The sequence below is a fragment of the Diceros bicornis genome, chromosome 2, assembly GCF_020826845.1.
Source record: "Diceros bicornis minor isolate mBicDic1 chromosome 2, mDicBic1.mat.cur, whole genome shotgun sequence".
NCBI classification, from domain to species: domain Eukaryota; kingdom Metazoa; phylum Chordata; class Mammalia; order Perissodactyla; family Rhinocerotidae; genus Diceros; species Diceros bicornis.
Window position 1 is genome coordinate 35,355,553 of NC_080741.1, and position 72,089 is coordinate 35,427,641.

Consider the following 72,089-nt stretch of genomic DNA (forward strand, 5'->3'; position numbering starts at 1 on the left):
CAGGTTCAAGAGGAGAGATGTCAAGAAATCACAGTCACAACAGTGAGCTACGTCTCACAGCAGTGGTGGGCACAGGGGGAACCCAGCAGAAGGAACTCTTGGCAGAGTGGGAAGAAGGAAAGAAATAAATACCCATCACAGAATACCCATCAAGCACCTCCCCAAATCATTCTGAGAGAGGCAAATGCATCCCCCTTCCTCCTGGCTTCTGCTTCTCCTGATTTTTTGCTTAAATTCCCCCCAAAGCTCAGCATGCCTTTTAGAAGCTCAATAACCAGGATCTTTATTAGCATTTCTCTATTTTGTTAGTTCTTCCTACCTAGTCACCACTCCCCTGGATGCTGGCCTTCCATGAACCATAACCACCCGACAGGTTCCCTCACAGTGCCAGCACCTTGCCAGGACAGAGAGCCATTCTTTCTGCCATCCAGGGGACAGCAGGCCAACACCAGGCACTGCCCACTCTGCCTGGACACATAGAGCCTCCAGCCTGCAGGAAAGCAGCCCTGAGCCAAATGTAAAGACCACTATTTCCTCTGGGCTCCAGTGCCGAGTGTTCGGGGATTCCTGGATATTTTTGTCAGCCAATTAGTACTAATAACAGGGATAGTTCCTGTTTGCTGGGCTCGACCATGTGCCAGGTACTACACACAGGGTTTCCCCTCTATCTTAGTTTGCCAGGGCTGCCATAATAAAACCCACAGACTCAGTGGCTCAAACAATAGAAATGTATTTTCTCACAATTCTGGAAGCTACAAGTCCAAGATCAAGATGTGGGCAGGACTGGTTTGTTCTGAGGCCTTTCTCCTTGGCTTGGGGATGGCTGCCTTCTCACTGTGTCTTCACATGGTCTTTTCTCTATGCGTACACATGTCTGTCTTGATCTCCTCTTTTTATAAGGCCCCCAGTCATATTGGATTAGGACCTACCCCAATGACTTCATTTTAACTTACTACCTTTTTAAAGATCTTATCTCCAAATATAGTTACATTCTGAGGGACTGGGGGTTAGGGCTTCAAAATATGAATTGTGGGGGCACACATTCAGCCACAAACACTGTCTAACCCACAGGGAGCTATTGCCGATGAGGATCCCAAGGCTCTGAAAGATTAAGTAACTTGCCTAGGGTCACACAGCCAGGGGAGCTGACACTTGGAGCCAGGGCACTTTGAGCGCAGAGCCAGCGCTCCACCCACTACACCAGCTTTCTCCTGGCCTGGTCCCTGGGCTCACTCTAGGGGCTTAGAGATCCCCAGAATCAGAGTCCCAGGGGAAGGAACTTGGAATCCTGCATGTTTACAAACTCCCTAGATGCACCACTAATGAAGAACCTCTTCCTTACACCATGTGGACCCCTATTACTGCTCCCATCAGTATCCCAGTTGTTTTAATTCCTGCTCTCCAGGAATGTGGGAACGCTGGGGTGCAGTCTCCATTCCCAGGGCACGTGCATGCCCTTAGAGGAGTTTATCTGTAGTAGGATGTGATGCTGACATTTGGTTCCCAGGCGGCTCATAGAGCCCCACAGCCACCATGTCCTTCCTGTCTCCCAACCTCTGAAGCCCACTCGTCCAGGCGACCCTGCCAGGCTTCACCAGCAGCCTAAGGGCTTGAGGAGCTTCACTAGAGATGCAGGTCAGTGAACAGCTCCCCTGTGCAAGCAGAGCCAACCAACTCTGAGCTCAGCCAATCTGTTTCCCCCTGGCGGATCCCCTCGGCTTCCAGCCCCAGAAGCCCTGGGAACCCCAAGGCTCCCCTCGAAACTCAGTTTGCAAACCACTGTTGGAAGCCATGCACAAGCTAGCTTTGTCTTGAACTAGTATGTTTTATCATTTAACAGCTCTACTGAAATATGAATGAAATATAACAAACTGCACATAGAGTGGACAATTTTATAAGTTTTGACATGTGTATACACCTATGGAACTAGCAACACAATCAAGAGAATGAATATATCCATCACACCCAAGAGTTTCCTCCTGCCCCTTTGTAATCCCTCTCTTGTCCCTCTCTGCCCCTCCCCGGCCCCCTACTCTTCCACACCTCTCCATCCCAGACAACTACTGTTTGGCTATTTAACTTTAAATTAATTGCAATTAAATAAAATTAAAAATCAGTTCTTCAGTAGTACCAGCCCATTTCCAGCGTCCAATAGCCACATGTGGTTACCATATTGGACAGTGCAGATACAGAACATTTCTATCACCCTAGTGTTCTATTGGGTAGTGCTGCTCAAGATAGCAGATCCTTTCCCCTTTTATAGTGCTAGATAGAAGTGGTCCAAATTTCTTCCCAGGCTTACATTTTTTAAGTTGCTTGTGATTATTGGGAGCTTTCTAGATGCCTAATTATTAAGCATTTAACATTTATTTCGTTAAATAATCACAATGGCCCTACGACACAGGAACAATTAATGTCCTCATTTTACAGATGAGAAAACCAAGGCTCAGTGAGGTTAAGTGGATGGGAGAGCTGGTCTGGCTTCCAAGCCTTGCCCTTGACTTAGCAGTATTTTTAAGGCAGCAGATCCCGTGGTTAAGAGCATAGACTCAGGAGTCTGCCCACACGGGTTTCAGTCCTGGCTCTTCCCCTAGCTGTGTGATCTTGGGCAAGTCATCAATTATCTATGCTTTCGTGTCCTCATCTGTAAAACAAGGTTAATAATGAAACCTGCCCCATTTGGTTGTTGTGAGGATTGAATGAGTTAAAATATGTAACACATTTAGGATGGTGCCTGGTGCACAGTCAGGTCTATTTAAGTGTTTCCTATTTTATACCCTTTTCCTCACTCCTATCCTGAACTCTTTTGTGCAACACACCAGTTTCTCAGAAATAGAAGTATATGTCCTGAATAATTAGACATTTACTCATCCCTTTCTTCCCTTTCTCATCATCTCTGGAGTCCCCATAAAGCACAAGGCTCTGCTATGTCACATACAACAATGAATGAGGTCCCTGTGGTTTCAGATTTGACACTTCTGCTCCAACTTTCCCCTAGTGATCTGTAAGTCACTTCCTTTTCTTTTTAAAGACAAGATTATTTGAGGAAATAGAAGCATAGAATCATTTTCCCACTCCACTGGCTTTTCGGAAGCATTAAATGGTATTAGATTCATAATTTGTTCCTATTCTTCCTTTTTTCACTGCCTCTGAATGCTTCATGTCCCAGTCAGAGCAAGAAAGCAGGTGTTTTCTCAAAGAAACTCGAATAACATATTATCACTGTAAGGATCATCGTGACAGATTATTGTTGCAAGAATCATTAAGTCTTAGTGTAAAAATCCATTAAGGAAAACTTAGCTTGGAAAGAATAGACTTACACAGCAATGCAGACTTTGTCAGACGTAAGACTTCCTTTTCTAACAGATAAAACAGTAAGACCCGTTCTCAGGGCTTCTTTGTCCTTCTGGAAACAATTTCTTTTCCTTTCAATCGCCACTCTCAGCCCCCTGCCCATGCTTAACATTTGACTCCCAAGAAAAGATTTTTATTTCTTTTGAGGAAGATAGAGGAGGGAGGTCTACCTTGCTCCACTCTCCTTCAGCTCCAATGTCCCCAGTGCAAGTGTCCACTGGCTATAGAACTGGACAAGGAGTCTTAATGGGCCGCAACCAGTATTGCAACGTATAAGACCACATTCAACAGTTAGAAAAAGCTCTAACAACACACGTACACAGGCACAAACACACATACATATGCACACACACTCATACACACACTTTCACACAAACACTTCAACTTACTTTCAAATTATGTAGTTTCCATTCTAAAGTGACAAAATTTTTATCCAACCTGAAAATGTTAAGAACCCCTTCCTGATTAGCCAAACCAACATTTTTTAAATAGATAGGGGTTAGACTAGTAAAACTATAGAAACTATCCCATGAGCATGAAAAAATTTTCCTTCGGTACATATTGATCCTTAAAAACACAATTTTATTTTCTCAGACAATTAAAGGGAGATTATACCATTGGGCCTAAGAAGACAGCATCACCTCTTATCACCTGGAATCCAGCAGATAGCTATCTTAATTTAAAAGACCCTAAAAGTCAATGCTTATTTAGTTCCTTGCAATAATCTGTTCTGCCATAGTTCTGCTTTTCTATTTAATTCCCTTATCTAGAGCAGCATTTTCGATTTTGCGTTTTGCAGAACAATAGATCCACGAGATGTTAATAAGTATTCCTGGGGTGGTAAAAAATAAGTTATTCTATAAGCAAATAAGTTGAGAAATGCTGGGCTGAAGAAAATTAAGCAAGTTTCTTTACTACAGGACTTCTCAGAGCCTTTAATATGCTAATGTGTGTTGTAACTCAGTGAAGTAAACAGGATTGAAGAGAGAAGTTTGTAATGTGCGTGGCATAGAGGCTGATACATAGTAATAACCAATCAATGTTAGCTTTTATAATTATTAGCTATCATGATTTGAAGCTTTCTCAAACAGACATGTTAAGAGTGTCCTTTCACAGAACAGCTCCCTGGGTTTAGGGTTCCATGGAACACACTTTGGGAAAGGCTAACCTAGCTTACTCCCTATTAATATTTAATAAACATTTTACTCATTTCTGTAAGCAAAGAAATAAGGTAAAATATAGTGCCATGTAGAAATGCACAGTACAAAAAGAATCTTACTCCTGATTTGGGAAGCATTGACAGTCTCAAAACAAAACTAGTTCCTATTGGACAAGACTTCACTTGTTCTGACTCCCTCACCAGGACTAATGGTCCTAACAGTTTTATATGGTCTTCACTACTTTGTATCTACCTAAAAATGGGTATATCCATTCATGTGAATCATTTCTTAAGGGAAGAACATTTTGAACATAGAGAAAATTCACAGGTTACATTCATTAGTCATTCATTCACCCATTCACTCATTAAAATACACACACGTACACACAAAAAATATTTGGAGGGCCTATTATGTATCAAATATTGTTCTAGGCCCTGGGGGAAAAATGAATCAAGTAGACTACATTCCGGCCCTCATGGAGTTTTACGTTCTGGTGGGGAAGAGAGACAATACACAGATAAATAAGTAAATATATAGTACATCAGTATAAGTGCTCTGGAGAAAAACAAATCAGGGTAAAGAGATTAGAGAGTGTAGAGTGATGGGGGGGTGATTTTAAATAAAGGAGTCGGGAAGACTTCACTGATAAAGTGATGTTTGAGCAGAGACCTGAAAATAGCAAAGGATAAACCAGGCAGAGGGTGGCACATGATTGGAGCCTTTGGGTGATGTCCCGAAGCACGTGGCTACAGTAGAGCCAGCGGCAGGGAGAGTTGTAGAAGATGAAGCTGGAAGAGTAACAGGCAGGAGAGGGGTTAGATCACCTGGGGCCTTAAGGACATTTGTCAGGACTTTGGCTTTTACTCAGGGGAGCCACCACAGGATCTTGAGCAGAGATCAGGATCTGTTTTGTTTTATTTATTTATTTTTTGTGTGTGAGGAAGATCAGCCCTGAGCTAACATTTGTTGCCAATCCTTCTCTTTTCGCTGAGGAAGATTGGCCCTGGGCTAACATCCCTGCCCATCTTCCTCTGCTTTATATGGGATGCCGCCACTGCATGGCTTGACAAGCGGTGCCTCTGTTCGCGCCCAGGATCCCAACACGCAAACCCCAGGCCGCCAAAGCGGAGCGTGCAAACTTAACCACTACGCCACCGGGCGGACCCCAAGATCTGTTGTTTTAAAAGGATCACAGTCTGCTGGATTGAGATTAAACATGGTGGCCATGGGGGTAAAAGTGGGAGCAGAAGGAGTAATCCAGGCACAAAGGACCATGGTGGCTTGGCCCTGAGAGCCAACAATGGAAGAGGCTCTAAGAATGAAATTCATTATGGGAGAAGTAGTCAGACTGCTCATCATTTAACAGAGGCCCCCGCGAGGAAGGCTGATGTGTGAAGGAAGGCTGTCTGTCTTTCTAGGATTGAGATGTTCAGCAGCTATGGTTGATCTTTGCTTAGTGGGTAAGTAAAACTTCAGCTTGTTAACAACATGCCATCTTCTTCCTACCCAAAGAGATTTGCACAATCAAGGTCTAAATCTAGATGCCTGGTGGATTACCATAGCTACAGGTGCCTGGCAACCAGGATTAGACTGATGGCCATTGATCTACGGGCTCCAGATTCTCCCTGGGGATGTAATACGCTGTAAAGGACATCCAAATTCCTGAAATAGTCCAAAGTAGAGAGAAAGTCATTCAGTCATCATCTTGTTCTCTCTGATTGCTCCTTGCCTCCCATAGACAAGGGGCTAGCTCACAGGCCCAACACCAGATTTGGGCTTTAGGGGTCACCCTCAGGCAGGGGACTACCCAAACTCACCATTAGCAGAAAGTTTCAGAGAAGAGGTGCAAGTTCTAAAGGCAGAGACAAAGAAACTGGTTGTAAGGACAAAGGAAATGAAGATCATCAAAAAGATATTTGACAGGTCCATGCTGGAACAGAGTAGGGAGCAAAGAGTGAGCAAGAAGCAGAGCGAGAAGGTATAATTCAGGGGTCAGCAGACTATGACCCATGGAACAGATTGGTCCATTGTCTGCTTTTTCTAAATAATGTTTTATTGGAAAACAGCCAGACTCCGTTTGTTTACATATTATCCATGGTTCTTTTGTGGTATATTGGCAGAGTTGAGTAGTTAAGACAGAGACCATGTGGCCCACAAAATCTTAAATATGTATTACTTGGCCATTTCCAAAAAAATTGTCCACTCCCAGTCCAGTTGTTCCCAAATGGGCTGGAGGACTTTACGATTGCTCTTTCTTGCTCACCAGAGTATTGGCCTGAACCGTGGTGGGCCATGAGGAATGTTAAAGAATACTAACGCATTCCAAAGATAGAGCCAACATCACTTTCAGAACAAGCGAAGGTGAGAAGCCCTATAACAACAGACTCAGCTCCTTGTCTTGGCTGGCAAGGTACCAGACAGTATCTGTGCCTCTAACACCACACCCAGGGGAGCAAAGAAACAATGGGAAATATGGAAGAGACAGGAGGACGAGCAATGTAGAACTGCATCAGGACCTCAACTCTGTTTTAATCAACTTCACCACTATGGACTGAATTACGTTCCACCCCAACATTCATATTGAATTCATGTTGAAGCTCTAACCCCCACTGGGACTGTATTTGGAGATGGAGCCTTTAGGAGGTAATTACGTTTAGAGGAGGTCAGGAGGGTGGTGCCCTCATGGTGGGACTAGTGCCCTTATAAGAAGAGACACTAAAGAGCTTTCTCTCTCTCTCTCTCTCTCTCTCTCTCTCTCCACCATGTGAGGACACAGTGAGAAGACAGCCATCTGCAAACCAGGAAGAGGGCTCTCACTAGAACCTGACCACACTGACGACCTGATCTCGGACTTCCAGCCTCCAGAACTGTGAGAAGATAGATAAATTTCTGTTGTTTAAGCTCCCCAGTCTACGATATTCGTTATGGCAGCTGGAGATAAGACATTCTTCCAACTGTTTGGCCCAATAGAGTGTGACTCCAGAAGCAACTAAGCAAGCATGACTGCTGAGAAAAGATCACAGAAATACCGTATTTCCTCCTCCGTTATATGACGAGTACTTTTCTTTCCCTATCTCCAGGAAAGCCAAATTTCAATTTTATCTCTTCCAAGCACCCAACCAGGAGCCAACCAGGGCAATGGAACTGGTACAAGATGCTGGCTCCAGTTTTCCTAGAAACTCTTCCTAGTTAATGGTCCATGGACATCATCCAATGTCCCCCAGGCTTTCCTGCAGTGCTTCCATTTGCTGCTAATTATTTTCTGGAACCAGAGCCCTTAGAAACAGGCTCCAAAAAGCTTCTAAAATAGCCGAGGTACAAAACTCCAAGAATTCTGGTTTCTTTCTTTCTTGCAACCTTAGCTTATTGGGGAACACTAGTGACCACCTAAGTTGTCATCTGTGTTGGGTTGGGAGGGTTTTAAGAGATTTGGGACCTTCAATAACCCAAAGAGCTGCCCAAGACTTTGCGGGGGGAGAAAGGCAAATAAGAACCATATTGTAACTTTTCCCTCCCATCCCCATATTGCATTGATCGTGCCAAGTGAAACAGTGAGACACCTATGTCCCCACAACGTTCCATCACATAGGCCTCAGAAATACTCTGAAGGCAAGAAATGGTGAAAGGGGCAGACATTTTATTCTACAAGATTCTCCAAACCCTGAGTCTCTTCTGAAAAGCTCTGTAGCCAAACAGCATTTTTTTCCTGTGTTGAGAGCTGGAGTTGAGTTTGATTTGATGACAAAATAATTTAAGACCTGTCTCCAAAAATGTTGGGCCAGGACCTGAAAAATGCTGTTGACAATGCTAGAATCATTTCTTGATGCCTTGGGGTGATAAAAATAATTTGCCCCTAAAAGACCCGAGCAATTGTCTCTGGGTCCTACAAAATGACCATCTGCCCCCTTTCTGTTCCCAGGGCCACATTGCAATAAGATGAGCCCATGCCACAGGCAGCTAATTTTTCTCTTTTGAAGATCTGTGAGTAAGGGTGGTATTTTTCTGTGATGGGTTTTGCTTTTTTCTTGAGAGTTTTCCATCCTTAGATTGTTTATCTCTTATACTTACTATTGTTTTGTTATACTTACTGTTGTTTTGTTAAACCTGAGAAGGGTCTAGTGGGAGAGGAATGTGCACAGCCTCTGATTTCTCCCTGGGGAAAGTAAATGCAGGGCTCGCAAGGTTGTCCTTTCACGGAGCTGTAATTCAGGGCTGTTTGGAATTTTGCCTCTTCTTTTGAAGACCAGTGCAGGTTAAAACACATATTTGAATTTAACTGGTCTGAGAGAGGCTCACAGAAAACTTGGCAAACCGTGAAGAGGTCAAGAACCAAGGGAGAAATACAACTGGTCAGTAAAAATGCTAATAAGTGTTAACTGTCACAATAATCAAAATTGCAAATGCAAAATCAAATAATGAAACTCCATTTTTACCCATCACATTAGCAAATCCTTTTTTTTAAGGTAATGCCTAAGGTTCATAAAATAATATCTAAGGGTCATGAAGGTATGGAGAATTATAGAATGCACTCTTAGACAGTATAGTAAAATTAAAAATTGTTGTTAAGAAACAACTTTCTGGAAGGTAATTTGACAACATATTTAAAAATTTTATAATTTTACATAAACTTTTCATTCTAGAAGTGAACCCTATGGGATTTCACTTCCATAAATGAGCCTAAGGAAATAACGGATGTGCAGGACTCATGGGGGATGTGATCATTCATTTTATCTGTCAACTTGGCTGAGCCACGATGCCCAGATATTTGGTCAAACAATATTTGGATGTTTCTGTGAGGGTGGTTTTGGATGAGATTAACATTTAAATTGGTGGAATTTGAGTAAAACAGATTTCCCTTCATAATGTGGGTGGGCGTCACCTAATCAGTTGAAGGGTTTGAATAGAACAAAAGACTGGCCTCCCCAAAGCAAGAGGAAATTATGCCAGCAAATGGCCTTTAGACATGAGCTGCCACAGTGGCTCTTCCCTGAGTCTCCAGCCTGCCAGACCACCAGCCCACCCTGGATATTTTAGACTTGCCAGCCTCTACAACCACATGAGCCAACTTATTTTAAAATCTCTTTATTGAGAGAGACAGAGAGAGATCCTACTCTCTCTAGAGAGTTTCTTTTTCTCTAGAGAACCCTGACTAGTACAGGGGATAATGAGAAAATAGCTTCATTCTTTCCCTCAGCTCTGTACCTTCAAACCACTCTATGGGGCTGACTCATCCTGCCACTTGAGAGAAACTTGGGTGAACTCCATGATATTTGTGGTCACTTACACATAATAAAAAGTCCTCCCATCACTTCTAGTCACAAAACAGACTAACCTCCATTTTGTGTTGAATCTTGGGCGATAACAAAAGCTCCAGATGTCATCTAAAATTCAAATTCCTCTCCTCCTCCGTCCCAGGCCTGCCGCAGCCTTGAAGCCTGCAGTGTGTAGGGGGCCATGGTCGGCTTTTTCTCTTTGTCCTGGTCCAGCTCTTCCAGCCTCCTCCCCACTCACTAGGTTGCCTGCTGCTTCTCCAGAGTTGGCGTGGGTGGGAGAGGAAGGGGAGGTTAGACGCAGGAAAAATCCCACCTGGCAGGCACTCACATGACAGGGGATCGATTTCCATGCCATGCACGCTGTTTAAGGCTGTTTTTCTCGTGGAGGCAAGTTCAGATTCTTCAGAGACGCCCCTCAGCCCGCCCCAGCCCATCACTGGGACCTTTTACTTGCTTTTCCTTAACACGGACAGTGCCTCCTCCCACCAGCTCTGCGACTCCATGGCTTTCAGCAGGCCACTCCACACACACGTCCTCTTTCTCTTCCCACTGCCCCGCCCCAGGTGGCCTTTCGGCTGCTTCTTTCTCCCATGTGGCCCGAAGGTCTGCAGGAGGCAGACCTCATTCATTCCCTCAGAGCAGTCAGGCAGTCTTAGTCTCGGACCTTCAGGTCTTCACAGGTCAGGTTTGGAAGGAAGCGCACACGCATTTCTAAGCCTCTCCCTTGGGGAGGTTTGCACCTCCTTGCAAGTCCTGTTTGGGTGGCGTGGCTAGCACCTCACTCTGGAATGCTGGAGTAGTCGGCACCCACCTCAGCTGAGACACAGACAAGACTCATTTCAGCATACGGATATGCAACCTCCAGATACAAGAAGGTAATCTCTGCTTTATAACTGTCCACAGTTAAGTCTCAGAGAAATTTATTCGTGTCTCCACAGCGGGGCATGGGTTGGAACCAGTGATTGTCCAACTCTGGCTCAAGATCTTGGTGCCATTATGCTGTTGTCTTACTGAAAGGGCTTTCAAGGAAGGTTGGCCTTAAAGTGAACCCCGATCCCCTCCCAAGGCATTTCCTTAGTTCATTGATCCAAATAAGGGGATTGGGATGTATTCCCTTCCTCCCAATGTAGTCCAACTCAACCTGGGCCTGTCTGGGGTGAGCCTGGGAGGAAGGCGCTGTGCCCCTCATAGGAGCCCTGAGCCAGCTGATCTCCAGCACAGTCCAGAAGCCTATACCTTAGCAGCTCCCTCTCATCTCAGAATGGGGAATGGCGTCTTCTATGTGCCTCACTCTCCTGATAGATGTGAGAAACTACAATGTAAGCACTGAACATCAGTATGTGTCTATAAACATCACTGAGAATGAGAAAAACAAGGCATCTCTATTTGCAGTGTAGGAAAGAGAAAAAAACGCTTCCAAGCATCTGCCTAATCACACTTCTGTACTGGGAGGAGAAAATTACCTGTAAATCTTTCCTCTGTGGTTGATACCAAGCTGATGGATCTTCTGTTTGGAGATGGATGTTTATAACTCCCTAATGGCTGCAGGAGAGAGCAGGGCGCTGCATTCCTGGGCCAACCCGCCGGGAAGCACATCAAAGCGGCTTTGTTTAAACTGGGACACGCCTGCCCCACCGACCCAACCCCACGCCCTTTGGGCTCCTCTTTCTTTGTGGAATCTGCAGTGAGCTCTGCAGCTGACCTCAGAGGTCACGCCACAAGCATTTTCCTGTTTGAAACTTGTTCCCCAGGCCGCCTTTCTACCGGCTCTGAGTCATTATCCTCCAGCCCTGACATCGACACCCCCATTAGATGAAAGAGCTCCACTGTCTCCGCCGTCCTGAACACAAAGGCAGCAGGCTTTTTGTTGTTGTTTAGGTTTGCTCTCAGTTTTTAAAAATAAAAACCTATGTTGCACTTTTTTCTTATTACAAAAGCAATACATGTTAGTCCTAAAAATATTCAAATAGTGCAGATAAATAGCATGGAGAAATTAAAAGTGCCCATTATTGCATCAAACAAAGAATAAGAGCGGTGTGCATGTTGGAATACATCTTTCCAGAATTTTTTCTCTGCAGAGATCTATCCGTTTAGTGTTGCAAAAGGAGACCACACTGAAGATCCTGGTAATGAACTTGCTTTTTTCATTTGGCACTATGTTGAGAACATTTTTCCACGTCATTAAATATTCTGCAGGATTCTTTTTTATATTTTGCAGTATGAACAAAGTTTAGTAGTTTTTGTCTAAATATAAAAGCAATTCACACTGAAAATTTCATATCCTTTGCTCCAGCCATTGCTCTCCTGTGGGCATTGCAGAAATACTGTGGGTCAATCAGAAGCATGCATGCTTGACTTTTCCGTTTGAAAAACAGGGATGTTGCTAACATTCTCTTAACTCCTACAAGTTATGACTAACTGGTTTGGAGAGCTTCACAACACTCGAGTACAAAGATGTTCCCATCTCTCTTATGTCTTCAAGTCAAATTAGAAGAAGCCCTCCCCCTTGTTGCCCTCCCCCTCACTGCCCCACTACCATATCGGAAGTGATGCTGATTATCTTCCTTTCCGTGAACTATTATACAACACCAGCCTCATGGTCACAGACCTTAGAAGGGTCAGCCTGACTTCCCTACTTAACCAGAGAGCACTGGAGTCTACCATGCCATCTATTGCCACTGCTGTCTGCTTCTCACCATAGCCTTTTGGTGCTCTGGAGCCAACAGATTCTGCCGGCCAATTGGTAGTGATGCCAACCCCAGGTATGGTCCAGCTCCCAGCATGGTGGCCACTGCCCTGTGAGGGAGGATGCCTCCATTCTCTCTACTGCAAATCCAGCTCCAGATGTCTCTCGTTTAGTGTCCAGGTCCTTGACCCTTTCACTCCTATAGAGAGCCATTCCCCCCTTCCCCTTGTCTGCAGCCAGGGGAACCAAACCAGAAATGGGTTCAGGAGTCCATCACTTGCCAACCAGAATCATTGTTTATTCCATTTTCCTCCCCCAAAGATCCACAGCCACACACCTGGAATCCATCATCTCCCTTTTCAGCACAGGAAGTACAAAAGATTTACTCCACTCCCCTTCTGTTCAAGAGAACACCAGGGTAGTGATTGAAGGATTCGGATCCTCAAAACAAAGCAGCCCACAGGCAGCTTCACCTCTTTGACCCCGGAACATGGACATTGCTGGCTTTCTGCTTTCAAAACAATAGGGAATGCTAACACCTAAGGAAAGACCAGACCTCCTTCAAGGGTCCAGGAGAGAGGAAAGGCTCTTTATTCATGATGAGGGAAGGAATAATTTCCCTACCTCCCCTTTTATTCTCCAACCCAAACACAAGCAAGGGAACCATTTAGTGTTTTTTGCTAAAGCAGTGAAAAACAAAAGCCTAGCTAAGTTTTAAGTGGGTCACCGTGCTACACAGCAAAATTAATCTTCAATGGATCACTCCTTCTCTCTTTAAATGAACAATTACTGATTGTTTTTAGAGAAACAACCTGGGTGCTGTGAAAAATCCCCAGGGTTGGAGTCAGAAAACCCAACTTGTTCATTCCCTTCCACTTGCCACCCGTGTGGATTTGAGCCAAGTGTTAAACTCTCTGAAACCCAGTTTCTCTCTCTGCCTGAGATTGGACTTGACAGTAAATCCTTGATACCCGACGTCCGTTAGTCAAGAGTCTCTGCTTCCCTCGACAGTGCTTCACTGTTCACTCCCAATGTTTGCTGGGGCAACTTATTTTTCTGTGCATTTTTATTTTACAATTTCCAGAAAAAAACTGAAAATCCCAAATACTAGTTCAATAATTAGGGAATCATTAAAGGACCCTAGCTGGGTCACACAGTTGATTTACTATAATTTACTCACTGTATGACTCTGAGCAAGCTGTTAGCCTCTCTAAAATTTCGTTTCCTCAATTATAATAATAGGTAACACAAATTCTACAGGCCAGGCACTAGTCTAAATGTTTGGGTATATTAAGTCATTCAAACTTCACAACTGCAACTTTGTAAGGTAGGTACTGTTATTATTATCATTCTCACAGGCCTGAGCAGTTAAGTGATTTTCCCAAGGTCACACAGCTAAAATGTGGCAGAGCCAGGATTCAGTCCAGGCAGTCTGGCCCCAGAGTCCATATTCTTAAATGTACATCACCCCACCTCTGGCTTTGAGACTACGGAATAGTGAGTTAGCCTTAACTCCTCAGATTGTTAAAAAGATTAAATATACACAAGACACTGTGTGTCAGCACACACGAAGTCCTTAATATACGAGTCAATATTACTAGATTATTATTTTATAGATGAATTTGATAAAGTATTGTGCTGCTAGTTGGTAATTGTAAAAACTTGTGGCAACATAGAGATCTCAACTATGATACAATGCATAGTAAATTAAAGTAAAATATAAAATAGTATTATGTTTTGGTTGTGCCTATGTGCAAATTACGTTCACATTTTATAAGTGTATCTGTCAGTTATTGCTGCATAACAGACAATAAGCACTCACTTCTCGTACGTCCACTACTTAGAATTGGATCTACACATTTAGTGCGGGCGTACCTGGGCAGCTTTACATCATGCTGCAGTCCAACTGGGCTTGTCTCCTTGATGCAGATTGGACTCAGGTTTGCTCCAGGCATGCCCATTCTGGGGCCCAAGCTGAAAGAGCAGCAGCCAGTTGGGGGAAGCTCTTCTTGTGGCAATGACAGCAGTGCAAGAGGCGAGCTCAACCACACAAGTGTACTTCACACGTCTACTCACATCATAACATCCTGCTAGTTAAAGTAAATCATGTGGCTGAGCCCAAAGTCAAGAGATCAGAAAGCACACTCCACACCCTATGAGGCCAAAGGAAGTCACATGGCCAAGTCCAACATCAACTGAACAGGGAAGTATAACTTTCCCATGGAGGTGGAAGTGAGGGGGTAAATATTTTTGAACAATAATCTGCTAAAAGAAGGACCAGATAGAAATAGAGGAAACTGAGAAGGATGATTAGTTTGGTGAGGTCATGGATGAGTATTTAATCTTCTTGTCTTTCCAAAATTACACTTATTATTTTACTGTCTTTAAGATCGAAGGAGGAAAGCAGAGGGAAACCACAGGAATCAGTCCTAAAAGAAAAGGCTAAAAGGAAAGAAAGACTAACCTTAAGTCACATTTGTTCATTCGTTCCACATACGTTGGGTGAGCCCCTCCTATTCTCCAAATACTTGCTCAATAATTATTGAGGACAGTGCCTGTCCTCAGGCAGCTCACAGTCTAGCCAATGAGGGATGATAATAACATGTTGATGATAATTATAATAATAGCCAACATTTATTAAGTGTGTCATCTCCCAGGTGACGTGTTAAGCCATTTACATAGTGTAATCTCCTGTAATTCTATTACAAAAACTCTATAAAGAAGGTTCTGTTCTAATCTCATTTTATAGAAAAGAAACTGAAGCACAGAGAGGTAAATAATTTATTCAAGGTCATCCAGCTAGTACGTGGCAAAACTGGAATTGCAACAGGCAGCCCAGCTTCAGACCCTGCACTCTTAAGCACTTCACTCCCCATTCACACATATTCCCCTAACCCATCCCATCCCCATTCCTTCACAGCAAACCCTCTCCCCATGCCTGAATTAAAGGATTAATAACACCAAGTGTCCCTCCTCTGGGAGGGCTGGGAAGCACAAAGCCTCCTCTTTCAAATGTGTCCTTAACAAATTAGATCTCACAGGCAGGTGTGGGTAAAGGGTGCCAGTAAAGAAACTGAGTTCTCGGTAAGCATGGAGAAGACAAGGATGAAGGGAGACTCGACAGTGTTCATTTTCTAAGTTGATGGAGGCTGAACGAATCCATTAGGAGGGTGGTGACTTTTTCCACCTCAAATGAAAATTAAAAATAAGGGCTTGTACCACAGCATCAGGGAACTAGGTGAGGCAAAAGCGAACGTTTCCAGATAACAAGGACTTCTTGCATGGAAAGAAACTACCGCATGGAAAGAAACTACCAAGGGGAGGCCCACGGATCCCTTTCACAGAGGCAGGGTGGTGAAGCAGGTCCAGGAGGGGGCAAGATGCAGATGCTTAAAATGACCTCTCAGAACACCCTAGAATTCAGTAACTATTCTACACGGGTTCTTTTTCTACCTCACCTTTCTTGAGGCAGCTTTCAGACTATGCCAAGCAGCAAAGGTTGAGTAAAACACCAAAGCCATTTCAGATCACCAAATTCTTTCTTCCTTCTCGACTTCCGAACCCTGCCCAGACCACCCAGGAGCCTGCCCTTGTGAAGCCTTGATCTGTGATGGCAGTTAAGAGAAAACAAACCTCCCTCTCCCTCCAAAACAAAACAAAACGAAACACTAGAATATGGGAGCTATATAAACACTGGCATTGAACTCAGCTATTTCAATTACAATTACAATATTTCGTTACTCAGTAGCTAAGACTGAGAATGCAAATACAAACCAACAGCTAACAAAGAGACTGTTTGATGAATCAAGTTGGAAAGAACTTGTTGGTTTGTAAGTGTCTGATTCCACCCATCACAAATGACCTAACAAGCAGCTGATGAAAGGAATGGCCAAATTTAAGCTGCAGACAGCCCTTCCAGAGAAATCCCACAGGAGGCTGCCAGCATTCCCTTTTCTTGGACGCAATGGCAATCATATTAAGTACAGTAACAGAAAAATCAGAGTCCGACCATCACATTAAAACTGGGTCACTCTTACCCTGAGCTGGCTCTGTGAGTTATCTCCCAGCCAGCATGTCCACCTGGGGACTGGCGCGCACCTGATTAACAACCTGTAGGGACTGGCACAGATTCCATTTAGCTTCGACCAATGGGTTTCCAGATATATCAGCCCTCACATTGCAAACAGGAAGAAAATTAAGAGCTTAAAGAGGTAATATTTTCCCTAGGGTTTTGTAATGCTTCCCCTTCACACAGGCTCAGCCCTGGCATGCAGCTGCCTTCTGCTGCACCTCCCATCCTCCCCACCCCCTATCCTTCGTGCTGTTTTCACATAAAGACCTCAGGAAACGCATTGGTATTTGTGGAGTCCCTGCCACCTCACTGCTCTGGACCTTTTGTTCCATAATGTGGGAAATCCTGGACAATTCCACAAAGGTGGGAAAGGAACAGTGGGGGGGCGGGCGTCAGAGGTGCCTGTGGTGTGGGGTGTGGCAGGCGGGAACATGAAGAGCAGTTCCTTGGAAAAGGCTGCAGGGGATGGAGGCCTCCATGGGCGCCAGGTTTCAATTAAGTCAGGAGGCATCTCTTTGAATACCTTCCTCTTGTCTCCTGGTCTCTTTGTTTTACGGCTTCCTCTCTTCTTTCTTGAAGATCTTAGCGTAACTCCTGTTGAGATGTGACCTTAAAATCAATTCTTGTGAAGGTCCCACTTTTAAAGAATGTGATCTGGGCGCCCTGCTCTAGGTTAAGTGTCTGGTAGAAGATGGAGGCCACATTCTTCGACTAGTTTAAGAATTTGGTTTACCTCAGAACAAGGGTCACAGAGAGTACAGGGAATAAAGAGTGTGTGGAGGGGGTGGGGGTTGAGGAAAGTGGTGGGGGGAGGAGAAAGCAAAGAGCCTGTGGGGATGAGACTGTGGGATGGGAACAAAAACTAGAGAGGGTGTGGGAGGCGGGACATGCTACAGCATGGATGAACCTTGAGGACATCATGCTACGTGAAATGAGCCAGTTACAAAGGGACAAATACTGTCTGAGTCCACTCATATGAGGGACTTAAAGTAGTCATATTCATAGAAGCAGAAAACAGAACGGTAGATGCCAGGAGCTTGGGGGGAGGAGGATGGGGAGTTAGTGTTTAATGGGTAGAGAGTTTTAGTTTGGAAAGATGAAAAAGTTCTGGAGATAGATGGTGGTGATGGCTGCACAATAGTGTGAATGTACTTAGTGCCACAAGACTGTACACTTAAGGATGGTGAAAATGGTCAATTTCATGTTACATACGTCTTACTACAATAAAAAAAATTTTTTTAAAGGTATAGTGGTGGGGTAGTTTAATTAGTTGTGTGGAAGACCTAGTCTGGCAAGAAGCAGATTCAGCATCACTCTGAAGTTCAGGGACAGAGGGCAGAGTTGGGGTGCAGCTGGACAGCCAGTCCTTGCCGGGAAATGCCCTTGTTAATGGTATCTGAACTTGGGAACCTGAAATCTTTCCACGTGACTGAGGGGAGGATGAGTCCCTCATTGGGAACCATCCTAAGTGTACAGCAGACACCCTCTATTACTACTCACCCAGGAGATGGCCTAGGGCTGGGTAACAAATGGGGCTGCCCTTCCCTAGAGGAACCACTCCAAGGCCTTTCTAGGAAAGCTGGAAATAAAAATGGAAAAGTGTTAAAGGTAAATTGTGGGTAAACTCAGCCTTTCAGACTCAGAGTGAAACACCTAGCAAATCTGAGCCCATGGAGGTCACCAAAACTCTCTGCAAGAAACCAGAATAAATTGTGGTACGCAGAATTCCAGCTGTGTATGGACTCGGGTGAATTAGGCCAGGCAGAGTGTGCTCAGCGGGTGGACTGGGCCTGCCCCAGTTCTGGCTTTGTTCAAGAGGGGAACCTTCCCGGACTGAGCTTGGGAACTACCGCTGAGGGGGGCCCAGCCTCACAAAGGAATCTGGGCTGGCGGCTAACGCTCACGGTGGCATCCTGTTTGCTGCAGGCAAGCATCTTTTCTGTGGGTTATTTTTGTCTCTGGCCTTGGCTTGCTTTTCCCAGTGCCGCTCCTTGGCTTGTAACATTTCTTCCTTGGTTTATTAAAAACTGAGATAAATCACCTAATAAATCTTTGTTAAGTTTTTTCCTTTAAACCTCTTCAACAATTGCCAAAGTCACAAAGTTGCATCTCCCCCCACAGCAGGTGGCTGATGTGTTCACAGAAATGTATAGATCAAGAAAACAAAGGGAAAGTCTTTCATTATTCAGAAACCTCCCACTTCTGGTACTAAATTTACTTGCCTCCGTGTGATTTAAAGAGGCTGAACAACACCTGAGCTGTTAGAAGGCTGCAACCACACCCATCAGCACAGGAAGGCAGGCCTGCCTCCTTTTGCATGATGAAGACATGCATAAATACACTGTTTTTCCTTGTGGTTTGGACAACTATTGGGAGCAATCCCAGCATGTAATTTTTAAAGCTTCCCCTTCCCACACACATATACACAAACCTCTGTACCCAATTCTCCTTCAGTTTCTAAAATCATTGAATCACAGAATTGCTGGTGTTTGAAGGGAACTCAGGCATCGTCTAATGTTACCCCTTATTTTCATAGATGCACATGATTCTAAGGATATTAAGGATCTAGCCTGACACCAACTCTCCCCATCAGATGTCTTACAATTCACACACAAATCTACTTAGCACCCCAATAGTAATTTTCACATACCTCCTTTAGTACTTTGCTCATTTAATATAATTATTTCTTTTTAAAAAGTTTAAATTTTTGAAAAAGTAATATGTTCACATGATTGGTAATTTGAAAGGTAAAAAGAAGATATAATCCTATCCTATAGACACCTAGTTCCCTTCCCCAGATGCAACTAGTGTTAATTCCTTAAGTATCCTTCCCAAGATAGTCTACATATATATATATACATATATATGTAGACTTATATATATATATATATATATATATATATATAAGATCTTTTCTCCCCTCTTTTGTACACAAATGCTTTCACACTGGTCTGCATCTTCACCTTAATATAGTTTGTAGATTTTTCTGTAACAAGCTTCATTCTTTTAGACAACTCCGTGGTATTCTATTACATGCCATACCATAATTTGGGGACATTCTAGTTGCTTCCAATCTTTTTTATTATAAATAATACTGCAATGAATAATCTTGTGCTTATGATATTTTGCACCATTATTTCCTTAGGATAGACTCCCTAAGGTGGAATTACTGGCTCCACAGTTACGTGTAGTTGCGATTTTGATAAATACCAAGTGTCCTCCACTAACTTCTCCTGTCACCAACAATAGATGAGAGTGCCTGTTTCCCTAAAGCTTCACCAACAAGTACGTTATCAAACTTCTTGACTTTTGCTGTAAGTATTTATTTACCCATTTCTCTCCCATGTCCCAATCCCTCATTAGAATGTGAGCCCGTCAAGGTTCCTCAGAACCTAACCTGATCTCTGGTACATAATAGATTCTCAATAAATACTTCACAGTGCTCGCTTCAGCAACACATATACTAAAATTGGAATGATACAGGGAAGATGAGCGTGGCCCCTGCACAAGGATGATGTACAAATTCATGAAACGTTCCATATTTTTAGAGAGTAGATCTTAAATGTTTTCACCATAAAAAAACACTACTATTTGAAGTAATGGAGGTGTTAACTCTCCTCATTGTGGTAATCATCTCTCAATATATACGTGTATCAAATCATCATGTTATACACCTTAACTTACACAATTTTATACGTCAATTATATCTCAATAAAGCTGGGAGGGAAAGAAAAATGAATTCCTCCAATAAATAAGTATTTGAGAAATACATGAATGAATGAAGGAATTATAGGGTCCTTTAAATCAGAATTAGAAACCGCGGCCCTCATTTTTTCCATTTTGCGAGTTTGGGTGTGCTGCATTTCATTTTATTGAAGTGTAGTCCACTTGTACACATACTCTGAAAGCTTTACAAATTCTTGGAGATGGCAAATTCATTCCATCCCTCTTCCTCTACTGCCCACTGCTATTGGAGGGTCAGAATGCTGAAGTGTTCTCTTTTGTGAGTATTTTGTTTCAAATATCTGGTGATGACTGCCTTGTTAGAGCAGAAAGTAAAATAAATATATACATCTGGTACACTCCAATCCACACCTTTCTCTGTCACACACACACACACACACACACACACACACACATAGCTAAGGCTCTCTGACTCCCTGGCCTAAGGAGTGAGTGACCGTTTCCAGAGGCAACAGTATGCTGAGTGGAGTGTGCTCCTCCCAGGTGCTCTTGATAGGTGAGATCAGCTGTAGATCTGTAGACTGGTTTTTTCATGGTTAGGTTCTCCGGGAAGCCGACTCTGACATGGAGAGCCCGCAGGACATTTACCAGAGTGTGCACTTGGGATCAGCACCTGTGGAAGAAAAAGGAAGGAAACAGGAGTGGACAGAGGGAAAGGTCAGACGGCAATGCCATCTCAACGAAAGCCTCATGCACCTCTGTGGAGAGTTTTAGAGCTGGGATGGCCCTTCAGAGCTGTCGCAAGTGAGAAGGAAGGGGCCAGGCTTTTGGACACCCCATGTCAGTCAGTAGACGTGGGCTGCCCCTGGGAAGGGGGAATGCCCTTGGACAAGGTGGCCGTCTTTGGTAGAGGCAATTCCAGCTGGAGGCCATCTGCTGACAACCCTGCCTGCAGCTGGAGGGATAAATCCTTCATTCCTGCAGGGGAATCCTGGTCATCCAAGGGGTTTTGCCTAAAATGACCGGGGGTTTTCTCCCCAGGCTCTGCCAGATGCTACCCCTGACTTTTCCTGCTTTCCATTAGTGGCTGACCACCGCAGTACATTAAAATGTTAACCCTAAAATGACAAGGGCTGTACACTCTCCTCTCATGCATTCCCAGGCTCTTGGTAAAGCATTCTCTCTGCTTCCACTGCACAACTGGCCAGCAAAGAGCTTCGTCATCGAAAGCAGTGGATAAGCTACAGGAAATCAAGTCTGGAAATCAAGCCCCAATCTGTGGCATCAGTTTTAAGGTGGCACCATGCCAAAAGCAAAAGAACAATATGGCCACATGGGGAAATGGCCCACGCAGACACTCAGTATCCCAGTCATGGGTTCTGAGAGTGGGAGAAAGGGTCCCACTGTCCTCTCAGAGTTGGCCTTTCCCAAAGCAAAAATTCCCACAAAATCAGGCTGCCTGGCCTTGATTCTGGGCCGGAAGTGATGCCCAAGCATGGAAGGATCCTACGATATGAGAAGTGTGTGTCTGTGTCCTAATCTCTTCTTACAAGGACACCAGCCATATTGGACTCTAATGACCACATTTTAACTTAGTTACCTCTTTAAAGGCTGTATCTCCAAATACAGTCACATTCTGAGATACTGGGGGTTTGGGCTTCAACTTATTAATTTTGGGGGACACAATTCAACCCATAACAAACCCTAACCTTGTCCATTCCTAAGTGGTCCTCCAGCAACTCCACAACCAGCAAGTGGCTGTCTCATCCACACACTTCTCCAGCCTGACCACATCTCACTCTTCTCCAGAGTCACCAAACTTTGCCTGTAAAGGGCCAGACAGCAAATATTTTACTCTCTGCAGGCCATGTGATCTCCATCCCAACTATTCAACTCGTCATTGAAGTATAAAAGAAGCCACATGCAATATGTAAATACATGGGTGCTGCTGTGCGCCAATAAAACTTTATTTGTGGACACTGAAATTTGAATTTCATATAATTTTCATGTCATGAAATATTTTTATTTTTTCAATCATTTAAAAATTTTAAAACCATTCTTGGCTCATGGGTCCTACAAAAACAGACAATGGACCAGATTTTTTTGGCCAGAGGGCTGTGGCTGGACAATCCTGCTCTATTCTCTTCTCTTGCACATCTCTTTCCTTTAAATCTCCCATGCTGCCACACTCAGGACTGACCCCATTCCCCGCCAGGCTCAGCAAGGTAATCTCCAACACAAATTACAGTGTCCTTCCTGCTAGGAATTCTGGGGCCAGCTGTTAGATAATAAATTATCTAGGTCTGATACCCCATCTTGATTAAAAACGTGTCTTTTTCTCATTGTTATAGAACCAACAAGACTATGACTCACGTTTCACAACTAAATAACTCATTTCATGTACTTTTCTCAAGTCTTTTTCCTGGGTGCCAAGAACTGTGCTAAGGCTGTGCAGAACCACTAAACTTGCACAGGTACCCCATGAGATAAACACTATTATTACCTGTCTTTTGCAGACAAGAAAACTTAGGCTCGTTAAAGTTGAGTAAATATCTCAGTCACACAGCTAATTAAGTAATAGAGGCAAATTTGAAACAAGGATCATCTTTCTCCAAATCCAGACTCTTAGCAAATAATGCTACACTGTTTCCAAATGTTACATTTCCTCTCTGAGGACTGTGCATTGTGATATTGGGGTATCAGAGCATAAGAATCCTGTGGCAGAGAGAACAGATTAGTAGCCACCCAATATCCACTCTCCCCTTCTTCCTTATTAAATAGAACCAATAGAACTAATTACTATTACTAATATAACTAATAGAATAATAGTTATATTAGAATAGTATATTAGATAATATATGATATATTAGAAATATATATTAGAATAATACCAGTTATATTAGAATAATCCTAATATAACTAATAGAACCTCAATTTTTTTGAGGGTGACAATATGCCCAGCCAGAAAGGCATATTTACCAACCTCCCTTAACCAGTGAGATGCAAGCAGAAGTCATAGAGGGTGTTTTCTGAGTTCTTTAGAGGGAATGATTCAGCTGGTAAGCACCCTCTCCCATTCTTCCTGCCTGAGATACAGATACGATAGCCGGTCCTTGGCAACTCTCTTGAGCTCTTATTAAAAGATCACACCTTAAGAATGGACAGAGTGGATTTCTAGAAGCCTGAGCCTCTCTTTGTGGAGCTACCACATCAATCCTCAATTGTCCACCTCAGGACCTATTTAGGTAAGAAAAATAAAACCTTTGACAATTGTTTAAGCCACGTAAAGGAAAAATCTACAGTTTTTTCCTTCCTATGTAGGGAAAAACCCAGTTCTTCCCTACTATGTCTTTCTTTTCTGTGTGTTTCCCTTACTACTCACACAGCACACTTTGCTTCTGACACTTCTGGTCACCAAATGTGTGGAAGTTTTTCCCCACAACAAGCAATTCTCTGTGATACCAGCTGGGTTTCCTACAATTTAACCCAACTCTAACACTGTCTACCTGGAGATAGCTTTAGATCCCACAGGTTAAGGGCTCAGTCCCACAAGACTGCTCCCACTCTACTTCAGATGCCAGTCACAAATAGTAGGTCCTCACCTTACCACAACTTCTGTCCAATTTGGCTACAAGTCGGAGGTTCATACTACCCCTCCTCAGATTTGATTAATTTGCCAGAGCAGCTCACAGAACTCAGAGAAACACTTAGATACATTTACTAGTTTATTAAAGGAGAATACAGAGGAACAGTCAGACGAAGAGATACAGAGAGTCGGGTCTGGAAGGGTCCCAAGCACAGAAGCTTCCGTCTTTGTGGAATTTGGGCACATCGCCCTCCCCGTGTGAATGTGTTCACCAACCTGGAAGCTCTCTGAACCCCCTACTTTGGGGATTTTATGGAAGCTTCCTCAAGTAGGCATGATCAATTAAGAGATCATCAATTTAAATTGAGCATGATCGATTAAAGAGAATGGGGGCGGGGGGAGGACTGAAAATCGCAAGCTTCTAATCATGACTTTGTCTTTCTGGTGACCAGCTGTCATCCAGGTACCATCCTGGAGCCCAAGCAGAGTCGCCTCATTAGAACAAAAGATACTCCTATCTTCCAGGAAACTACAAATGTTTCAGAAGTGCTGTGTCAGGAACTGAGGGCAGAGACCAATATATATTTTCAATTATCTCACAAGCCACTACGTTTCAGGTCTCTGCTACTCATGGCCAAAAGCTATCCCTGTTTGATATAAGCCCTCTCTAACCCTCACTCCAATACTACACTTAGAGGACTCTCTTCAGCGTCACTCTCTACCGGTCTTCCTGCTTAAGAAGAATCAAAGAGCCATGCTGCCTGGCATTACCCTGCCCTATGACCTGATATTTGCCATGACACGGCCTCCTCATCCCTGTCTGCCAGCCTAGTATGGTCAGCTCTGTGGCTACTGGTTCCTGACCAGGACTGAGAATATATACCCAGTAACAACCTAGACATTGACTCCATACTGTTGGCGTGTGCTGACTTCTCTTCTCCTGGTCTCCCTAAAAGAATGAACAGGGTTAAGAGAGCCCAACAGTTAGCATCTGCCATTACTCTCTTGCTTTTGTACAGTTCTTTACAGTTTATAAAGCATATTCATGATCAATATTTCTTTTGATTGTCACAACAACTTTGACCAATGAACAGGGAATGTTTTTGTTGGTGTCCCCATTTTAGAGCTCAGGAAACTGGAACTTGGAGAGGCTAAGTAATTTGCCCAATGAACAACCAGGATGCAAACTCAGCCCTTTGACTCCAAGGTCCTCACTCTTTCCAATATGCCAATTGCTCCCAAAAGTCTTCTTAGATTTTAATGAGAGAAGCCTGAGACACAGTTCAGTTCAGGCAACCTCCTTTGAAGCAAGTTCGACTGTCCACCAACTGCCTGTCTCTACCCAATACCTGAATTACTCATCATCATTGAAAGGCTAATCTATTCACCTGAGTCAAGTGAATGACTACACGATGTTCAAAAAATCAGTTAAATCCACACCATCTGTGTCCACTGCACATCTACTCTCTGTAATAGGCAATCTTAACGTGAACAAACATTGACAATTCTGTAAACATCCAACAGGTGGATCACTCATGTGAGAACAATGGCAGTTGTTTCACTGTTGTTCTGAGTATGGTGGAAGACAATGACAAGTGAGGCTGAGAAGATGCTGGCACACAAAGAATGTAAGATACGAGGAGAAACTGGCACTTCCCAATTAGTCAGGAGAGGCTTCTTGGGGAAGACAGAGTGTCAGACGCTGTTTAATTCAGGAATGAAACAAGTTCAGGAAGATAAGTGCCAGCTCAAACAGAGGCAGAAATGGGAGAATAATAATAAGAGCTAGCACCATACTTACACAGTATTGGAAAGAGTTCTTAAGTGTGGGAAACAAATTGGCTGTGGTTGATGTAAGCACAAAGGGAATTTGCTGAAAATGTAGTGGGTAACTTGAATAATTGTAAGAATTCTGGAGGCCCAGGCTCTGAAAATGGACAGGAAAAAAGAAATGTTAGGCAGACAGAACCACTCAAATCTCACCACACAATTGGTCTACCATAGGATACAGTGTATCAGTTAGCTAGTTCTATAATAATGCTGTCTAACAAATAACCACAAACACACAGCGACATATGATAATAGCTGTTTGTGTTTGATTGCTCAGAGGCTGGTAGGCAGCTCTGTAATCTTGACTGAGTCACTCTTGAGGCTCCAGATTGGCCAGCTATTGGCTTTTCTAGGCTGGACTCATCTGGGGTGACTGGGATGACTCAGCTCTGCTCCACCTGTCTCTCATCCTCCACCATGTCCAGACCAGGCAAGTTCTCATGGTGATGGCAGAGGAGCAAAGGAATTGCAAAGGCACCTAATGTCTCTTGAGGCCTAGGCTCAGAACTGGCAATACCATCACCTTATTGGCCAAAGCAATTCACAAGACCAGCCTTCATTTAAGGAGTGGGAAAATAGACTCTGCCTCTTTAGTGAGGGAAATGCAAAACCACACAACAAAGGGCCTGATACTGGGAGGTGACAAATTGGGACCGTTAATGCAATCATTCTACTACTTGCAGAAAACCACCACTTAGCACCTCTGTCACTTCTGCCCTGAAAATGTGCATAACCTCTACCACCACCTGTGTGGATACTCCATGCTTCTTTGCATCCCAGCTCCAGATTCGGGGTCCTGGCAAGTATATCAGGATAGTTGGGACTAGATCATGGAGTTATACAATAAGGTCACAGAAACACTAGGAAAGCAAGTATCTCATGGTTTCTTTTTTTTTTTTTTCTTTGTGAGGAAGATCAGCCCTGAGCTAACATCCATGCTAATCCTCCTCTTTTTGCTGAGAAAGACAGGCTCTGAGCTAACATCTATTGCCAATCTTCCTCCTTTTTATCCCCAAAGCCCCAGTAGATAGTTGCATGTCATAGTTGCACATCCCTCCAGCTGCTGTATGTGGCACGTGGCCTCAGCATGGCCGGAGAAGCGGTGCGTCAGTGCGCGCCCGGGATCTGAACCCGGGCCGCCAGCAGCGGAGCGCGCGTACTTAACCGCTAAGCCACGGGGCCGGCCCCATCTCATGGTTTCTTTACTTCCTTAGGAAGAGACGGGTTCTGCCTCTCACCAAGACCAAGATGGGGAATACTCCAAACATAGGAAAGAAGTTCAGATTCTGGAGAGTGAAAAATATGACAGTTGTTCTTTAAAACCACCCAATGTCTGTTAGGATATATTACAGAATGTCCTCAATTCTTCACCCTTCCTTATATTCATTCATTCCCCTTGCCATACAGCTTACTATGGTCTCCCTCCATGGGCAAGTGACCTGCCTCGCTCTTTGACACTAGACTCAATCATTCATGTGCTCACATTGGCTTATGGAATATTAGCAGATTACCATAAGAAGTTTGCAATGGACTTGCACATTAGGGCTTGTTCTCTTGTAGCTCTGCCACCACCATGGGAACATGCCCAGGCTAGCCTGACAGAGAATGAGAGACACGTGGACCAGAGTGGAAGTTCCCCAGTTGTGTCAGCCTAGATCAGGCAGCTGACAGCTAGACAAGCCACAGATACGTGAGAAAGCCCAGCCTAGATCAGCAAAACCATCTAGCCAAGGCCCTGCAGAGCAAATAAACACTTATTGTTATATGCCCCTGAGGTTTTGTGGTCATTTGTTACAAAGCATTATTATGACAGTGGATAACTGATACAGTCTGCCAGCAGTATGCATATAAATAAGCTCATTTTAGAATTTACATTTGCATGGAGAGATTAGATAAACTGCCTAAGGTTACCCAGGCTAGATTTGATGGTGATCTTCCTACAACAAAAGCCACTCTCTGGATAACTTCACCCAGGGACGTAGTTAGAAAGAAGTGCTTTCATGACCTTGACCTCAGCTTCTGGGACAGAGCTATTCCTCACCTTGCCTGGGCCAAAAGTGACTCTAAAATGAGCCAGGAAGACTTGGACAATAACCAAGAAACTATTCTAAGACTAATCCCATTAGAGCAAACCCTGGGAACAATGCAAGGTCATTCTCTGTCCTGGAAAGTTCTCGAAATAAAGGACCTAGAAATACTTTAATCATTTGTGATTTCTCATTATAACTGGCTTAGCTGTGATAAGATTTGGTCTGTCTCCTATTCTCAAAGGGCTAGAGTGTTTCATTGATACAGATAACTCTGTGGAACCTAAGCTAGTACCATAGATGCAGTGGGCTGTGATAATAACTATCAGAACGCCCAGCACACAGTAGGTGCTCTCTAGACATTGGGCCCCTCCTTTGCCCTCTCTTACTTCATATTTAAGGAATCATATCACCAAGACTTTTTAGTTCTGCAAATCATAGCTCTTGGGGCCTGACAGATCCAAAGTTATATGTTGGCTTAAATATATACCGTAGGCCTACTATGCACTAGAAGCCAAGAATACAGAGACCTGGAGGTGACCTTGAGAAACTTAGAATCTAGTGGGAAACAAAAGTTCTCAGAACCAGATTTAATTACTAACCAGAGGTAACATCTCCATGGTGCCAAGTGAGCTATCACAAGCACCACATTTGGAGAAAAATAATGAAAATGTCAAATTTATGTTATATTAAAAGGTGATTTTATTCATCTAATCTCTATTAAAAGATATAATGACTGATTTTCAATTTTTATTTAAAAAGACACCATTTTAATTTCCTGCATTGATGAATATGTTATAAATTTTCCATTTTTAACACATAAAAGCTGAAATCTATATTAGCTTTGATACACATCTACTTTTGCCTACGTCCACAAAACTATAAAAATCCCACTTTACAGCTGAAAATATAAACTTCATAATAACATAAAAGCTAAATTTATTCATTCATTTAAACTCTATTAAAGACATCACAAATTATTATTTTAGTGCTTTTGAAGATAAATAGCCTTAAAAGGTAAAGGATCTTTTTCCAGGCAACTCCTGTCTGCGATGCTACATTTTGCAAAAATTGGCAGAAAGTTCAAGGAAAATACAAGAAGGCCAGATCTAGAGAAAGAGTTGCTAAAATAACAAAGTTGAATTGCCAAGGAGACCTTAACTTTATTGCCTACATGCACCAACCAGCATTTAACAGTAAGACGCAGTTGTATGATCTCTATCATCTTATTCCAGGGGTAATTCTGAAAACATTTGAAGAGCTGTCCAACTTCATTCTGGCTTTCAAAGTCTTTTCTTGGAAGAGGGAGATCTGTCCGTCCAGGCATGTGCTCTCAACACAAACCTTACCTGAGATATCCATGGATTAGCACCCACAAGACTGAGTCTTCATCAAAATGGCCGGCTTCTGTGCAGCAGGAAGGAAGCAGGGTTCCAAGGGAATGAGACAGGAGAAGCTAAATTTGAATTAAGGAAAAGTTCTGCGGAAGAAGTACAGTGAGCATAGGGACAACTTATCAGGTAGGGCAGTGAGTGAGATTCCATCCATCAGCTGGCAATGTGCCCTTAGGTAGTAGGAAGGTCCTGAGTGTCTATGAAGCGGGAGTTAGGGTAAAAAGACCATGTCTAGCACATCACAAGGGCTCTATATATGACTGTGCAAGGAATGGCCATGTTACTACACTGGACTAACAGCTTTGGCTGTAGTTATTCTGTCCATAAGGTGAAACTCACAAAGTCAAAATGCCCCTTGAAAATCCATCAAATTGCCCATAAAGCATAGGAATTTTTCTCTCTTGCATCTTGATGGCTAGATATGTTGCAGTCATATTTACTTGCTCCAAATTGGAAACCAACGTACTGGCACCCCTCACTGAGCCCATCTCAGGCAGATTTTCCTCCAGCAATAGAACCCATGACTGTTTCTTCAAATAAGTACCAGATGAAGCAGCTGGCTTGTGTTAGAGGTCATGTTGCAAGAAACAGCACATACCTTTAAAAAACCCCAAAAACATACTCAATGTAGAAAGAGGTACATATTATAAGAGGCATGTGAGGACTCAGACCAAGTAGGTGAGAGCAGATTGACCTCTATGACAGTACACCCAGTCCGGGATAGAAACTCAAAGGGCAGAATGTAGACTGAATAGTCAGCACTATTTAAATGACTTTTTACTTTTTCTAGGGGAATGAGAAGGTGAAGTTGAAACATTTGAATTTGCATAAGTTAAAATGGCATATGATGCAACTGAACTATGCTTTTTAATTTGCTTGGACCTGTGCTGTCCAATACAGTAGCCACTATGAATTGGGATCTGCTGTAAGTGTAAAATACATGCTGGATTCAAAGACTTCATATACAAAAATGTAAAATACTTCATTAACAACTCTTTTATTGATGACATTTTGAAATTATAATATTTTAGGTATATTGGGTTACATCTTGCTAAAATTAATTTCATTTGTTTCTTCTTAATTTGTGTAAACAGGACTAGTAATTTAAAGTGACATGTGGCTTCTATTATATTTCCATTGGATAACACTGGCCTTGACAAAGGGCCTAGATTTAGATTGGAATTGTCCTAGACTGAAACATTGAATTATTAACACGTTAAACTTGATAAAATTATTTGAAAACTTACCCTTTTCTTTAACAATCCTACCAGATTTAAGAAAGCATTGGCTCAAACTATTGCCTACATTTAAGCTGATAATCCAGCACTCTCCAAACGATTTTGTTTTTGCAGGACTGGGTCAAATCCCAGAAGCCAAATGTAAACCTATAGCATTTATGCATCACATAATCTATTGATCTTCAAATCTAAACTCTTTGAATTCAATAGAACTACATCTAATCATTAAAGTTTTAATTCTTTTTTGGGGGGGGGTTAGATGTCACATACTTTGTATGCATAGAAATTACTTTTGTTCTAACATTTTATTATAAAAAATTCAAGACATGAAATTAACATGGATACAATAAGAGGAGGAAAGACTTAGACACTGAGGTCCAACAGACTGATTGTACCATTTGAAACGAAGAGAGTAGGATCCAAACCTTAGACAGGCCCCTCATTGCTTAAATATATTGTTTAAATACAAAGTATGCAGGGTACTATACGCGGCAAGGAGGAGAAGCTAAAAGACAGGTTGGGTGGTAGCCAAATGCGGATTCCTCCCCCCTAAAGAAAGCACCTTGCGTCTTCATTATTCTACTTTCAACAAGCAAGGAAAGGGCACCTGGCTGATAATGTGAACCAAATTTATCTCCTGGAAAATAATAATAAATTGAAAAAATATTAAACAGATGAAACAAGCGGTTCATAAGACAAACTTAACCATGCGTTGCTGAACCACCTCTATAATCATTCTGTTCTTCACAGTTTTCATTAAGTTTTTATAAATGACACAATAATAGATTATTTTGTCTGTCAACTCTCTTGTAGGAATTATGAGAAATCCATAAAAAGTTTTCAACCTCTTAAGTACAAAGTAGAGAATATTATTTTGAGAGGGAAGGCACAATTGAAGGCCATTGGTAGGAAAAGTACGAGTTCTACCCAGAAAAGACTTATAGGTGGCAATTGGGTCAGCTACACCCACTGGATAAAATCGTGTCAAAGGCTCCTTGTCCTCACCATGGCCTTTCCAGAAAGGTATCTTTTCATTCCGAACTTCCTCATTATAGCAGATAACGTCAGTGTCATCCCCCGCCCAAGTCCCTTCAAATCAGATCCATTTTTACCATTTTACCTTCCTGCCTTCGGTGTTTATTTCTTTTTTTTCCCCCAACAGGTATCACCTGAAGATCTTTTTTGGAAGACTGCCCTCAGGCTACCAGAGCCCACTTTGCCCACATGCACAGAAGTGGAAAGTGCCTGGGAATGTATGTGCCCCCATCTTTGGCCCTTCACCAATGACTCTTGGGCGTGGGAGCCTTGTCTAGGGACAGCTCTGAGGCAGAATGCCCCCCAGAGCTCCCCACAGGATCAGCCTGAACTCCGCTCTGGAGGTTTCTGTCTGACGTCACACAATTGCTTGGCCTCCTCTCCTTCCCTGTCCTTCATCCTCACCCCCTTGCTGGTTTCCCCTTGGATCATTTCCTTAATATATCACTTGGCACACAGACCCGCAGCTCAGGGTCTGTTTCTGGAAAACCTAATCTAAGATACTTATCAACCCAGGCTTCTCACCACAGCAGCCCTTAAAATCCTAAATGTATTTTCCACTAATTCTAGTATTCATCCTAAACTCCAACTACACACCGAATTAGTTATACCACTCCCCAAACTCAATCCACATTATCCCGTCTTCCTGCCTTCGTGTCTATTGTCCTTGCTCTGTAGAATTTTCTGAGCTCTTCCCTTCACAAATGGGCCTTCCTTGCCTCTCCCAGGCTGTCCCTCAGTCCACTGTTCTCTCATGGTCCTGTAGACACATTGCTACTAGGGCACAGACATGGCTCTGAAGCTCACCACCTGGGTTCAAATCCTGACTCTGCTATTTCCAACTGGGTGACCTCAGCCAAGTTACTTAATCTCTCACTCAGTTTTCACATGTGTAAGATGGATATAAAAGTCAAATCTACTTTCAATCATTTGTGTTAAAATGAATGAGATAATTTGCATGCAAAACACAGATGACTGGTTCATAGTAAATTTTAGCTGGTGTTTTTGTATTGTGATTATTTGTTTATGAGTCTGTTTTCATCGTTACCTCCTCAGTGGCAAAAGTCATATCATACTCATCTTGATAAATGTGTGTTAAATAAATAAACACACTCCATCTAAGAGCAGTTCTTTTGAGAAGGGCAACACTTAAATTGTTGGTGTTGAATCACTTAGGACTCCATCATTTGTATAACACCTTCACAATTTTTCCCTCACAGCCTGCACTATTAGTGACTTATCATGTTTCTTTATGTTGACTTTACGTCAATTATTTTTTTAACCTGGCCTTATGCTAAGAAATAGAATATATGAAATCACAAGTTTAATATGTTAGTTGTGGTTTTTTCCAATATTCACTAAAATAAATATGTAACCCTAAAATAAAATCTGTTCATTCACACACTTTCCCAAATGATCTCACATACCCCTATCAGTATCCTCATCTCACTTTGGAAAACTGCCTCAGGAAATTGGCAACCAGTCAATAGATACCCAAGAATGTACCTAGAGTTTGTATAAATATCAGAACAGCAATAAGTCAATCAACAAGACCTTGGAACAGATAGCTCTCTGTCCTGAGCTTATATTAATTGACTCCGTGATTTTTGACACTCAGTTTCTTTTAGCTCAGTTCTCAGGCACAGAAGACATGCTATACATTCTGCTTCATCCAGGTAGGAGGGCCTCTGCACCCCAAAAAACGAGGACCCCAAACAATTAAAAGTAAATCAAAGCGTAGGTAGATGGGCCTCATGACAGACACATTAGAACGTGAGTCTACACCTCCACCCACCTGGTCTGAACATGTTTCCTGTAGGAGGTGAGTTTGAAACTGAAGCAAGAAAGAATTTAACAGATAGGGAAAGGAAAATTAGCCATTTCAGTAGCTCAGGGATTAGGCCTGGTAAAGGTTAAACGTAGAAGGTCACAGGTCCCCACTCACCCTTTCACTTTAGGAATGTTGATCATGGATGCACTATCAACTAGTCTTTCCGTTGGTCTAAGATGACCACACATCCTAGTATTTGCCCAGGATATTTATCCCAGGAAAAATTCCAGGAAGTTTTCCCTGGTGTTTTTTTTACCACCACCACCCTGCAAAGCTCCACTATCTAAGCTATAAGGTGTCAAGTGTAATTATAGTCACGTGTCGCTTAACAGTGGGGATACATTCTGAGAAATGTGTCATTAGGTGATTTCAGCATTGTGTGAATATCATAGTGTATTTACACAAACCTAGATGGTATAGCCTTCTACACACCTAGGCTATATGGTACTAATCTTTTGGGACCACCGTCGTACATGTGGTCTGTGGTTGACTGAAATGTCGTTATGAAGCTCACGAGTGTACTACATTTAAAATTAACTAAACCTTTACAAAAGAAATTTTAAAACTTTGACGACAAATTGGGCTTGGAGCTAAAGATGAGTAAGACTAAGATAAACAAGAGAGTATTTGAGCATGAAAAGGTGCACTTATCTTTCAGAAGGGTAGGATGGTTGAGTAATTTATGTTCCAGACAACTTGGGGTGGGAACCAGGTGCCCAGGAGTTGGGAGAGAAGAGAGAATTGAAGGAGTTGGCCTGAGGGAGGTAGTTTATACCCTTACTTCTCACACTGCAGTCCTGGGACTAGCAGCACTGGCATCACCTGGAGTTTAGTAGAATTTCAGAGTCTCAGGCCCCACCCCAGACCTACTGAATTAGAATCTCCTTTGTATACACACTAAAGTTCAATGTGGTCTTACCAGCCTCTCTGCCATTTTGTGCAATTGCCGACACATGATCAATGGGTTCTTGGCTTCCCTACTTTCAAGTAGGCCTCCCTAGCACCATCAACTACCATTTGGAAGAGGCTGGTGTAACTCACTCTATTCTCTCCTTTACTCGTGACAGCCTTTTCTCATTGCCTCCATAGCCAACATTGTTCTCATTGACAACATCTTCCTTGCCTCCATAGCCAACATTGTTCTCATTGACAACATCTTCCTTGCCTCAGGGCCTTTGCATGTGTTGTTTTTTCTGTCCAGCACATACTTCAACTGGCCAACATCAACTCTTCCATCAAGTCTCAGCTGAAATATCACTTCCTTGGAGATGCTTTTCTTGTCACTCACTCTGATGTAGATTCCCCACCATTCTCTCTTGTGGTGCACAGTTCTTTTCCTTCATAGTAGACATGACAATGTGCAATTATAAATTAGCTGTCTTCCCTACCAGATTGTTCAGGGGAGCACCATGTATGTTTGCTCTGCTGTAGACTTGGCACCTGCACGAAGCCTGAATCAGAATAAGTGCTCAATAAACACTGTTTGAATGAATAAATAATTGAAATCAGCTTCTTTACTCAAGACTCTTAGATGCTAGTGAGCATCATCAATCTTTAAGAGAATGATAAAGTATGCATTTTTTCCCAAACTGATTTGCCTCTCTGCAGAAAACCTATAAATGTTCTAGGGAACGGGGTTCTACAGAGCATAGTTTGAAAAATTCTGGGGTAAGTAAAGGTGAGAGAAGAGAGTGTTCCTAGAAGTCAGAGCTTCACAGAAATCTAGGGAAGATGAAAAATATGAGTACTCACTTTTAGAGGTCCTTAGAAAAGAAGTACCATGAAGGATTACACTGGTTCTCATCATAATTGTGTAAATCTCCCAAATCTTGTTGTGAAGGATCATCCATCAGTGAAAATGACCAGAAGAACATTACAGACTCCAGAACCATCAATGGAAGGATAAAAGAGGACATGAATCCTCAGCTACTACCACTTTGAAATAGCAATTTTGGAGAGTCTATACCACCATCATTTAGAAATTAACTTGCTGAGTCGTCTTTCCCTGAGATCATTGCACAATACAACATAATAGAATTACCCATCATATCAGTCACTTGAAGGGTAGAAATAAATTCTCTTTGAAGAGGTCACAAAGTGAAGGTATTCCGGTTACTGTTGGGTAGCAAACCATCCCAAAACTTAGTGGTTTAAAATAGCGATGGTTTTTTGTTTTGCCCACATGTCTGAAATTTGTGCAGGACTCACTGAGGAAGGCTCATCTTTGCTTCGTGTGGCTTCAGCCTAAGCAGTCTAGCTGTGTCCTGAAAGATTCCTTTCGTGATAGCTCACGTCTATGATTGGCAAGTTGGAGCAGTGCTGGGAGCTCTGCCAGGGCTGTGGGCTGAGGCCTCAGCTCCTCTCCACATGAGCCTCTCCACGGGATGCTTGGGCTTCCTCCCAGCGTGGTGGCTGGGTTCCCAGAATAAGTCTCCCAAAAGGACCGTGAAGCTGCATGGCCTTATCTAATCTAGCCACGGAAGTCACAAAGCATCACTGCTGCTGCCTTCTATTGATGGAAGCGGTTACAAGGCCACCCAGATTCAAAGAGAGGGAATTGGACTCCATTCTTGATGGAGGAGTGGCAGTATTCTCGAAGAGCATGTAGGATGGGAGAGATTGTTGCAGCCCTCTTTGGAAAAAATACCACAGAAGAAAAGATGTAGAGAAGGAATAATTTCTTCTTAAAAAAGACAAAATTTGGTGCCAGCTCAGTGGCATAGTGGTTAAGTTCGTGTGCTCTGTTCTGGTGGCCTGGGATTTGCAGATTTGGATCCCAGGAACAGACTTACACACCGCTCATCAAGTCATGCTACAGTGGCATCCCACACACAAAATAGAGGAAGATTGGCACAGATGTTACCTCAGGGCCAATCTTCCTCACCAAAAAAGAAAAAAAATGCAAAATTTGTTAAAAAACAAACTCCTCTGTGAGTCTTCCTTTGTTATGGAAGGAGGAAAGAATAGATGTCAATATGTGTCAAGATAGATTAGGGAGTTTCTTCCAGAAAATTTGGAGACTTGGTGCAGGAAATTCCACAGAGGTCTCATGGGAGTATTGAGACCACACCTTGCCCCAGTGAGCCAGGGACTTGATGAAGGTTAAGCGGTCATTGTGTCTGGAAACATAAAACAGGTTAAGGTGCTGGTAAAAGCTAACAAAAACAAACAAAACCAGTTCTTCCACCTAGAGAAAATCCACAAGGCTGGCCAGCACAGGAGATTTAAAGGCACAGGGTTTCAAATAAGTCCCTGATTTTCTGCAAGAGTCCCAATTTCAAATATTTTGTCACCATGACAATCCTGATCTGAGCCTTGAAAGATAAGTAGGATTTAAATATTCTCCCAAACAAGACAGCCAAACAATAGACGACAAGGAGTGGGACAGGGAATAACAAAAAAGCAATCTCTTTTTTCTTTTTTGTTCTTTTGCTCAAAGTGTCAGAAGACACATGCTTTGTGAAAGCATCAAGCACAAAGTAGGCCCTGAATAAACATTTATAAACACTAAAGATTTCTCCCTCCTCAGCCCACCACAGGCCTTAAAATTTTCACATTATACAGTCTTTCCTTTGGTTAAGTCAGTGTGGCAGACGAGATGCACCACTCAGATCGCTCTCTAAGAAAGACTCACTGCCCAGCCTCAAGGAGCGTGAGCCACTGACAGCCTCCAGCTGTCAATGACTTTAGAGACTGCCTCCACTTTCAAGCCAAGGTCGTGCTCTTCTCAGGGTGTCCCCAGCCAATGACTGAGCAAGACAGTGGTATAGGATCTAGCCATTTCCACCCAACACAGGACCCATAATGGGCAATCTTTGCTCTGGAATGCTCCATTGGGCTGGCAGAGGCTTTGCCCAGTCTGCATCAGGTCTGACAGCTCCCATTGTGCAATCCTGCTTCATACTCTTTTGCTTTCACAGGTGTGACTCTACAACAAACTTCTTGCACTCCTAACTTCATCTCAGCATCTGCTTCCCTGAGAACCCCACCTGAAACAGGCAGTATCCTCAAGGGTTCTCCATGGAAAGACCAACATCCCAGTACAGTAGGCTCCCCCCAGCCTCGAGCACCTTAGGGAGGCACCATGGGAATGGGACACCACACAGGTACATTTTGATGGAGGAAGAGAATAGACAGGAGAAACTTGGAATATTTTCATGGTATAATGTTGCATTAGTGGCCAAGAAAGGAGAGGAGAGTAGACAAAGCTTGTAAGATGTTGTCATTGTGTTAATCTTCAGGGCAGTCTTTTTGGGGGTCCTAAGAAACTCCCACGCCTGCCAAACAAATATCACTTTGGAATAAGACTTCTTTGGTCCCCAAACTTTCCCTTAAAGCAGTTGAAATTTATAGACCTTAAATATAAAGCTGAATAAGGCATTTTGACGATAATATAAGTATTCACATTTAGCGACTAATTTTACATTTAAAATGCAGGAATATGACTGGTTTTTATCTAGGCATTTTAAAAGGATCAGTGGCTTATCTGGACATGGGATGTTTGGGTCCTGAACACTCAGCCATTCTTTAAAAGGGTAAGACCTACACCCACCTGGCCCCAAAGATAGCCAGGCCCCAACAGCAGTCTGTTGGGGCAGCCTAAGCCTTGGACACGCACCAGGGCTACGGTGTTGCTGCTGCACCTGCTGGGACCCACTGACGAATGGTTGTTTCTCCCTCATTAGCAAAGGCAGGACCCCGAGCTTTGAAAGAACTCCACCCCGAGCATCCGTGAGCCTCACGCCGCAGCACCGAAGCAAGCCTGAGGAGAAATCATAACCTTAAACCCCTTTTGGGGGCAAGGGTTCTTCCTCTTTCTTCCCCATTGTGTCTCAGAGACTCAGAAGGCAGCATTAATGTTTGCTTATGGTTTACCCATATCCTGAGAATCTGCATGAAAACTCATTCACTGGAGGAGGGGACCTACTTCTAGTTTCTATCCTACCCCTGGACCTAGGGACTTAATCTCCAATCAGTGTAATACAAGGGCCATGAAGAAATTTTATCTACTAAAAAGTATTGACGTTGCATTGCAAAGTAGAGGATGCAGAAGAGAATAAGGGTCAACGTTCCTCAACAGAAATGGCTCCTCCCTGTCACTGGTTAAGCAGTCTTCTCGTAATCAGCCAATGACCTAATCAGCTACTCAAGATAGGTGTTTTCTCTCCTTCGTGTCTTCTTCTAGCTCTCAGCTTCTTCTTGCTCATAGTGTCGGCCTCTTGATATTTTCTGCTCGCTTGTGGCACTTTCTGCTTCATGCTCTTCTGTGTCTTTTCAATTCCTGCTCCCGTTTCTCTCCTTATAAGTCTTTGCAGATGCTGTCAAGACCCCTTCTGTCTACCTCTAAGTCCACTGAAGCTGTGGTAGAGTTTCCAGCAGCCTGAGCTTCCCAGTTCAAGCACCTTTTGGCTTCTCCACCCGAGGTCCCATGGGAGCTGGCTCAGCCGTGGCAGGTGCAACCCAGAAGAGTGAAGGAGCTACTACCTTAGAAGTAATAACCCTCAGCTGTTGGGTTATTACTCATTGTGATAGGCACTCAGTGAGTAAATGGGTAAGTGTCCAGCTTTCATGTCCTCCAGGGGGACAATTTCTACACAAGTCCCACATGGTTTCTCAGAGAGTCCCCGATAGGGTTGAGGTCCAATTGCCCACAGTGGTAACCACTCGTTACCTCTTCATTTAGTTTTTCTCTACTACATGTCCCATTGTCCCTAGACTCTACCTGTGATTCCTGGAATCACCTCTGTTAGTCAGGGTTCTCCTGAAAGACAGAACCAATAAGATGATAGATAGATAGGCAGATAGATAGAGAAAATTTGTTAGAGGAATTGGCTCATGCAGTTATGGAGGCTAAGAAGTCCCACAATCTGCCATCTGCAGGCTGGAGAACCAAGAAAGCCAGCAGTGTAATTCAGTCAGATTCCAAAGGCCTGAGAACCAAGGGGATGCTGGTGTTAAGTCCCAGAGTCAAAGGCCCAAGAACTAAGAGCTCTGACCTCTAAGGGAAGGAGAAGATGGACATCCTAGCTCAAGAAGAGAGGGACAATTTGCCCTTTCTTTGCCTTTTTGTTCCATTTGGGCCCCCAACAGATTGGATGATGCCCACTCACATTGGTGAGAATGAATCTATTCACTCAGTCTACTGAATCAAATGCTAATCTCTTCTAGAAACACCCTCACAGATACATCCAGAAATAATGTTTACCAGCTATCTGGGCATCCCTTAGGCCTGTCAAGTTGATACATAAAATTAATCATCACACCTCCCAAATAAACTTCCTACACCTGAGTTATTGACTCAGAGTCTGCTTTTGGGAGAACCTAAACTAAAACAAGTCCCAGTTCAAATCCCAAGAGACTTGATTGAATTTCCTCCATTAATCACCATTGCCTGTATTTAGACAGAGCTTTTCACACAACATCACTGTACAGACTATTGGCCATCTATTATTGGCTGTTCTTGGGTTTTGACCTCTGATCTAAGCATCTTTAGGCAGAGGTGGAATTAATTACATGGTGTAATACGTGGCTGTAAGAGCTGCTGCCCTAGCAGGAGGCCATAGGTAGGACCATCTACCATAGAGGGGCTGTGAGTAGGACAGGCATTCTGACCAGCTGATTCAGTACAGAATCTGATTATCTGTGCCTATATTTGGACATATCCTGATAGTTTGTATGGCATATTCCCCCCATAGGATATACATACTGTTTCAGACATCCACATTTATTTATAAGTACCAGTGATTCAAACAACTCCAGAGACTCATATGCCACTCAACTTTGTTTCTTCTTCCTCGTAAATTTCTTCTTTCAGTAGAGTGCTCTGTGACGGACTCTGCCAAGAAAGGCTTAAACACACAAGGAGTTGACAGGTGAAATGTCTGCATGAAAGGAAATAGGGAGCTAGCTAGAGAAGGCTGGGAAAGTCATCAGATCATGATGCAAATGTGACCCCAAATAAAAGACAGAGGGAGAAAAGTTCAGATGGAAGCATCCAAGATCACTGTGCTGTCAAAGGAAGTTTGGCGATGCTGTTTGGGAGTCCTCGAGCCAAGTTAGCTAGCAAAGGAGTCCCCTGACTCCCAGGAATGAGTCTGTCTTAGTATTCCCAGCACACACAGTCATTTGTGTGGAGCAGCCCATGGAATATGGCCTTGGCACAAAAAAGGCCAGATTTCAAAGAGTAGAAGCTGGAGTCAATCATACTTTCCATTCTTCAAGTTCTAGGATGCCATTCTCATGGTCACCCATGACTATATAATTGTCATCCTTATTTGGGACCCTGCCTGCTGCAGGAGCATATATCCTATGATCTCTGGCCAGGCCAGATGATTTGCTTTGGCCAATGAAATGTGAACAGAAGTGAAACGAGTCACTTCCAGAGGAAAGATTAAAGCCTCAGCATGGAGTTCACCATGTTCTCTTTTTCTTCTTCCTCAACAATGAGCAATATCCCAGATAGAAGCTACTTCAGCAACCTGAGTCCTGAGAAGAGGATGACATGGCACAGAGTGATGGCCGACCCATGGTCATGTAGTACCAACAAGAAGGAAATCTCGGTTGTTGTAAGCCATTGAGATGTTGTGTCCTTTGTTACCACACCATATCCTGGCCCATCCTAACCAATAGATAACTTCTGTCATCTCTCCTAGTCCTCTTCTCCACCCTTACAAAAAAGTCAGATTATCTTGACATAGAATTTGAGAAAATAATTGTTTTCTCTACCTGTCTTTCTCTACACTTTCACTGCCACAGGCAATAAGTTGGATCATTTTATTGTTTGTTAGTTTTCTCATCATCTAGAACTATTAAGAAAAATGCTTGTGGATTCATACCTTGAATAGAATTTTTGTGGGGTTTTTTTGGTGAGGAAGATTAGCCCTGAGCTAACATCTGTTGCCAATCCTCCTCTTTTTGCTGAGGAAGATTGGCCCTGGGCTAACATCCATGCCCATCTTCCTCTACTTTATATGTGGGACGCCTGCCACAGCATGGCTTGATAAGCAGTACGCAGGTCTGTGTCTGGGATCCGAACCTGTGATCCCCAGGCCACCCACGCGGAGTGTGTGAACTTAACCACTATGCCAATGGGCTGACCCCTTGAATAGAATATTTTTAAAGGAGAAAAATAAATAGGAACCTTGATTTTACAGTCTAGAACTTCTGTGATAGAGTATACACTTTACAGCACTGCTGTGATGGATTCCTGTTTGGAAACCTTTTCTTAAAATATATATCCTGCATGGCTCTATGTTTTCTTCAATTGTTTCCATTATATATACCATAATTCTTTTTTTCCCCTCTTCTGCAAATCCTTTACAATGGATTCAAGGGAGTATAACTAAATTTAAGAACTTAATGTTCTGGATGAATTTATACACCTTCAGGTGAACAGGAAAATAATCCTGACAAGTGACAAAAGATTCATAAATACAAATCCATTTTGGCATCTATTTCTCTATTATAAAATAAAAAGGAAAAAAGGAAGCACCCAGCAGATGCTGGTTTAGAGCAGCTCAATTGGTCACCCACTTTCCCATTGAATGGTGCCAGCAGCCTGGTGCTAAGGGACTGTCTGGATTTGATGTATGACCTTCTTTGCTTGCCAGAGATGCAAGGGGCTTGGGAACAGTATTAGAGATTCCTTTTTGATTTAATCATGGATTAAAATTGACTTTTCAAACTTTTGGCAAGAAAGAGCACACAGAAATTTGTGGAAAAGATGTTTGTGAGGATGCTGGTCTTCAGCTAAAAATAGAAACAAGGCAGAATGCCAACACATTAACATACCTAATTATAGAGATTTCTTACAGACAAATGCTCATGTCAGCTTTTTTCTCTTCATAACGGTCATTGCTGTTTTCCAGTAAGAAGAAATAAGAAAATCATGCATGGGACATCTGCGAATTATTGTCCAAAGGGAAAAGCTGTGAATGCACCTGTGCCAGGGTAATGTGCCATGCAATTTCAGGTTGATGTCTACCCACTCTCTCCTCAAATCTGGCTCTCCTCAAATCTGCAAACAGACTCCTTAGTCACTCTGGATACCAAATACATTGGTTTCTGATAGAATCAGTGGAGTGAGTTCCATTTCAGGCTTCCAGCTATAGTAAGATATTCCAACTGGTAGAAATCAATCCAATTGAAGTACCCTTGAGCACAAATCAAATGAGACTAGACTGCAATTGAGGAAAATTATAGTCATAACTTTGCTTTAGAAGCTAAGTCGGCTTTCTCTCTGCATGATCTCTGAAAATGGTATGGATGCTCTCGGCTATCAGCAGTGATGCAGGTGCCAGAACACATTTTTGCTAAAGAGAGTTATTAAAATGTCTTTATCTATCTGGGGTGTGTCATCATTATTAAAAACAAAAGCAGAGAGGAAAATAATAGTCAGATCATATTCAAGGGGTTCCAGGCCTGACAAGTGCTAGCAATATTATTAATGCCAGCGTTTAGTAGGTTCCTGAAGCGTTCTGTCAATCAATACAAACACACCATGATGTAGAATAGCTACAAAGGCTACTGTTCATAAGTGGGCTCTCCTCTCGAGTTTCCACAGTCCATTTCTGTAGTTTATTGTCTTGTAATTGTGCATATCAAACAGGGTTTCTGACACATCCTTACTCACAGCATCACAGAATGTTGTGCAAGTGGGAACGTGGGCACCACCTCATAAATATCTACCCACTCACCCACCTCCCCCTCCGACATCCTCAGTACTCCATTTAACAGATAAGGAAAACTGAGGTCCATGAAGATCAAATGAGTTTCCCAATGTCACACAGTGAGTTAGAGACAACCAGAATTAAAATCCAGAACCAGAAGCAGAATTGTTTCTTCTCTAGAATACTGTCTCATTGTTCATCAGCAGCTTCAAGTTCTTTTTTTGTTCAGAAGTGAGGAGGCCATGAATTATAAATAAATCAATAGTACTCGACACCAAATCCCCCAAAGGTTACTCAGTACAGGATGCCTCTGCTTTTAAGATGCAATTAAAATGCAGTACATTCCCGGAAACAGATGTTATAGAGCTGAGCATCCTTAGGCAGATCAGGCAAGGCTCCACCAAACGTGGGTAGCATGGGTAGAAATAATCACACAAACCAAAGACTGTAGAATGCAGGGACCAAGAAGGCAAGAAGTAAAGCCTAGGGGTCCACAAGGAAATATCAAACAAAGAAAGAAGAAAAATGTAGCAGGATGAAAAGTGGGTGCTGCCTCTGCATGTAAATGGAGCCCATTAATCCTCAAGATAGGCAGATCGGAAATCCTTGGTCCTCGAGGTTCTGTTTCCTTTTATTTGAATCCAGCTTACCAAACACTTACTGAAACATCTGCTACACACCAGGCATAATGTGTACACTTATGGTGGACCAAACAGCCATGTCCCTTGCCCCCAAGGAGCATATAGTCCTACAGGAAAGACAGACCAGAAAGGGGATATCTCAGTAAATGTCTAAAGTATTATGCTTTGGATGCTCCGGAAGCACCAAGAAGGAGTACCTGCAGATACCTCTTCCACATCATTTCATGCTGCCTCCACTAACTAACAGCCTAGCAGTGTGGGTGGGAATGACCCCACTCCCAGCTTCTCGAGTGAGCCCCATAGGCTTAGGCCAGTCAGTGTGTGACATTTCTGCAGCCCCAGTGATTGGTTCCAGGTGGGCACATGACCTAACTTTGTCCCATTAGAGTGAAGCCCACTTTTCTTCAGTGGTTGGTGGAAGACAGGCTCCCTATTCTGTACAATGTGGAGTATGAATGTGAGGCCACCACTGCCATTTTATGACTATAACTAGATGCTGAGTGGGAAGCTTCCTGTTGCCCAAGAGTTGAGGACCAGGATCAAAGCTGGAGAGAAAGAGGATAAGATCTCCATCCCCTGGCAAAACTCTAAAGAGAGCAGGACATTCATCATGGTTCATTAAAAGGCCACTAAACTGATTCTCCTTATACTCCAAGTCAAGTGAGGAGCAGTCCTGAGGAACCCCCACAGAGCGAGGTGGGGCAGCAGGTCCCTACCTCACACCATGGCTGGACACCCACTGTACTGCAGAAGCCCACCCACTCAGCCTAGGTTCCCTGCTGGCCAGAGTATGGGAAGGGAGGAGTTCCTGGGTGACATTGACAATCTCCTCGGGAAATGAACATAGAGACCAGAACCTTCTTGCCTGGAGAGTTCTCAGGGTGGGTGGCCAGTGTGGAAAGTAGGGAATTGGTGTGGTGTGCCTAGAAACAAAGTGGCAGCAATACCCATCCTCGAAGCCACTGGAGGTCATTAAAGAAGCTGCAGAGGTTTCTGTGACTTCACGTGAATGTCACGGAGGTTAGAAGAGGAGACAGAAGCCATGAGGTCGCGATGGGCAGCTGTCAGCCAGCCAAGGCCACAACCCATCTGGAGAGGATTAGGGTGCAGACTACTGGAGGTAACAAAAAGAAGACACAACTGCCCTGTCTGAGGGTTCTTCATCAGTGGAGGGGTGGAACAGAGGTGAACAGCATCCCAAGAAAACCTCCTCACCATCAACACAGGTCACCTGGAGCCAGAGGAAGACCAGAAGCAACTCCCACCACCCACGGCAGCCAGCTAATGAAGACCACTCTGACACTTTTCCCAGCCCCTCATCCCAGTGGTAAACACAGAAGCATCTAGAACCTGAAAACGGAGGCAAGGAGAGGTGAATGAGTGGCCCATGCCCCTTCCCTATTGCTTGTATCTCACACCCCAGTTTCAGCTGAGCTGGGGGTAAAGGAGACAAGAGGCGATCTTAACAGTGGGTATGAGATTGGAGTTTTAAACACAAATAAGATTGGGTTGTAAATGCTGAAATAGACTGTTTTACTAATGAATGTTGGCTGTAAAGTTATGGAATTTGTTCAGGATATGGGTAGGAAAAGGGGAAGTGAGATTTGAACTAGTGCTTTGGGAGCAGTGATTGAGAAAAGTAAAACTCTTTTAAATCCTTGTTCTGCCACTTGCTAACTCTCTAAAATGGGGATAATGATACCTAACTTGCAGGATTGTTATAATGACCATGCATGCTTAGTACATTCAGGCTGCTATAACAAAATACCGCAGACTGGGTAGCTTATAAACAACGGAAATTTATCTCTCACAGTTCTGGAGGCTGGTGGTCTGATATCAGGGTGCCAGCATGGTTGAATGAGGGCCCTCTTCCAGGTCACAAGTTCTCATTGTATCCTCACATGAAGGAAGAGGCAAGGGAGCTCTCCAGGGTCTCCTTTTATGATGTCACTAGTCCCATCATGAGGGCTCTGCCCTCATGACCTCATCACCTCCCAAATGTCCCACTTCCTAATACCACCACATTGGGCATTAGGTTTTCAACATATGAATTTGGGGGGGACACATACATGCAGACCATAGCACATGCCTTCAAAAAACATTTAACATCGTTCAAAGAACCCTCTGTATGTGGAGTTTATTGAGCCGGGTAGGAAATTGTTGATGATGAGTGAGGCAGATTATATTTTTCAAAAATGACTACAGTAATATTTTCAGTCCTGCATGCTCTTCTAGAACCTTGCCACACTCTGTCAAGAGGTGGCTCTATCCCCCCCCTTGAACCTGGGCAAGCCTGTGTGACTACCTAATACCATACAGTGGAAGTGATCATGTCTTATTTCCAAAGCTATGTTAGAAAAGGCAATATGACTCCTACCTGGCTCTCTGTCTTGGGACATTTGCTCTTGGATCCCAGCCAGCAGGTTATAAGAAAACCCAGGACCCATGCCGAGGCCACGCATAGGTGCTACAGCCGATTGCACCAGCTAAGTTCTCAGCTGTCAGTCATCATCAACCACCAGACATGAGATTGGGCAAGACTTTAGGTAATTCCAGCTCCTGGCCTTCAAGCTGCCCCAGCTAAGGCCACGAGGAGCAGAAATGAGCTATGTCCACCGTGCCCTGCTCAGATTGCTTCTTTGAGAGCAAAATTATTGTTGTCATTGTTTTAAGCCACCACATTTTGGGGTAATTTGTTACACAGCCTTAGTAATTGAAATAATGAGGTTGGTAGGAGCAGGAGCTAGATGATAGAGAGCCTTGTAAATCCTAGAAAGTGTTTGGATTTAATCCTAGGTATATTAAGAAGTCTTTGCTGTCATATAATCCAGTTAAGTTTTGAGAGATGACTCTTTCCACCATGAGGAGAGTATAGGTGGGGAGACTGGTTGGAAGGCTATAGTCGTAGTTCAGGCAAAATATGATGGTGGCTTAGAATTGGGTGGTAGCAGTGGAGATGGACAGAAATTGACATATTTGCAATATTCTCCACTTAGCAGCCAGAGTCAACATTCCAAAACTCAAGGGTGATATCGTCATTGTTAAACAGATTTTCCATAGATTACGGATAGTGGCTTTAAGGTGCTCAACACAAAGAAGACTAATAAATGCAAGCTCTAAAAAGAAGGGAGTGGGCAGAATATTCAGGTGGAGGGTACAATGTGAATAAAAGCACCGCAGCCCGGGGTGCTGGAGGAACGAGGAACAAGGTCAGGGTGTGGGCCTCTCCGCAGTCTGCACCCATCCAAGCGAATGTTTGGTGCCGGTGACTGATCAGCTCCTATAATGGATAGGCCTCACTCCTGAAGGCCCTGGTGGCATAGCTGTAAGTGCCTCAAGGATCCTGGCAGGAAGGCGCTGTCTCAGCCTTCACTTTTATAGGATGTGTATTTAGCACCGTTCCCATAATAGGCAGTAGCAGCGTTTTCCTTTCTGTGGCTGGGAACTCCCACTTGATTTTACCTTTGCCCTCTGTTGGGGATGGGGGGAGGCAGTGAGAATCTGCAGGAGAGACAGGAATGTGGTCGGGGAAGGAAAAGGAATCAGCACTGAGTGAAGGAGGAGGAAATCAATGGAAACCCAAGGAAGGGAAGGGCTGGGGTCCTTTGTAGGGTTTTGTATTTGGTAATAACACAAGGGTTATTACCAATAATAACAAGGGTGAGAATCAGGGATCATTTCATAAAATATTTAATTAAATCCTATAAAGAGCTGTGAAGAGTCAAGACAGGTTCCATAACGAGATTTAGCCCAAAAATGAGTCCTTTGTCCCATTTTCTGATCTTTACCCATCTATATCTCTGGTGTGAATCTTCTTGGGACTGTGTTTCAGGGAAAACCAATCTGTCCAAAAATTCCTCCCAAATTCTGACTAGAGTAGGATGGGCTAATGTCCACAAGACAGGACACATACTGCCTGCAAGTGTGGTGCAAAATTAAACTTCCTTGGCTCAAATCCCAGATCTGCCACTTACTAGAGATGCAATCATGGGTAAATACCTTGGCGTCTCTGTGCCTTAGTTTACTCACTAGTAAAAAATAAAGACAAAGCAGTTCTAGGTTCCTAGGGGTGTTATGAGTATCGAATGAGATATGTTTAGCCCTTGATATAGTAACTGACACATAGTAAATGCTCCATAAATATTAGCTTTCCATCACTTTTGTGTGATTTCTGCTAAATGAATACAGTGTTATTTTTTCACATCAAATTTTGGTTATTAATATAATGTATTTATACCTGCAGAGAGAGGAAAGGGTCATCCCCGGAGGGCGGAGTTATCTGTGGTGACCCTGAAGAGGTAGACAAGTAATTCAGCAATGATGGCCCCACATGCCACATCCCAGAGCAGGAGAATGCTCAGGGGACTGCGAGGACAGAGAGAAGTGGCATCCAGTCAGACTGAGAGAATCAGGAAAAATTTCCCTGACAAGGGGGTCTTGAGCTGAATTTAAAAGACAAGTAGTGTGGTCACCGGCCTCCAAGATGACCCCACCTCCTTCTTGTGTGGTCTCCTCCTACACTGTAGCAGAGTTGGCCTGTGTGACAAGTAGCCTAACAGCTTCCATCTTGGGCTCTCACTCAGCCTCTCTCTCTCATTCTCTCTGGGGAAGCCAGATGCCATGTCTTGAGGACATTCAAGCAGCCCTGTGGAGAAGCCCATGTGGTAAGGAACTCAGGCCTCGGGTCAACAGCCAGCAAAGAGTTGAGTCCTTGCAGCAACCATGTGAGTGAGCTTGGAAGCAATGCTGCAGTTCCAGTGGAGCCTTGAGAAAACTACAGTCTCAGCTGACAAACTGACTGCAACCTCAGAGAGGCCCTGAGCCGGGGCTTCTCAGCTAAGCTGCTTCCAGATTCTTGGCCCTCAGAAACTACGAAATAAATGTTTATTATTTTAAGCCACTAAATTATGAGGTAATTTGTTACACAGCAATAGATAACTGATACAAATAGGAATAAGCTAGATGAAGAAATGGGGGAGAATATTCCAGGCAGAAGGAATAGCGTGTGCAAAGGTAGCAAGTCCTGAAATAATTTGGGTCCTAGTTCAAGCATTCTGGCAAGTGAGAGCAGGAGATGTAGCTCAAGGGGTGAGCCAGGCCTAAGTCGGGAAGGACTAGAAAGCCAAGCTAAGATGCATGAACCCAACTCTGAAAGTCAAGGAGCCTCTCCAAGGGATTTTAAACTGGGAAGTGATATCTACAGATTTGTATTTCTTTTTATAAGGAACACTGTGGCAGCATTGGGAAGGGCAAATTGGGCAGTGTTCTCTCTTTCTCTCTATTGGATTTTTCCCAATAGCATTAAAACCTGTTCTAGAATCTTGTTTTAAAAAATTCTACATTAACTCCAGATCTATTCCTGGATCTACATACTTACTTATACGTGCTACATCAATTCCACCCGTTTACTCTTCAAACCATCCCAATCTGGCTTCTGCCAAACTGTTCTTCCAAGGCCATCAACGACCCTCATGTTTCCAACTCCACTGCTCAGTTTTCAGTCCTCCTCTTACTACAACTCTCAGTAGCATTCCACACACCCAAGGATACCATTCCTTCCTTCTCGAAACACTTTTCTTCTCTCAGCTTCCAATGCACAACACTTGTGATTTTCCTTCTATCTCTCTAGGTGCTCCTTCTCAAAATCCTCTCCTGGCTCCTATTCCAACTTATAAAAATTGGAGTTCCTCAGGGATAGATCCTGGGGTCTCCTCTTTCTAAATGTTCATCCTAGGTGACCTCATCCATGCCTATGGCTCTAAATACTATCCATACGCTAGTGACTCCCCAAATTATATCACCACCCCAGACCTACTATCTGACCTCCAAATCTATATGTGCAATTGACTAGTAGAAATCTCCACTTGAATGTCTAAAAAACATCTCAGACTCACATATAACACACCTGAACATCCTTCCAAAATCTGCTCCTTTGCCTGGTGTCCTTTGTTCAGTAAATGGCACCTTCAAGGATCAATTGCCAAACATCTACGTATGAGCCTCAGCACCGGTCTTTGCCCCTCCCCCTCACTGCAATCCAGTAGCAAGTCTTATTGATTTTATTCCAAAGTATGTCTCAAGTCTGTCCACTTTTATCCTCCTCCTCTGCCACCCCCCACACTCCAAACCACCATCACCTTCCCTAGACCACGGCAATAACCTCCTAACCAATCTCACTAATTCCACTTTTGCTCCCTTCCAGGCCATTTTCCACATCATAGGTAAAATGATCTTTTAAAAATACAAACCAAAGTATACGATTTTGTTGCTTAAAACTTTTCCATGATTCCCCATTGCTCTTGCGCTAAAACTCGAAACACTTGCCATGGCCTACAGAGGCCCTCCATGATCTGATCCACACCTACCTCTCCAATTTCATCTTAAACTTTCTTTCAGATTGTCTGCTCCTCCCAGCTCTTTCAGGATTCAGAGCTTTCACTAGACCTGGAATGTTCTTCCTCCCATTCTTTATCCCCCTAGCTGCTTTAGGTCTCCTCTTAACTGACATTCTCAATCAGAGAGTCCTTACTGCCCATGCTATCTGTTCTTGTTATCTTTTGCTGTGTAACAAACTACCCCAAAACTTAGTGGCACAACAGCAATTATTTATTACACCATGCAAATTTTGGGGTCAGGGATTGGGCAGGACTCATCTGGGTGATTTTTCTGCTCCTTGTAGCATCAACTAATTTCACTCAGTGGTACTCAGCTGGTGGGTGGGCTGGTCTGGAGGGTCCGAGACAGCTTCACTCACATGTTTGGTCCTTGATGGGAATGACTGGAAGTCTGGGCTTAACAGGACAAGAGTGGCCATACATGGCGTGGTCAGAGTGGTCAGCCATCATACCTGATAACTCAGAGCCCCAGGGAGAGTGTTCTAAGAGGTCTGGGAGAAGGTGCACTGCCTCTTATGAACTGGCCTTGTAAGTCCCAGAACATTACTTCTACTCATCCTGTTAGTCAAGCCAGTAACTAAGGCTGGCCAGGAGTAAGGGAAGGTAATTAGATTCCACCTCTCAATGGGAGTAATAGCAAAGAATTTTCTATCTTAATCTACCTGACTATCTAGAGCAGGTCTCCTCTCAGAAGCTATTGTAGCACGTAGTTTCTTATCATAATTTGCAATTACACATTTATTTGTGTGCTTGTTTATTCAATGCATTTCTCTCCCATTGGATCTAAGCTCCACGAAGTCAGGGCCGTATCTGTTTGTTTGTGTACAGCTTCTAGCTGAGAGCCTTGTACATGGAAATTGCTCAGTAAATACTCACTTAATAAGTGAGTGAATGGGTTCCTTTCTTGAAAGTAAACTCCATGAAAGCAGAAATACTTCTATCGTGTTTATCACTATATTGTAGGACCTAACACACAAATAGGTGCTCAATTAATCATTCTTCATTAAGTTGAAAAAGGTCAAATTTGATGCAGAAAGGACAATTTAGGAGGCTCTTAAAGTAATCTAGGTGCTGATTGAAGGTCATGAGAATGGGGCTATAGGGACAACAATGGAGAAGACATTAGAGAGCATGATCAATCAGGTTTGTGGGGCATGGGGGTGAGCAAGTAGGAGGAATCTAGGGTTGAAGGGGCTGCCCCTCATTGAATGAAAGGATACAGGAGAAGAGGTGGATTTGGGGAAGGAACTGGGGAGGTCAGTTTGAGGTGCTCATGGGACAATCAAACAACAGTGGAGAGAAAGGCCTGAGTGACGTGTAAAGGGGACGTCATTGCCCTAGTTTGAAGTACAAAGGTATCAAGGTGCACAGCTGGCAGCTCCGATAGGGTGAGGGTTAAGGCGGGACCATCTGCAGAGAGGCAGAGCTGGAAGTAAAGCACTTGATCCCAGGCCAGTGTCAGCCAGTTTGTGCCTACCTGCACCTGTGAGGACGTGGACGCTCGGGACAGCGACTGCTGGCAGAACCAAAAGCCTGCAATGCCTGTGTTGGATTGTTTTATATTTTATATATTCTGAATATTTTTTTTCCTTTACCTAAATTATTTAGTAAAAATTGTTTCAAAGTGGGAGCCATCTCTAGGAAAATCTAGAGAACAAATTTGCTGCTTACTTGGGTTGTAGCAGGAAGGGAGAACAGTTTACTCTCAAAATCAGCATGGAGGTGCGATTGGGACCCTGCAGAAGAGATCCTCAAAGACAAGTCAAAATCCAGGGACACCGATCCAGCCCCCTTCTCGCCACAGAGCTCTTTCCTGTGTTAAGCCTCATTGGTTCTGAATTAAGTTTGTTAAGGGAAGCTGCCTTACTCCCTAACAGGACACGTTATGCAAGCAGACAGGTAAATCTTTGTAAGTTGACTCAATATAATGCGATATCTAAGAAAGATGTTGGACCACCTGTTAAGGCAAAAACTATCCACCTCTCAACAGGAAACCTGTAGAAACACTAAGCAATGTTACACTGACTTTGAAATACCATGTTGGATACTTTTAGCTGAAGCTGCTCCTAATTTGGGGTAGCAAGTCAGAGAAAGACTTTTAAATCTACCATGAAAACAATTATAACTCTCTAAGCATAAAACCAAAATCAAAAAAGGGTTTTTAAAAAAAAAACACACACACACACACAAAGGAAGAGATTAACTTGGTTGCATAGACATTTAAATCTTCCATACATCAAAAATTAATTTAAAAGACATAGTGAGAAAAAAAATTTTCTGCCACGAGTTTAAGGCGCAATATATCAAGGTAGCATAGCATCTTGATTAGGGGTTCTGCTTTTGGTATCACCTAGACTTGTGTTCAAATCTTGGCTCACTCTACAGGTGTATGAACTTAAAAAAGTCAATTTAAAACTGCCTGAGCCTCAATTTATTCATCTACAAAATGGACAAAATAATTCCAACTGCAAAGAGTTATTGTGAGAATCAAGAACATCATGTACAGTTGTATAGGTTGTTCACTGCACAAGGGAGCATAGCTGAGGCAACAAGTAGGAGCTAAAATCCAGCTCACTTTCCATGCACCAAGTCATGGACCCTGGAGCATGACAGTAGTTTCCTATCTGAGGTAATGGTTATACATCCTCATTTGTATTAAGGAGCCATATGAACTAGCATGGCCAGATCACAATTACATAAAACACATGAAAATTACATAAAATCTCAATTACATTAAAATTATGTAAAACATGGAAAGCACGTAGCTCCATGGCCAGGATATTGCAAGAGTTTATTAAATGGAACTACTATCATTAAGGACAAATAGAAGAAAAATGGTCCTTCAGAATAATGAATAATGACATGTACAGACAATTGACAAGAAAAGTAATTAAAATACATAATAATCATAAGAAAAATATCCAACCTTATAAGTATCAAAGAAAACAAGATTTAAACTGGAAAACATCATGCTCTAAAAGTGGCAAACTTTTCCAAAAACCAATACTGATAGCAGAGGAGTAAAATGTGCTATCTTCATATCACATGGATAGCAGGGCAAGTTGTTACCCTCTTTCTGGAGAAATTTGACAATATGAATCAAGAGTTTGAAAACTACTTATATCCTTCATGCTTTGATAATTTCCCTTGTTTAAATGTAGCCAAAAAACAAAAGAATCAGAGTTGAGATGCAGTTGAAGATTTACGTTTGAGAGTACTTGTCGCAGCACTATTTGTAGTGGTCAAAGATTGAAAACAACCAAAATGTCAAACAGTGAGGGATTGGTCACTCAAAAATGACTGATAAATTGAATTAAAATAAGCAGGGAAAAAATGAGGAAGCATGGCCCCAATCCTTCATCATTTCTGTTGTCCACTTTTGGTTAGTTTGCCCCACCACTTTAACCTTTGGGCAACTATTTTCTTCTTTGTGTGGAACGTGGTGTCTTGGGTCAGGTTCTCCACACTAGATACTTGGATTCACATGGTTGATGGAGAGCACGCGCCCAGGAGACAGGGCGTGAAGGTAGCTGAATGGGGCAGAGGAAGAAGCCAAGCAAGGACGTGCTGTTGACTGGAGCCTGCTCTTGATGGGGAGCTCTGGAGCATGAGGTGCACCACAGGGCTGGTCCCTGCTTGAGGCGAGAGGGCCACTCCTCTGAACCTCCGTGTCAGTCAGTCATGGGATCCAGGATGGGTGGGCGCAGGCATAACCTCCCAGTGGAAGTCGCTCCTGTTCCACCAAGAGCAATTCTCTGGAGCAGGGGCAGCTGTGAGCCATCAGCGGCTAACCCAGACAACGAGCCTAGAAAAGGGGGTCTGAGCAGAGCAGCAGCGGCGTCCACCACACGTGGGACAGGTTGGATGTTGTGCCTCAGGTCTCCACCTGTGAGAGATGGCGAGAACTCATGCAGCATGGTCGTTATCAAATTCCCCCAGTTACCTGTGGAACTCTGCCTGCCACATCCCCGTGTTGTCACTGAGTAATCAGGTATCTTGCTCGTTAAACTGTATCTCATGGGGAAAGAGTCCTGGCAATTTGCTTCAGTGAAATGCAAGTTTATGGACATTGTCCACAGCCTGGAACCTGACATTTTAAAAATATGTTCCATATACGATGTGAGCCTTCTAAGTAGTAAACAAAACGCCTATGGAAGAGTAAGCAATGGAAAAGGCAAGTGATACCACCTTAAGGTTTAGGAAAGTGACAACTTTTAAATAAATGGGCCAGCTTACAAAGACCAAAAATTTAGGATATCTGGCAAGACTGAGCTTTCTGGATTAATCTCTAGATTATGAGCAAAAAGCTCTGTCTCCCTAGGAAGCCCAGAAACCGCCCAGGAAGGCTCTCTGAGAACAAACACAAGTCATACCAACCCTTCTGCCATTACCTAGAGGGGGTGCAGCACGCGAGGTCCCCCAAGCTGTCCTTGGCCTGGGTAGGCAGGAGAGGGGCTGCCAGAGCCAATGGGCAACTTGTTGGCAGCTGGCAAGGCCACTTTGGGCCAGCCTGCTCTGTCACATTAGTATTGGCCAGGGCTGCGTGCTCCAGTTCACTGTTATATACACAGCCAAGGATTATTTCCTTCCCACACAATGAAGAGGAATAAACAATTTGAGTGAACCCTGCTCAGCCTCATCCAGGTTCTTCCTTGCCAACCCCAGAGACAATCCACTGAAAAGTATCCAGTTTACATTCCTGTCGGAAGTGCTTGATTAATAATCCACGAGGCTTACACTCAGAGAAGTCCAGCTCATGCACTTTCTCCCTCTCTCTCTTTCTCTGGCCACCTCCCCACTCCCCTCTCTCTCCAGCTCCTTTTCCTAGCTGCCTGTCTCGTACTAAACCAACCTTCTCTAAAAGAGAACGTGTTTCTCGAGGATTCTCTCACTGACCCAGGTGACGAGCCCTTGAGCAATGAGGTATAAAATGTACATAAAAATTCCGTGTGTACTGACCACCTACTATGTTCAAGGCCCTGAAGTGGGCCAAAGGGTCACATAGATGAGTTAGATGTGGACCCTGAGGGCTTTCCCATCTAGTGAAGACAGAGATATAAAAACAACTAGCACAAACTTTTGAATCCCATGTATGTTAGAATTATACATTTTTCTTCTGTAAATCAAGGTCATTGTATTTTCAGCCCTCATTCTGCCTCAGCGACAGAAACACAATTAACCTGGGGTTTGTCCCCCACTGTCTTCCCTGGAGTTGTGTCTCATTTCCAGAAGGTTAACTTACAGTCAAGGAAGGGAAACAGAGGGCCTTTGGTCAACATCTAATCATAGTGGCTGGCACATCATCCCTCAGCCTGTCTGGTTCTTGGTCTTCTGTCTATGGAAGAGAGGGGTGGCAGTGGAGGTCTGAGTCATTTCTAAAAAATAACTGTGGGGGCTTGATCAATGGCATAGGGGTTAAGTTCACATGCTCCACTTCAGCAGCCTGGGGTTCGCAGGTTTGGATCCCAGGCATGGACCTAGGGACCACTCATCAAACCATGCTGTGACGGCATCCCATATACAAAATAGAGGAAGATGGGCACAGATGTTAGCTCAGGGCTAATCTTCCTCAGCAAAAAGAGGAGGATTGGCAACGGATGTTAGCTCAGGGCCAATCTCCCTCAGCAAAAAGAGGAAGACTGGCAGTAGATGTTAGCTCAGGGCCAATCTTCCAGACCAAAAAAAATAAATAAATAACTGTGATATAGGGTGGAAGATGGAGTCAGGGGACAGACAAAGACTGTAGGCAGGAAGATGAATTCAAGAGTTAAGTGACCAGGGAAGTGAAGACTAAATTGGTCTGGATTGGGTAGTGTTAGTGAAAGTAGGGAGGAGGGAAGAAAATGGAGAGGGGTTTGTGAGGCAGAGTTTATTGAATCTGTGACTGATGAGATGCGGGTTAAGGGAAAGGGTGGCATTGAGGACCACTCCTAGGTTCCAGTCTTGAGTTCCTATGTGGCTGGTGGTGCCACTCTCAGCAGCAGGCTGCACGTGGAGCAGGAGTCTGGCGTGGCCAAGTGCCGGGCACTGGTGGGTTCCACTCTGGGCGTGTTGACTGCGATATGCTGGGGAGATGACTAGGTGCAGATAGTCAATGAAGGTCTGAGCAGGAGGTCACAGACATTGGCATCCTTAGATCCCAGGTGATTATTCTTGCCGTGTACATGGATGGGGCCACCACAGAGAACTTGGAACCCAAGAAGAAAAAAGAGCAGAGGACAGAGGCCTACAGAGTATCAACATCAAGGGAGACAGGAGAAGTGAAAATGATGAGGAGATAGGAACGGGGTAAGCACAGACGCTGTTAGATGCATCAAAGGGACAGAGTTCCCAGAAGGATGTTTTCCAGCCGGATCACTTGCTACAGTGGGGTCGAGTGGAGTGACAAAAGAAGAGAAGCCTTTAGATTAGGCACTAACCCCCTGCTATGTCAGCGTCTGCCACCACCACACATTGTTAAGGAACCAGTGACAAGTAGCTACTACATGTTTTTATTTTCATTACATTTACCATTTGAAAGGTGCTAATACGCAGAAGGGAAAAGGAGAGCCAAATGGTCTCTTTAGGTCAAAATGGGTCCTCACCCTCAAAAGCAGTTGCCACCTACACAGGAGCGATTTGTATCTGCACACGTAATCACACAGAATTCATTACGATGCCTCCATCTCTATTCCTCAGAGGGCGAGTGAGTGCCAAGCCCTGGCAGGCGGACGTTCTATGGGAGAAGACTCCCCATAACACATGGGTTACTTGGGCTGTGACTGAAAACCACGTTGACTTAAGAATTCTGCACATTCCTCGGTCTGTGGGCAAAGAAGGGTATCCCCAACAGGATCACCCTGTTGAAAAATATCCACTTTGAGTGATCTCAAGAGGAGCTAACTGCTCCAACCCTGAAAAATCTCTCTGCCGTGGAATTTTAAATTCCCGTCATTGGCCAGGCCTTTAAAAGTTACTGAAGACCCTGGTGTATGGACAACAGGTACAGGTAACCGGGACTAATGACTTAAAAAGAATGAAATCCCAACTGCCTACCATGGTTACAAGTCCCCCCATTTCTAGCCCGCCCTCATCTTCCTCACTCTCGATGAGCCAGGCACACTGGCCTTCCTGTAGTTCCCCCAGCGTTCAGACTCTCTCTCACCTCCAGCCCTTTGCACATGCTTTTTCTCCTGCCCAATATGTTCTCACAGGATTCAGCTTAAACACTCCCTCTCCAGAGGCTGAGGAGCTGAGGAGAAATGTAAGGCTAGGAATGGAAAGCAACTAGCTTTGGAGAAGCAACTGAGAGAGTTGAATCTGATTTGTCTGAGCTAAGAGTGAACACACGTTGAAAGATTCCATCTGACCAGGCTTGGCAGAGACACCAGAGTGTGGTTTGATGAGGTGCCTGGGGGCATGAGTGTGGAACAGATGATTTCCCAAAATCCTCTGCAGAATATTCTACAATTACAGCATGTCCAAGACTGCCAGTTCTAAAAGGGCAGAGTAAAGAAGTTTCTGACCCCCTTTTCTCTTGGAAATCACTCAAAACAGCAAGGAGAATGAGAGATAGAACACAAACTCCATTTCCGAAGAAGTCAGGAGCATCTGTAAAGCTGAACCACAATATATGAGGAAGAGTTGCCAAATGCAGAGAAAATTAAACAGAGATCTGGAAGATGCTGAAAACATAAAATAAGTGGCGAACCTTGAGGGATAAAATTAACAATCCTTCCTTTGGATCAGGGAGGGGGTATGTGAGCTGGCTGGGAACTTCCCTGGATTCTGCAAAATGGCAGAAGTAATGGGGCCAAAGAACCTAAAGAGGAAATTATATTGATAACATTCTCTGATTACAGTGCAATTAAACTGGAAATGAACAACAAAGGCCAGGAAAACACTACCTGTCAGAGTCTATGGGCTACAGCTAAAGAGTTCTCAGAGAAAAATTCATAATCTTAAGTACTTACACTATAAATAAGAAAGGATGAAGAGAAATGAATTACATATACACTCTCAAGGGGTAAAAAAAATAACAAAAAAACAAGCCTAAGTAAAGCAGGAGGAAAAAATAAATAAAAACAGAAATCAATGAATTATGTCATAGGAAAATGGAAAGACTACATAAAAAGACATATACATAAGAGAAAGAGACAGACAGACGTTTGTTTTTTGGGAGAGAAAAAAACCTCCAATAAAATAGAAAACCACAAGCTAAGTTAAGAGAGGAAAGTGGAAAGCATAAAAAATGAAAATGGAAAAATACCCAGATGTATAGAGTACATTAAAAGAACCATAAGAGATTATTTTGATCAATTATATTCAAATATTTTAAAAACCTAAATGTGAAATAATTTAAAAACCTGAATGGAGGATTGCCCAATGAAACGTAAATTACTAAAACTGAACCCCAAAGAGACAATTTAAACAGACCAATTACTGTGGGGGGAAAAAAAACTAGAAAAAAATTGTCAGATATTTACCCATCACAAAAACACCGAGTCCAGATGGTTTCACAGGGAAAACCTACCAAAACTTTAAGGAATAGCAAAGCCAATGTTATTTAAATTGTTGCATAATATAGAAAAAGTAAAGATTCCAAATTCTTTTTATGAAATCACCACAATAATGGTACCCAAACCCAACAAAGATAACACACACACACACACACACACACACACAGACTGATCTCATTAATGACCGTTGACAAAAATACCTAACATAAGATATTAACAAATAGAATCCAGCAATCAGAGAACTAATATGATGTGACTAATTGGAGTTCATGCCAAGAGGAAAAAGAATAGCTCTATATTGTAAAACATATAAATACAATTAATCATATCAATCAGTCAAATTGAAAAATCGTAAGGTATCCACATAGATTCTGAAAAATGATCAGATAAGATTCACATCCATTCTTGATTTTAGTTCAAGTGACCCATCATCCTGATTTGTCTGGGAAGGAGGAGTTTCCCAGGATGCTGGACTTTCAGTACTAAAACCAGGGAAGTCCCAGGCACAAGGGACAAGTTGGTTACGCTAATTTCCTTAGAAACAGATGAATCCTTTCTTAACTGTAGAGATAGAGATAAACATGGCTATGGATAGACATACATATCCATTCAAAAGGCAGCATCAGAGAAACACTACAAATATTATCAATAAAGTAGGGAATAGGTCAGTGACGTCCACTGATGCCACATTATTTAACATTGTTATGGAGGCAATAGCCAATGCAACTATCTAAGAGAATAAAATTAAAAATATAAAAAAATTAGAAAGGAGGAAATAAAATTATCATTATCTGAGATAATATGATTGTTTACCTGGAAAGCCTAAGAGAATCCACTAAATAATGATTTCAGTGAAAAACAGGTCAGGTGGTTGAGTGTGGAGTAATAATAAAAAAAAAATAGGTAGTATTCCTATATAAAAACACCAAGCTGTTAGATATCATGGAAGAAAAGATACCCTTTACAAGAGCAACAAAAATACAAAATATGTAGAGATAAATTTGGACAAAATTGATTCAAATTAACAAGAAATATGCAAGCTGTATGAAGAAAACTTAAACTGAGGTAAGTATGGAAAAGAAAAGTTGAAGAGATGAATATGCACACTATGTCCTTGTATGGGAAGACTGTCAATTCTCCCAAAAGTAATCTATATATGTAATGTAATGTGATAAGAATAAAAATATCAACAGGATTTTTTTTTTAGAACTAGACAAACTGAATTTTGAAATGTCTCTTGAGAAGCTGGAGACTAGGGCTTTACAAAGCACAACACAGCAGAACTTCCAAAAAAACAATTATTCATCGCTCCCCAAAGCTACCCATCCCAGTACCTATTTCTATTCCTTTTCCTTTTTTCCTCTCTGTTCCTCTCCCTTCCTCTCACCCCTCTCCTACCCACTCCCCCAGCTCCTGCTGGTTTCTTCATCTTCTCTTGGTACCCCTCCCAGTCTCATCATTTCCCACTTAAAGTAATTTGACCTGCTTTCAAATTCCATTCTCTCTCTCAGCACTCTCCCTGATCACAACAGAAGGCACGTAACCCACTAAGCTCCAAAGGCCCCTTAGAAGGGAGCAGGGAGGAAACGAAGGAGAACAGGAGAGGAAGAAGGAAGAGAGGAAAGCAGAGGAGAATTGCAAATATTTTTCCCCCACTCCTACCCTTTTAACTACAGCAAATGCATTTTGCTGGGACAGTTTAATACATAATGTGTATTAATTAGCTTTGCAGATAGCAAGCACTATACAGATGTTAATAGTAGGCGTAACTTACTAGACAGTCAAAGCAAATAACAATCACATGTGTAGAAGTTACCATTTACAAGCACCACAACAAAACTATAACGTGGTGGGATAGATACTATTATTCCCTTTTGGCAGAGAAGGAACCAGAGCCTTAAAAGCTGAATGACTTACTAGTATATATATCACAGTCTGTAGAAGTCTATAGTCTAAAGAAGGTGCTCTGAAAATGAGGCTCAGATTTTTTTAAATATTGGCACAAAATATTTAAGATTGAATTAATTGTTTTGTATGAGAATCAGCATTAGGACAGCTGAACTTAATATCTGTGTATGTGTGTACACAATATTTAGCATTTAATATTTAGCATTAGAGTCCCCCATTGGGGGAAAAGTCTAGAAATAAAATAGGAATGTTCTAAGAGAAATTAATGAAAATAGATGCCAAGATCTTTTCTTTGCATGTTGTTTTGCTATGGCCACAGAGAGCTCAGAGCATCTGCCTGGGTCTAATCAGAAACTATTCATCTACAGATGCTACAGGCGCGAATTTCAAAACCTATGGACTGAGATGTACACCAACTATAACACAATTTTTTCTATAACTGAAGTATGTTGCCATTCCATCAGTCTTTTAGTTTTTTTCTCAGGACTAACATTTTTTCACATCTTTTATCTTTCCTTTCAAAATTGTAAACAATATCTGAAAAATTGACCATCTTTAGGGTATGTGCCATCTCTAAGTTAGTTATTTCCAGTGAGCGATTATAGCCACATTCCATAACTCCACACTCCTGCTTGTCACTGTATCAGTCAGGATTTGCTAGGTTATGCTATGACAGACAATGTCAAAATCTCTGTGGCTTAAAACACTAAAGTTTTTTCATGCACACATGTTAAATGTGGACTGCCCATAGCTTAGGAACCCAGGCTGATGGAGGCCCCATCTCAATGTCCATTTTCATGATCATAGAGGCAGGAAACATAAATATGGCAACTCACATGCTGGCTCTTAAAGTTTCTGCCCAGAAGTGACACACGTCACTTCCACTCATATTCTACTGGCTAAAGCAAATCACATGGGCATGCCTGCAAACAACAGACTGGGAATGTGTGCTCTCCCCGAGGGAGGGACTGAATGTTTTTGAACAGAAATACAGTCCACCACATCCCCTTTGTTCTTGAGCTCACAGTCACATGAAAAGCCAGACTGAGCTGTGCAAGAGAACACCGCTAACTGGCCCATCAAAGAGTGAACCCTGAGCCCAGACCTCATTTGCTCTTGGATTTCTAATCAGGTGGCAGTGGTAGGGATACTTGTTCTAGCTGGAAACTTCTGACCTCTTGAGAAGGAGGTAAGAGGGGAGAAAATATGTGAGAAGAGTTCGATATTTCAGAGGGAACTCAAAGACTTTATTTTGGTGTGAAAAGGCCACATTTGGGGATAGAGAAAGAAGCAAATGAATATATTGTGTCTCCACATTTCTCAGACTTCTAAATATAAATGAGTGGGCCAAGTCTAAATATCTCAAAAATTTCTTGGCTACAGATACACAAATACACAAATTCGGGTTATTCATTACTCAAGTCAAATTATAAAAATGACTATGGCCCTAGAAGCTTAGCTTTTTGTTTTTAAACTCTAGTCTACTGACACTGATCCATCCCACTTTCAAGATTCTGTTCAAAATTAATCTCTGAGAAACCATCTCCAATCAACCTTCCATCTGAAATGTCATCTACTCTGCTCATTGCCCTCTGGGTTTATGTATATTTTATTCTGTATCTGTATATGGTGCTCTTAATTTCTTAAATTCTTTGTTACAAGCGTGCATATAAAATAACTTCCTTTTCTCCTCATTGAGTTCATTGAACTTAATGTGTGTATTAAACACACAGATTTACAGAGATAAAAGTGATAGAGAGAGAAGAAGGTAGGTAACTGCAAGTTAGATGTTTATACCCTTTCGGCAGCAAGTAGAAATACTGATTCAAATTGAATTAAGTAATGATGAAATTTATTATAACAATATTCTTATTTATTTATTTATTTGTTTATTTATTTATTTATTTATTTATTTTTTGGTGAGAAAGATCAGCCTTGAGCTAACATCCATGCCAATCCTCCTCCTTTTGCTGAGGAAGACTGGCCCTGGGCTAACATCTGTGCCCATCTTCCTCCAGTTTATACGGGACGCCGCCACAGCATGGCCTGACAAGCAGTGCATCCATGCGTGTCCGGGATCCGAACCCAGGCTGCCAGCAGCGGAGCACAGGCATTTTACCGCTATGCCACTGGGCTGGCCCCAAGCTTCAAATTTAATTGAATCGGAGGTCCAACAATGTCACCAAGAGTACAGGTGCTTTCTATCGCTCTGCTCTACCATCCATGGAGTTGGCATTATTCTTGGGCTCATGAAAAGATGTCTACCTTCTCTCCTTGTAGTTCTTTAAGGATCAGTGAAGTTGTTCCTGGAAGTCCTGTAGCAAACTTCCCTCATACCTCAGTGGCCATAATCATCCATTCCTGAATCAATAGTGGGTGAGGGGGAAGGAATTACCAATGTTGACCTAGAATGGATGGTGAACATCCAATTGTAATGTCCACCACCATGTGCAACCACAATACGATTCAACTTCATTTCCCTTCTTTGTGCCTCAATTTCCTTATCTGTAAAACTGTAGGGTTTCTGATTTGCATTCTGACTCCAACATTCAATGACTCATGAGTCTTCCAGAGAAATACTGTGCAACAAAAGTAAGAATCTCTTTGACCTTCAAATTTATCATCTGTAAAATGGGATGATACTATCTGCCTCACAGAGCTGTGGACAGGATTGATTGAGGAAATGCAATGCAAGGGTTTAGCACTATGCCTGTCACGTTATAATTTCTCAACATATGACATAATAATGATGATGATTTTATTTCTTACGCAGAGAAAATGCTGATATTCCTAAGAAAACTTAAGAACTAATACAGAAGGAATTAGAAGTTGCTTTTTCAAAGAGAACAAATTAATTCTGAGTTTGTTTTTGTTTTTTTTGTTTTGGTTTGGTTTGGTTTTGATAGCCCTTTAACTTAATTCTTTTAAAGTCATCTTTTGAACCGAAAACAGCTTCATCATTTTCAATACGTATTTCCAGAGGGGAAATTACATGACGATTGCTATGCCCTTGTCATCATTAACTATTATTTGCATCCAAAGAGGAAAACATATCATTTAAATTCCAGATGCTGACTGTATAATTTATCTTTCTATGGGCACAGGGATGTTTCCTTATTGTTCAGTTCTACTCTGCCTGCATTTCACAAATTACCGGTGCATAAAATTATTAACATTTAAACAAATGATTTTCAACTCTGTCTTTATGCCATCTTTGGGCTATGATGCAATGGCCAATGGTTCAAATAAGCAAAATAATCCACTATAATCACTGTACTCTCTAGAAAAGAGGTCTTTGCGCCTCCACATGTGGGGAGCAGGGAACACTTTACTCAAGAGTAGGGAGCAATCACGTTTATTAACTCCTGTTGGGACATACTGCCATTTTGCTGAGAACCATATATATAGCAATGCAAGGTCAACCCCTTTGAAAAGGAACTATCACAAATGCAAATGTCAAATTGTTTCTCATTGACCAGAAACAAATAAATAGACAATGTCACCCATTGAAAGACAACTGACTCATTTAGGCTGTGAAAACGTTAGTGATTTTGAAAAGCAGAAAACTAAATCTTCTCTGCCAGAGGATTCTATTATTACCTTAGCTCAACCCCAGTGGGTTTAAGTAATTCAGGTCAAAATTTCATGATTAGTACCATGTGAATGGTGCAGATCCTAACTGTGAGAAGGGTTAAAGAAAAGGTATTTGCTAACAGCTGGGGTTATAAATATAGAGTCTCCAAAAGACCTGCCAAATTCTCTGTCTACCCTGAGAACTGACACCAACAAACTTTCCTGGCCTTGTGCTAAACAATTCTGGGACTGAACATCCCTTCTTTTCCCTTAACTTCACTGAAGAATATTTATGCACAAGCATACCTTTTTCCTCAGTGCTAAACAATACTGAGACCAGGCAAAAAAAAATTAGCTACTTGATCCAGGAAATACTTGCACCTAGGAGGTAAGACTGTGAAACAATGAAACCATATACTTTTGAAAACTAACAGCTTATACACCAATATACACACCTCAAGACCCTCACCTCTATATTACATAAAATATTATGTCATAAACTCTGTTCAATACCAGTTAGTTCTCTGACTTGTAAGATTCTCCTTAAAATCATCCAACCTAGGTCCTAAACCCAAAAAATATCCTCCCTAACTTCACTTTCTGAGATACTAGAAAGACTTTGTCAAGGTAGCGTTCTCCGTAACTGCAGTAAGTCTAATACACTTAGGTTTCTTTGACCAACAGGCTTTTCTAGTGGTCTTTTTGGAGTGTTGACAGCTGACAATTCTTTCCTACAGAAAAGCTTCTCAGAAGATACCTCAGAGATGGATAAAGCATTTCCAATCTTCCTTCCTAATAAATCCCCAATTCCCGGTCAACCATAATTAATAAATAGTTATTGTTATCTACATATTGGGCTCTACATCAGGAATTGTATCAGAGTGTCAAATATAGAATGTGTCCATGTGTGCCTACGGGTAGCTTGGAGACAGATAAAAGACTGAGAACCTAATGAACATGAGCAGTCAGTACTTGTGTGATTCAGGATGACTGGAACAGACCTTAGTGCCACAGGGGCTCAGAAGAGGGACATCTCTGAGGCTTGAGAGATGAACACGCTGCTGAAATCAGCTGCCTCCATTTTCTCTCCCTGTCAGAGCTTCCCTCAGCTCTACTCCAGACCCTCTACTGAAACCAAAACACGACTGCTCATAATTCACGAATATACTTGATGGGTTTGCTTCCCATTCAAACTGCAGGAGACAATAGAAGATGTTTGAAGCAAAATCCAATTAAGTATTCAAAGGATTACAAAGGCCAGAAGAGACCTGAATAGTTATTCCTCCATCCTTCCTTGTTGCCATTTAAATTCTGCCCAATTACATGCAATAGCTATTTATGCATTTGGATGCTTATTTCCTCAAATGCCGAGGCATCATCAAAGACTTTCCATGTGGTATGCAGAAATCCGTTGAATATAACTTCTGTATTTATTCTCAAAAAGCAACCAACTATTAAAAACCTCCACAATTTCATGGGCATGAAATACAAAATGTCAAAAGCTGATCCAGAGACACTTCCAGACTCTCTTCTCCTCTGAGCTTGTAATTGAAAGGACAAAGCAATTAAATAAAATCAAACACAGCAGCATAGTGTAAAAAACCATCCCACACAGTACTACTCCTCAAGGTTCCACCCACCACCACCACCAAGTCCTAGGTACCTCATTGTCTCACACTTGTTGATTTGTACTATTTAGCAGTTAGATTTGGAGACCACTCTTTGGATCTGAATCCTTGACTCAGCTCTGCCACTTACTAATGATGTGAGTTTGGACAAGTTACATAACTCCTTTGTGCCTCAGTTTCCTCATCCACAATAATGAGGCTACTAATTATGACTACCTCAGAGACTATAGGAAGTATTAAATCATAATAATTTAATAATGTATGTACAATGTTTATGCAAGTTGAGATGTTATTGATTATACTTCAATAATAAACAATCCCAAAATCTTAACCAAGCAAAAGTTAATTTCTTATTCCTGCTATATGTCCCACTCAGATCACTAGCTTCTCGATATATACTTATACGAAATATACTTATACGATATATACTTATACGATATATACTTATACGAAAAAAGAATGCAACAAAAGTCACGTGGGTTTTAAAGATTCCACCCAGAAGTGACTCATATCAGTTTCATTAACATTTCATTGGTCAAAGCAAGCCACGTAGCTATGCCTACTCTCAAAGGGGAGGGAGAAATACATACCATATACCACGTCCCTGGAAGGAGAGAAAAACCAGTATATTTTGGAACAGTCCTAATGGCTACCAGGGCGCTAGAACATAAGTGTTAACTATTATTATTATTATTATTATTATTATTATCATCATCATCATCATCATCATCAACAACATCATTATGGAATGTCAGAGCTAGAAAGGACTGAAGTTCCACTGCATCCCATTCACTTATTCACTAAATATTTGTATTCATAAGTATTCAGTAATTATTGAGAGTTATTGTATAACAAAGATTTCATCTACTTTTTGTCCCAGGTTGTTGGGAGGGAGCTTCTGAACCCTTGGAATTTCTGATGTGATAGGAGAGTCTTCATTATTCATGGTGGGCCCCTGGGACCACACCTGAGTTTATGTCATGCGGTGACACATGGTGGGCCCGTAGACAGTTTCAGGATGGGGGCTAACTGTGCTAGAAAGACCAATTGTTGATTAGAGGGTTGGGCTTTGAGCCACATGATATCAGCCCAACCACTGGGAAAGGGAAGAGGGTTGGAGATTGAGTTCAACTTCACCGCCCATGTTCAATTAATCATGCCTGTGTAATGAGACCCCAACAAAAGCTCTGGACACCAAATCTTGAGCGAGCTTTCCTGGTTGGTAATCATATGTTGATATGCTGTCAGGGTGACACATTCTGATTCTACAGGAAGTGAACACACAAGCTCCGTGTTTGAGACCCTCCCAGATCTTGCCCTATGGGTCTCTTCTTTCAGCTGGTCCTGATTTGTATCCTTTACAATAAAACTATAATTATAAGTATAGCACTTCCCTGAGTTCTGTGAGTCATTCTAGTAAATTATCAAACCTGAGGATAGTGGGAACCCTCAAATTTGTAGCCGGTTGGTCAGAAGCGTGGGTGGCCAGGGAACCCCCAGAGTTGCAGCTGGCGTTGAAGTAGGGCAGTCTTATTGGGGACTGTGCCCTTAACTTACGAAGTTTGCACTAACTGCAGGCAGTTAGCATCAGAACTGCGTTGCAAGGGCCTAATACTTGCCCAGCACTAGCATATAGAGGTTGATAAAATAAGCTCAGCTTCTGCTCCCATAGACATTATAGTCAAGAGGAGGAGACACGTTAAAAACAAACAAACAAGTAGAAAAGGCCTAATAGGAATAGCATTACAAACTAAGCACTTTTAGTAAAAAGAGGTGGGCATCCTAAGAAAGAATAACTGGCTACAAACTGTGGCTTGAGACTAAATTTTGCTCAAAGATGTGATTCTTTTTGGCCCAAGATTGTATTACTTATCAACCTTTGAAAAATCAGAAGATTTAGAATAAAAATCTAGATTTCTGACTTCTCTTGAAAATTGTGAGATCTGGCAAGTCAAGATGTCAATGTCCTGCTAGCAGCTGCCCCTTAGAAAAGCGTGCCTTCTCTTGTTTGCCTCAGTCCCCACCCAGCACCTTCACTGATTTAGGTCATCTGGCATCCACAGGCATTGAGTTGGTTGCTCCTGTTCTGAACCAAGCTTTCTGTTCAAAAAATGTAGAAACTGGGGCCCAGAAAGAGAAGGTAACTTGTCCCCATTCAAAGAGCTAGTTTGTAGCAAAGCCAAGACCAGAATGCACATCCCTTAAGGCCTAACCCAGAAGCTTCTTCCACCACACAAAGTCATAGTCAAGACTATGTTGGGCCACCTCTTCTTCTTGGAAGAATATATGCCTTTCTTTTAAAGACATCTCACAGTAGGCATTCAGTGTCTGCCCAGGATTCCCTACCTGAGTCTGCTGACTTTAATCATGCCCCAAGGTACAGATCCTTTCAATTCCTCTCACTCATCATAATGTACCTCTCCTTATGCCATTCTTTTACTTATTCATTCATTCATTCAGTTAGTCAGTCATTTAAAACTTGTATGTGCCAGTTAGGATAAAGGAGTGACAAAGTCCAGAATTACCTTCTTGCCATAAATAACTGGAAAACCAAGGGGAGAGGGAGGGAATATAGGTCACAACTATTTTCAGATATTGGACAATAGGTAGTTCCAGACTGTGATCTCTGGCAGAAGGGAAACAAATGAAGAATAACCTATGATTGCCCCCATCTTTCTTCCCAGAGGCAATTTCCAAACCACAGTCCAGGGACAGGGAACTGAAACAGAGCCTGGCAATCGTACTGAGCTGAGGAGACAGATGTCAAGAGTTTGGAGAGGTGGAGAAAGGTAGAATTTTCAGTGTAGAGTATCCAAAGACGAAGCTACAAAGAAGAAAGAACTCCAGAAACATACAGAGCATCATCTTGGGTCTTGGGCTGAATACTAATCCAGGCACAGATAGCGTAAAACTCCATGAGGCCACATGTAGAGAAACTTTCCAGGAAAGAACAATAACCGAGGGGCAGAAAGATGAGCAATCCCTAGATTCACTGGCCTAAGGACTCATTAGAATTCCCACCACCCATTATGGGGAGACCTCGTCGAATAGACAAGGAATGAAGTAGGAAACCCAGAAAGGCTGCCATGTCTTAGTAGTGAGGTTAAACGAGCCCTAGAGCTCAATTGGATGGTGATTTGGCAACATTTGGACATATATTTGGTTGTTGCAACTGGGGATTGCTACTGACATCTAGTGAGTAGAGACCAAAGATGCTGTTAAGCATCCTACCATGCACACACAGCCCTCCAAAAGAGAGAATTATCCGACCAAAATGTAAATAATGTTGAGGTTGAGAAAGCTTGCCTTAGAGCAAAGTTAGAACCACTCTAGAGGAACTTTAAAAGAATCCTCCAAAGGTTCAAACTAATCTGCAAGAAACTTAATCACTTGCCAGAACAACGTCCAACATTCTTTAAAGAATATAAAAGACCAGTAGTCAAGAAAGCAAAATTTGCAATGTTTGTCATTCAATCAAAAACTTACTAGACATATGAAGAAGGAGAAAAATGTGACCCATAATCAGGAGAAAAATCTGTCAAAAGAAATAGACCAAGAAATGAAAGATATGATGGAATTACAGACAATGACATTAAAATAGTTATAAATACACTCTATGTTCCAGGCACGTGCTAGGCCCTGAGGGTACACTAGTAAACCCAACAAACATGGCTTCATGGAGGTTGCACTCTAGTACAAAACATAGACATTCAACAAATAAATATGTAAATAGATATATAATTGGAAGTTATGATAAATACCATTAACAGGAACAAAAAAATGTGCTATAGGAGATAATAACAGAGGAACATTCTTTATACGGAAATGCAGGGATAGAGATGATATTAAGCCAAGACCTAAAGGATAAGCAAGAGTTAGCCCGCTGAAGAGTTGTGAGAACAGCCTTCCCAGCAGAGAGAATAGCATATAGAAAGTCCCTGAGGTAGGAAAGAGCTTAGTAGGTTCAAGAAACTAAAAGAAGGTCATTGTTGGAGAGTGTGGTGAGCAAGTAGGAGAGAAACATAAGACGCATAAGACAGACAGGGTCCAGGCCTTGCAAGGCATGATAGCCCCCGGAATATGGCTTGGGTTTTCTTCTAGTACAACAGGAAACCATTGGGATGATGATTCTCTTCATTGGCTACACTGAAATCACCTGGAACCTTTGAAAAATACTGACGCCCGTGTCCCACGCACAGAAATTCTGAGGTAACTGAGATGAGGTGTGACCAGAGCATTAGGAATTTTTTCAACTCTCCAGGAGTTAATTCTTACATGCAGCTAGGGTTGAGAACCACTGCACTAGAGGGTTTTCAATAGGGGAATGACGTTATTTGATTTTGAAAGTTCTGTAACACTAACTTGATACAAATTATAAACTCCATTATCGTGCTCCTCTCCTTCCAGGAAACAAGCCTTACCTGAAACTCTTTTACTATAAACAACATCAGAAGGGTGATAATGAATTCCATTTCTGAGAACAATGACACCCCCAGTATCCAGCGAAGTGTGCCAGTTTCTTCCTTCAAGTTCAAAACCTCTGTTGTGGTACAAACTGAGTCCACCTGGAATAGTAAATGCCAAGTGGTTTATATTCAGCTTGTCCTACACACAGGCATGGGTGGGATGAGCTTGGCATCCAGTTTTCTTCTCTAGCGTATTCCATGTGCCCACTCTTCTTTCAGGTTGAGGAAGAAGTCCAGCCCCGTGGATCCCTGTCTCTTAAACCCTCTTCTCCATCCCAATCCTCACCAGGGTCCCACCTCCTCTTTTTCTCTATCTTCAATTTAGGCTGTCGGTCATTTATTTCTATCACCCGAGGACTCATAGAAAGCTTTTGAACCACTCAGGTGGACTAAAGAGGAAAGGGGTAGATGAAAGAAAGCAGCCAGCACTGTTCTGATTCAAGACCAGTGGTTCTCGAAAGGTCATCCCCAGACCAGGAGCATCAGCATCACCTGAGAAATTAGACATACAAATTCTTGGCCACCAACCCAGACCTACTGAATCAGAAACTCTAGGGGTGAAGCCCAGCAATCTGTGATTTAACAAATTGTCCAAATGATTCTGATGCACACAGACAGTGGTTTGGGAACCACTGTTCAAAACAATCACACATATTAGCCCATCAAGAGTGATCACTTCCTACCACAATGTCTATGCATTATTATGCTGTGAGAATCTCTCTATCCTCTCAGCTTGGAGTTGCCTTGTAAAAGGCGTCCTTTCTGTTGTCTTAATCTGGTATATGTCTAACTCCAAAAGGGTGTGGCTATGTGACATGACAGATAAAGGATAAACTGGGAGGTAAAAAAACAGCATCCTGCTACACCCCATGTAACAATAAAGCAAAAAGACATTATGGGCAGAGGCTCCTATTACAAAACAAAAGTATCCTGGATACAGGTAGTGCATTGTTAACCCCTGTGCATCCTGAAGTGCCTTCTCTGTAACTAAATATCACATTTTAAAAAGAAAAAAAGGCCTTACATGCATGTAGTAGCTTCAATATACATGAAGAAAAGAGCATTCACTAGCTGAACACTAGTGCTATTATCATAAATGCCTTAGAAAAAGGCCATATTGCCAAAGGGGTGCTTCTTATGGCATATAGTAGTAATTAAATTTTTATTTCATCTTGTTATTGCAAAAAGATGTTCAGAAAAAAAAATTGTGTGTGTGTGTGTTGGTGTATATTTTGCAGAGAGGGTGATTTTATCTTGTCCTTTTTAAGAAGTGATTCAATTCCAACACGTTGGCTTCAGGGCACCAAGATGAATACTAACAAGGTCAATAATTCCTAACTGCTTCTTCCCACTCCAGGGTTGAGGAGACTTACTTGAACAGATAAGGTTTGGTGTTTAAACAGATCCAGCCTGGTAAAAGGCCATAAATTCAGAGCCACACCGCTTCATGATCTTATCCTTTATGAAAGCCATATGGTCTCCACTACAGATGCCCCAATCCTCACCTCCCCAGGCCAAGTAAAGATGAGAATATAATTCTAACAAAGCCATCATTTGCGTTTTGCTTGTTTGCTTCTTCTTACCAACATGGAATCATACCGTGTGTGTGTGTGTGTGTGTGTGTGTGTGTGTGTTTATGAATGTGCATGTAATAGAGTTTAAGATCATAATATATACGATGTTACATATCTATTAATCCTAAAATATTATCTTTTATATACATACACATATATAATAGATATATGACATTTTATGCCATTAAATATTTTTCAAAAGCATAATTTTTGATAGAGAAAGGATATCCCATCCCATGATAATTTCTTGAGCCATTCCTATTACTGGAGAGTTAGGTTGTTTCCTATTTTTTCACAATCATATATAATGTCGAAATAGACATCCCTGGACATAAATCTTTCGTCCACTCCTTTGATTATTTTCTTAGGATAAATTGCTAGATAATTGGGTCAAAGGAAAGAAACATTTTTTAAGCCTTTGGTACTCAGTGCCAAAATGCTCTCCAGAAAGTTTATATTAATTTTTCCTCCCACAAGGAGTAAGAGTATTACTCTCTTACTGACACAAGAAAATCTGGCCTAAAAACGATGAACTTAACATTGAAACATTAGAGCAGTGCTTCTCAAC

At 42.5% G+C, this 72,089-nt stretch overlaps 1 non-coding gene across 1 annotated transcript; it reads left to right on the plus strand.

Annotated features, from left to right (window-relative positions):
- The first annotated feature begins 19,984 nt into the window (after positions 1-19,984).
- On the plus strand, positions 19,985-20,091 carry LOC131421547 (U6 spliceosomal RNA). The gene has a single exon (XR_009223898.1). It is a non-coding gene; the product is annotated as a U6 spliceosomal RNA (small nuclear RNA).
- The last annotated feature ends 51,998 nt before the right edge of the window (positions 20,092-72,089 follow it).